The sequence below is a fragment of the Anomaloglossus baeobatrachus genome, chromosome 11, assembly GCF_048569485.1.
Source record: "Anomaloglossus baeobatrachus isolate aAnoBae1 chromosome 11, aAnoBae1.hap1, whole genome shotgun sequence".
Classification (NCBI taxonomy): Eukaryota; Metazoa; Chordata; class Amphibia; order Anura; family Aromobatidae; genus Anomaloglossus; species Anomaloglossus baeobatrachus.
This window is the reverse complement of record NC_134363.1, coordinates 38006893-38078981: the sequence shown is the minus strand read 5'-3', so window position 1 is coordinate 38078981 and position 72089 is coordinate 38006893. Positions and strand designations below refer to the sequence as shown.

Sequence of the window (72089 nt, the reverse complement as noted above, 5' to 3'; positions counted from 1 at the left end):
CTGAAGAAAGCCCATCCCCAGCACTGCCACAACCAGAGTGCAGCGAAGAACTAAGGGGGAGAGGAGGCCAGGAAGCTGAGGAGCTGACTCCGGAGCCACCAGCAGTGGATCTATACTCAGAGCCGGAGATGTTACCCTATTCCCGTTGGGATGAGGAAGACCTGACACCGTCCGCTGACGAAGATCTGCCTAAAAGTCTCACCTGGGAGTTTGCAAGCTGTACCACGCAGAGTTCAGGCCGCAAGACAAGGCGTCGCAACAGTACAACGCTGTCCCCTGCACCACAATCTCCAGAGCAGAGGGAAGTTGCAGCCAGAGACCTACAGGAGAAAAGGTTACTGAGAAGGTCCAGAGCCCAGGCTAGAGGACCCCTTTGCAGAGGAGTTGTAGAGGATTTCAACTTGAAAAGCGGATACGGCTTTATTGTAGCCCCTGGTATCAAAGAAGGGATATTTGTCAACAGAAGAGATGTGAGCGCTCATCTGCCTAGAGGACACCCTGGCAGAAACCTAAAGATGGGGGATTCAGTACAGTTTACCATGCATCGAGGCGAAAGAGGACTGTACGCGCTTGACGTAGCACAATGTACCAGCAAACCTTACAGCCACCCCATGCTACAGGAAAGAGAAACAGATACAGGAAAGGAAACAGATGAAGATCAAGAAAGCAGAGACAAGGAACCTACAGATGAGACAACAACAGATGAAGAAAGAGGCCAAGAAAGCAACAGGTGCCGCAGCCCAACAGGCCCAAGCCCTGGTGAAATGGAGGAGTAAAGGAAAGTAAGAAGTTCAGCAGTTAGAAAGTTAAAGTTTTGAAAAGTTTGTTTTGCAACGTTTACGTTTAAGCATGTGCCCACAAAAACTATTGTGAGAAAACCATAAACCTTAAGGCTATGAACTGGCTATAGCCACAAACTCTCGCAGTGTAAATAGTTACACCAGAGGGCACCACCGCCACCAGAGTCAGCCTGTTTAGGGGCTTGGCTCGTCTGCAACCAGGAGGAGCCCGTCCGTATATAGGGCCTTAGCTCACCTGCGACCAGAGAGCATGCCTGTTTATGGGGCCTGGCTCTCCACCACAAAGAGGGTACCTGGTCAGCACCAACTGTGGAGGCCGCCTCTGCATCCTGCCAGAAGAGGCTGAAGGCGCGGATCCACCAGGCCAGGTATACCCTGAAACCACCAGCCCATGAAAGCCGCCTCTACATCCTGCCAGAAGTGGCTGAAGTCGCGGCCAACGTGAAAGGGTTTTGGGTGGGTTAACGGACTTGTGGGTGGAGGGTGGTGATGTATGGTACCTGGTGGTTTTAAAATGTTTTACCATGTTTTAATGTTTTATGCATTTTAAAATGTTGTCTTGCAGCCCGAGGACGTGCTGGTGATAACTAAGGGGGAATGTGGCGCCCCTGACCTGGTCAGGCACCACTGAGTACTGCACCCATGCTGGGGACAGTACAATACAGGTAATCCAGAAGGCTGACCGGGGTGTGGAACACAGGCGCATAGTAATCAGCTCTCACACATGTACCCATGAGAGGACCCCTGGGGATCCCAGGAGGGGGAAAAGCCTTGACCTTCACTGGAATAGTGGAGGGGGCCAAAAGCCTCCATCTCCTCTCAAGGGGTGTGGTGGAGAGTCTGGTTGCTAGGTGGCGTAGGCAAGAACAGGAGAGGAGGAGCAGTGAGTCAGTTAGAGCAGAGAACTCCAGAGGGCTCAGTGAGGAGCAGACCTGTGGGGCTGTTGCTGTCTAACAGCGCCCGCGCAGTGGCTACTGACGGGGGAGAACGGTCAACTAGGAGTGCTGCCTGAAAGCCAGCTTCAGCTAGAGAGAAAGCACGGAGTGGGAAGTAAGGAGACTGCTAGAGAGCACCAGGCCCAACCGGGCGGCAGATCCCGAAGCGAAGATAGATCCAGCTTTCTTCTGCTAAACCTGCCGGTGTGGGGCTCTCAAAGCCCACACCACAACACCACAAAAGCCGCAGCCACGTAACCGCAGTGAGGGCCCATAGGTCACAGGAGGCAAGCAGCTGGAGTGGCCTGGTCCGGGGAACAAGCAAACGGCAAACAAAAGGGGGAGAGAGGCTGCAGCATCTTCCCTGGGTGACCCCCATAGGGACTCAAAGTCGGGGTCACCCCAAACCACCAAGGGCTAAGGAAGGCGAGTCAGTAGTCACCCTCATAAAGTCAGCCTGAAGGATACCTGGTTCCCATCTGGTTCATCCCAGCTACGCCCGGGCTACTCACCCTGCCATCAAATGTGAGTAAAGCCCTTGAAAGACAGTTCTGCCTGTGTGAGTCATTCTGCGACTTGTAGTACTACGCATCTACACCGGGCCCTGGGGCTTGCCTCACTCTCAGGAGGCCATTCCAACTAACTGCACACACCATCAGCCCCAGGCGACCCTCAACCTGCAGTGGCGGTCCCTACTGGCCGCAATACTGAGAGTGGCGTCACGATCAAAACCGAAGATTCCCTACCTGTGACCAGCACCAGCTACGTGGAGTCCCTGAAGGTATGCACCGATACAGCGTTTGCGGGGCTTCACAACTGCATGAGAGGACACACACAAGCTAGGGACCCCAACGTAGAGAAATACTTTGGCGTAGTGTTGGGGCTCTATTGCATTGATCAATTCAGTAGCTAAATTTCTCTTTATTCATATATTCATGGCAGTAATGCAGATTCCATTTTTCACATTTCATTCTTACAAATAGCTATTGAATTTTTCATGTCAGTATTCACACAGCAGTTTCTGCTATTACATGTATTCCCCTTCCATAGTCACTGGTGTGCATACCTTATCTCCCCATAGCCATGTAATTGAAGAGCTGAGCTTCTAAATCAGATACCCTCCCTGGAATGGGACCCCCATAGTGTTGGCTTACCCTGAGGAAAAGCCCTTAATGGTATATATCCAGGAAATCCTCTTTAATAGCATCTCCATAATTCACCATTTTAGCCAGAAAAGCCATAGTGTTTGGTCTTTACAATGGCGGACAGATGGGTTATTAATCTAAATAAGTCCAATGCAAAATGAGATCATCCATATGCAAAGACCTAACGGGCTGGGAGTCTAAAAAAAAAAGATTAAGCATGTCCTTGTAAATGTTAGAGGTGGAATGTGGAACTAATGCAGCTGAATTATTACCTTATAGTCATCAATAGCACGAAGACAATACGGCCGCCGCCATTAATTCACGCAGCATTGAGGTCCTGATACAAAGAATCCAAAAGGAGAGTTCTTACTATTCTCTCACTTCAAGAAATACTGGAGGAATCAAAAACTTCCCAGTTACTTAAATGGGGTGAAAAAAAAGTTACGTGGCTCAAATTACTCAAAAGTTGGATTGGCCACCACTTGGGCAAAATATAAGCCTGGATGTAATAACTTTTGGAGGGACTGTTTGATATATACGTACTCTGCCTGGAAAGAAGCTATGAAAGAATCAGAGGTTGTGTGAAGTGTCAAGAGTCCATAAAACCATAGACATGGCAATGCTACGCCATGACGGCAGCGCGGCAGCACATCAGGCATGGTCATAAATCCTGGCCCGATGTAAAATTGGGTGAGGGGGAAGAAGGGATGCAATAATGGTCTGCTACATGGAAGAGAAGGGGGACCCTCATATTAACATATGAAGAGAGGGTGAGGGGTGATGTGGCATGTAAATCCAGAGGCGCCTCCTGGCCAATGTAGAGCATTAGGCGAGGTCCACTCAAACATTTTTTTCTCCTCTGAAAATCATATTCTGATCAAACTCCGATGAGAGTGTGACAAGAGAGTGATCAGAGAGTGACCAGAGAATGACCAGAGAGTGACCAGAGTGTGATCAAAGAGTGACCAGAGAGTGATGAGAGTGTGATCAAAGAGTGACCAGAGATTGATCAGAGTGTGACCAGAGTGTGACCAGAGAGTGACCAGAGTGTGACCAGAGAGTGACCAGAGAGTGACCAGAGTGTGACCAGAGAGTGACCAGAGAGTGACCAGAGTGTGACCAGAGAGTGACCAGAGTGTGACCAGAGAGTGACCAGAGTGTGACCAGAGAGTGACCAGAGTGTGACCAGAGTGTGACCAGAGAGTGACCAGAGAGTGACCAGAGAGTGACCAGAGTGTGATCAGAGAGTGACAAGAGAGTGGCCAGAGTGTGATCAGAGTGTGACCAGAGAGTGACCAGAGTGTGACCAGAGAGTGACCAGAGAGTGACCAGAGTGTGACCAGAGAGTGACCAGAGAGTGACCAGAGTGTGATCAAAGAGTGACCAGAGAGTGATGAGAGTGTGATCAAAGAGTGACCAGAGATTGATCAGAGTGTGACCAGAGTGTGACCAGAGTGTGATCAGAGTGTGACCAGAGTGTGATCAGAGTGTGATCAGAGTGTGAACAGAGAGTGACCAGAGTGTGACCAGAGAGTGACCAGAGAGTGACCAGAGAGTGACCAGAGTGTGACCAGAGAGTGACCAGAGTGTGATCAGAGAGTGACAAGAGAGTGGCCAGAGAGTGACCAGAGTGTGATCAGAGTGTGATCAGAGTGTGAACAGAGAGTGACCAGAGTGTGACCAGAGAGTGACCAGAGAGTGACCAGAGTGTGACCAGAGAGTGACCAGAGTGTGGCCAGAGAGTGATCAGAGTGTGATCAAAGAGTGACCAGAGATTGATCAGAGTGTGACCAGAGTGTGACCAGAGTGTGACCAGAGTGTGATCAGAGTGTGACCAGAGTGTGATCAGAGAGTGACCAGAGTGTGACCATAGTGTGACCAGAGAGTGACCAGAGAGTGATCAGAGAGTGACAAGAGAGTGATCAGAGTGTGACAAGAGAGTGCTCAGAGAGTGCTCAAAGAGTGATCAGAGAGTGATCAGAGAGTGACAAGAGAGTGCTCAGAGAGTGATCAGAGTGTGATCAGAGTGTGATCAGAGAGTGCTCAGAGAGTGATCAGAGAGTGCTCAAAGAGTGATCAGAGAGTAATCAGAGAGTGACAAGAGAGTGATCAGAGAGTGATCAGAGTGTGATCAGAGAGTGCTCAGAGAGTGATCAGAGAGTGCTCAAAGAGTGCTCAGAGAGTGATCAGAGAGTGATAAGAGAGTGATTAGAGTGTGATCAGAGTGTGATCAGAGTGTGATCAGAGAGTGCTCAGAGAGTGCTCAGAGAGTGATCAGAGAGTGACAAGAGAGTGCTCAGAGAGTGATCACAGAGTGATCAGAGTGTGTTCAGAGAGTGACAAGAGAGTGATCAGAGAGTGACCAGAGAGTGATCACAGAGTTACCAGAGAGTGATCAGAGTGTGATCAGAGAGTGACCAGAGAGTGACCAGAGAGTGATCAGAGTGTGACCAGAGAGTGACCAGAGTGTGACCAGAGTGTGATCAGAGTGTGACCAGAGAGTGACCAGAGAGTGATCAGAGTGACCAGAGTGTGACCAGAGAGTGACAAGAGAGTGACAAGAGAGTGACAAGAGAGTGATCAGAGAGTGATCAAAGAGTGATCAGAGAGTGATCAGAGAGCGCTCAGAGAGTGACAAGAGAGTGATCAGAAAGTGATCAGAGTGTGATCAGAGAGTGACAAGAGAGTGACAAGAGAGTGACAAGAGAGTGATCAGAGAGTGATCAGAGAGTGCTCAAAGAGTGATCAGAGAGTGATCAGAGAGCGCTCAGAGAGTGACAAGAGAGTGATCAGAGAGTGATCAGAGTGTGATCAGAGAGTGCTCAGAGAGTGATCAGAGAGTGCTCAAAGAGTGATCAGAGAGTGATCAGAGTGTGCAGAGAGTGCTCAGAGAGTGCTCAGAGAGTGATCAGAGTGTGACCAGAGTGGGATCAGAGTGTGACCAGAGAGTGACCAGAGTTTGATCAGAGAGTGACCAGAGAGTGACCAGAGAGTGATCAGAGAGTGATCAGAGTGTGACCAGAGAGTGACCAGAGTGTGACCAGAGAGTGATCAGAGAGTGATCAGAGAGTGACAAGAGAGTGATCAGAGAGTGCTCAGAGAGTGATCAGAGAGTGACAAGAGAGTGATCAGAGAGTGATCAGAGAGTGACAAGAGAGTGATCAGAGAGTGCTCAGAGAGTGATCAGAGAGTGACAAGAGAGTGATCAGAGTGTGATCACAGTGTGATCAGAGAGTGCTCAGAGAGTGCTCAAAGAGTGATCAGAGAGTGATCAGAGAGCGCTCAAAGAGTGATCAGAGAGGGATCAGAGAGTGACAAGAGAGTGATCAGAGAGTGATCAGGGTGTGATCAGAAAGTGACAAGAGAGTGATTAGAGAGTGATCAGAGTGTGTTCAGAGAGTGACAAGAGAGTGATCAGAGTGTGTTCAGAGAGTGACAAGAGAGTGATCAGAGAGTGATCAGAGTGTGTTCAGAGAGTGATCAGAGAGTGATCAGAGTGTGACCAGACAGTGACCAAAATGTGATCAGAGAATAATCAGAGTGATCAGCGAGTGACCAGAGTGTAATCAGAGTGTGATCAGAGAGTGATCAGAGTGTGATCAGAGAGTGCTCAGAGAGTGATCAGAGAGTGCTCAAAGAGTGATCAGAGAGTGATCAGAGAGTGATCAGAGTGTGCAGAGAGTGCTCAGAGAGTGCTCAGAGAGTGATCAGAGTGTGACCAGAGTGGGATCAGAGTGTGACCAGAGAGTGACCAGAGTTTGATCAGAGAGTGACCAGAGAGTGACCAGAGAGTGATCAGAGAGTGATCAGAGTGTGACCAGAGAGTGACCAGAGTGTGACCAGAGAGTGATCAGAGAGTGATCAGAGAGTGACAAGAGAGTGATCAGAGAGTGCTCAGAGAGTGATCAGAGAGTGACAAGAGAGTGATCAGAGTGTGATCACAGTGTGATCAGAGAGTGCTCAGAGAGTGCTCAAAGAGTGATCAGAGAGTGATCAGAGAGCGCTCAAAGAGTGATCAGAGAGGGATCAGAGAGTGACAAGAGAGTGATCAGAGAGTGATCAGGGTGTGTTCAGAGAGTGACAAGAGAGTGATCAGAGTGTGTTCAGAGAGTGACAAGAGAGTGATCAGAGAGTGATCAGAGTGTGTTCAGAGAGTGATCAGAGAGTGATCAGAGTGTGACCAGACAGTGACCAAAATGTGATCAGAGAATAATCAGAGTGATCAGAGAGTGACCAGAGTGTAATCAGAGTGTGATCAGAGTGTAATCAGAGTGTGATCAGTGTGACAAGAGAGTGATAACAGAGATCAGAGTGTGATCAGAGTGTTATCCGACAGTGATCTGAGAGTGACCAGAGTGTGATCAGAGTGTATTCCAATGGTCTCCAATGTGGAGAATATGTAAAATAAAATGTCTCCCTCTTCTCCATTCTTTCAGTCCATGAAAAGGTCATCCAAGATGCCATCTGAGTGTGGTCCGATTTGTTTCCATGGACCCATTGACTTACATAGCCTGGTTCGATCAGATTTATGGAGATGCTATGAGTTTTTCCTTGGACAAACTTGGTCAGATGAAAACAATCAGACTTTTTCACGGCCACAGAGAATACCATTTTTCCAAGTGCAATCTGATGTTTTGTCGGATTGCACTAAGACCTGGCCTTAGGGGAATTAATGGGACCCCAATGAAAATTAGTATTTTTGGACAATTTTCCAAAAGCAAAATGCCCTAGAGAGAAGGGCCAGAACCATGTGGTACCAATCTAGAATTTACTATTTATCCATTCGACACATGTGTGCGTGAAAGTGAGTACAGGGATAATAATCACCTTGTTGGAATCTGTCTCTTATCGTTTTGTAGGGGAATTCCTTTGCAAAAGTGTCTACTCCCCTACTTAATATAAAAATTAACAGACTTCAGGGAAAGCTGATACCTGTCATGGGGTGTGAGGGGACCCTCAGGCTAGGGGGGCCCTAGCTGTCCCTACTCTCAGAGATACGTCTAATGGTGATGATGTCTGAGCCACCTTCCTTGCCCTGCTCCTGTACAGCACTGATTTAATGGGGAGGACCAAGACATGAGTGGTAGGACCCACAGATATGGACAAACAGGGTTAACCAAAACTCTAACATGCAGCACGCTCACACAAAGCAATCAGACGGACAAATTATAAGGAACAAAATAAAGAGCAGGGAGGAAATAACCAGATGACAGAAGGATTCCACAGCACACCCAGCAGCACACAATAAGTCACCAGAAAATGGAACAGTTTTTTTTATCCACTTATGAACCACTTCTTTCCCTCTCTAGATAAATCTGTGTTGCTTTTTATTCTCCACTTATGATGCATATCTTTTCCTCTCTAGAAAAATCTGGTGTTTTTTTTTCTTTTCTCCACTTATTATGCATATCTTTCCGCTCTAGAAAAATCTGGGGTGTTTTTTTCCCCTCCACTTATGAGCCACTTCTTTCCCCCTCTAGCAAAATCACTTTTTCTTGTCCCCTTATGAGCCATTTCTTTCCTTTTTAAACAAAATCTGTTTTTTTTTCTCTACTTATGAGCCATTTCTTTCCCTTTTTAACAAAATCTGTTTTTTTCTCAAGTTATGAGCCACTTCTTTCCCTCTCAAGAGAAATCTGTTTTTTTCCTTCACTTATGAGACACTTCTTTCTCTTTCTAGAAAAATCTGTTTTTTTTCCTTCACTTATAAGCCACTTCTTTCCCTCTCTAGCGAAATCTGTTTTTTTCTTCACTTATGAGCCACTTTTTCCCTCTCAAGAGAAATCTGTTTTATTTCTCCACTTATGAGCCACTTCTTTCCCTCTCTAGAGAAATCTGTTTTTTTTCTCCACTGATGAAACACTTCTTTCCCTCTCTAGCTAAATCAGGTTTTTTTTTCTCTACTTATGAGCCACTTCTTTCCATCTCTAGAGAAATCAGTTTTTTTTCCCCACTTATGAGTCACATTTTTCCCTCTCTAGGGAAATGTTTTTTTCTCCACTTATGAGCTATTTCTTTCCCTCTTTAACAAAAATCAGTTTTTTTTCTCCACTTATGAGCCACTTCTTTCCCTCTCTAGAAAAATCTGTTTTTTTCAACCACTTATGAGACACTTCTTTCCTTCTCTAAAGAAATTTGTTTTTCCCCACTTATGAGCCACATCTTTCTTTCTTTAGAGAAATCTGTTTTTTCTCCACTTATGAGCCACTTGTTTCCCTCTTTACAGATATCTGTTTTTCTCCACTTATGATCCACCTCTTTCCCTTTCCCCTGTTTCCTTACTACACCATCCACTTTGACAACTCAAGATCTGTCTTGATTAAGAAAAGATGGACTGCCATCTCACTGAAGAATCAGATTACAGCTGCCTATTAAAGTGTATAGGGAGGAGACAAGGGAAAAAAAAGGAGGAGGAAGGAGCGGAAGGAGCGAAAGAGACACACACTGACAGGAACACAATAGGAGACCGGTCTGGTTTAATGAAAGCTATAGTCGGCATAGCAAGACAGACTCCTCCATCTCAAACAGGTGGAGAGTAACTGTAATAGGTCTCCCGCAACAAGTGAACCAAAAGGTAAGTAAATTAACCCCTGCTAGCCCTAGCACACAGCTGGTCAATGCCCGAGCCTGCTTGTGCAACTAAGTAGCACCAGGGAAAGTATAGTGAGGAGTGTCAGATTCTGCAGTGTGAACAGCGTCTGATGCCGCCATGACACTCGGCGAGTTTAGAGCCAAACACTGTGTGACAATACCTTTATAACAGGGTAGAAAGGTGGATTTCCCTTTAATACAAAATGCCAGGTAAGGAAGCGACTGATATAATGTCTTCTGAGCAGCGTCTATGGAAGTAGCACCTTGAGATAATGGACGGTGCTGGCATCGGTTCCTCAGGATGGAAGAAATGTTAGTGTCAGTGCGCGGCTGCAGGGAGAACATCGATTGCCGAGAAGTAAATGGATGTTTACATGATATAATCATCCCCCGCAGGGACGGAATCAGCAGCATTTCTATTTTCCATTGATTAAAGTACATTACTTAGGTAATCCGCAGTGTATGATGGCCGCTCTGTCCGTGTCATGCAGTAAGAAAGATATTTTTGTACCTCGTATTGTCAATAAGTGGAGTCATTCTGAGATATTTTTAGACTAAACTATTAAGAACATGGCTGCGGTGAGTGATTGGTAAAGTAGGACGCCGGCTATGGTGCCATTAAATAGTCACTGTCGCTTCAACAAAGTTTGCAAAAATAAATAGTGCAAGTAAATATCAGAAACTTTGTAATATATCTTATTTTTTCTCCACTTATGAGCCACTTCTTTCCCTCTCTAGAGAAATCTTTTTTTTCCTCCACTTATGAGCCACTTCTTTCCCTCCCAAGAAAAATCAGGGTTTTCTTGGCCACTTATGATCCACTTCTTTCCCTCTCTAGAGAAATCTGTGTTTTTCCCCCACTTATGAGCCACTTCTTTCCCTCTCTAGAGAAATTTAGGTTTTTTTTCCCACTTATCATCCATTTCTTTCCCTCTTTAGGGAAACCTGTTTTTTTCTTCATTTATGAGCCATTTCTTTCCCTTTCTAGAGAAATTTGTTTTTTCCCCACTTATGAGCCAATTCTTTCCCTCTCTAGAAAAATCAGGTTTTTGTCCACTTATTAGCCACTTCTTTCCCTGTATAGAGACATGTTTTTTCCCAACTTATGAGCCACTTCTTTCCTTCTCTAGAGAAATTAGTTTTTTTTCCTCCACCTATGAGCCACTTCTTTCCCTCTTTAGAGAAATTTTGTTTTCTTTTCCCACTTATTAGCCGCTTCTTTCCCTCTTTAGTGAAACCTGTTTTTTTTTCTTCATTTATGAGCCATTTCTTTCCCTTTCTAGAGAATTTTCTTTTCTCCACTTATGAGCCACTTCTTTCGCTCTGTAGAGAAATCAAATTTTTTTTTCTCCATTTATGAGCCGCTTCTTTACTTTTCTACAGAAATCTGGGGGGGGTTCTTCACATATGAGCAACTTCTTTCCCTCTCAAGGGAAATGTGTTTTTTTCGCCACTTCTTTCCATCTTTAGAGAAATCAGGGTTTTTTTTCCACTTATGTGCTACTTCTTTCCCTCTTTAGCGAAATCTAGGTTTTTTTCTCCACTTATGAGCCACACCATTTTTTCCCCTTTTTTCTTATTGCACCATCCACTTCGAAAACCAGCTCAAATCTGTTTTGATTAAGACAAGATGGACTGCCAGCTCACTGAGGAATCAGATTACAGCTGCCTATTAAAGTCTATAGGGAAGAGACAAGGAAACAGAAAGGAGGAGAAAGGAGAAGAGACACACAGTTATACCTCCCTATAGTGCAGGATTCACAGCTACACTGCTCAGTACTACTGAATGATGTCCACCATGCTGCTGATTCTGTTTGCTACTGAGAAAGAAGGGTAGGACTCCCTTATGTCTTTAAATTTCATACTGGCCATTAGGCCTCATACTAGATTATCCCTTCATGTCCTATAGAGACAAATTTTCAGCAGTCTCATTATCATCACAGAAAGGACTACAGTGACTGATAACACCTCTACATGCAGGATCCATTATTCACAATAGATGATGTCACAGCTCACCTCCTCCTCCTGTTGAATGACTGATAATCCCTATACAGTAAATGACACAGAATCCACCATTCACAATAGGTGATGTCACAGCTCACCTCCTCCCCCTTTCTTCTCAATGACTTTTGCTCAGGTCAGAGCATGTGCAAACCAGAAGCTCCATATTATTTTATACAAATGATAGAGGAATCAGAAGTCTTAAATTAGGCCAAATGGACAGTGTGAAAACGGCATTTTTTTTTATAGATAGCAACATGAAAAATAAAATTAATGAATAAAAATAAAAAAAAGCACATATAAACACCACTTTAGCATTTTTGGCTTTTTTCAGCACTGGAGTGTGCTTAAAATCTAAGCCCACGTCCCCCAGTCATATACCCACCTTCTGGCACTCTTCTAGTGCCACGGCGCCATCTTGTGACAGTAACTTTTGACCATTTTGTAGTGAGACGTTACGTCACACGCTCCCAATGCATCGCTATGTGAGCCAGAACGAGGCCAAAAAGGTCAAAATGGGGCCAGAACTAGGCCAGAATGAGGTCTGAACAAGGCCAGAATGATTACCAGAAAGAGGCCGGGAAAAGGGCAGAAAGAAGGCAGAATAAGGTCTGAATGAGGCTAGAAAGATGCCAGAACAAAGCCACAAAGAGGCTAGAACAAGGCCAGAAAGAGTACCATAAAGAGGCCAGAAAAGAGACAGAAAGAGGCCAGAATGAGGTCCGAACGAGGCAGAACGAATACCAGAAAGAGGCCAGAATGAGTGCCAGGAAGAGAACAGAGTGAGGCCAGAAAAAGACTATGATAAGGTCAAAATGAGGCCAGAAAAAGGCCATAAAAAAGCTTGAAAGAGGCCAGAATGAGATCAGAACAAGGCCAGAACGATGACCAGAAAGAGGTCAGAAAGAGAAGAGAATGAGGCCAGAACGAGGACCAGAAAGAAGCCAAAAGGAGTTCAGAATGAAGCCAGAATGAGGACCAGAAAGAGATTAGAATAAGACCAGAACGAGGACCAGAAACAGCTCAGAATGAGGACCAGAAAGAGATCAGAATAAGACCAGAACGAGGACCAGAAAGAGGTCAGAATGAGACCAGAACGAGGCCAGAACAAGGACCAGAAAGAGGTCAGAATGAGACCAGAACGAGGTCAGAACGAGAACTAGAAGGAGGCCAGAATGAGATCAGAACGAGGCCAGAACGAGGATGAGAAGGAGACCAGAACAAGGACCAGAATGAGGCCAGAACGAGGACCAAAACAAAGCCAGATTGAGACCAGAAAGAAATCAGAACGAGGCCAGAACGAGAACTAGAAGGAGGCCAGAATGAGATCAGAACGAAGCCAGAACGAGGACCAGAACGAAGCCAGAATGAGACCAGAACAAAACCAGAACAAGGACCAGAAAGAGGTCAGAATGAGACCAGAACGAGGCCAGAACGAGGTAGAATTTCTGCTTCTTCTACCTTTAAGTAGAAGAAGCAGAAAGCCCCATGCTGCCATCTACTGGGAGAATTGTTCAGTGCTTTTCTATAGACTAAGGCTATGTGCGCATGTTGCGTAAATACATGCAGTTACGCTGCGCTTTGTAGCGCAGCGTAACTGCATGCGTCCTGCGTCCCCTGCATAATCTATGGAGATTGTGCAGGGGCCGTGCGCACGTGGCGTCTTAGAGCGCAGCGCTTCGGCTGCTGCCCGAAGCGCTGCGTTCTAAGAAGTGACATGTCACTTCTTCCGTGCGCTTTGCCGGCAGCCCCTGCTCTGTCTATGGCAGGAGCTGCAGGCAGAGCGCATGGAATCGGCTTTTTTTTTTTTCTCTACGGACATTTTCTGCAGCGATTTGAAGCGCACATGTGCTGTTCAGATCGCTGCAGAAATTTCTGCAGGGCTAGTACGCAACGTGCGCACATAGCCTAACACATTCCTGGAAAAAAAAGATAAAAAAGTAGATAGTAATCTAATCCACCTCTACAGCCTCCATGCTTTCCCGTCAGGATCTCAAGTGGAGAATGAGGTCTATGTGATGTTACTTCATCTGCAGCGAATGAATGTCCCATTCTGTAAACAGAGGATCCGGAATGATAAATGTGCACGGAAGACAAGTCCAGATCTGCCGACAAGACGCTACGCTCTTCACAGCCCGTTGCTAACCCGCGATCTGCGCTTCACATGTATATAACTTTAAACAAACTTCGGCATTTGATGTCGAGCCAACCCTACGCATTTCAAGTCACCGCACTCCTCCTACTATAGTGCAGAGGGGGATGCGCTGCTCCTATATATGCTCATTACTCAGCAGCACATGGCGTCATCTCAAAAGTAATCTCATCCTTTATAAATAAGGGGCCCGGGCAAAACTCCGGCAGGACTCGGATGTATTTCAGTTAAGGCAGAGTCTGTGTATTGAGGAATTGCCAAACTTTTCCATGAATTATATTAATTTATATCAATACATGCAAGAAAATACCGATCAGAGTGCAAAACACATCCCAACCACTGGGTGGCGACATGTAGACACGTATAGCATAAACATCTCCCAACAGAGTACCTAAAAGTCATGTTTTTTTTTAAATCTGTTCGGATATGTGAAGGCTAAAAGAAGCGTAAGGAACTATATATCTATATACTACTTCAATTATACGTTATTCATCTAAAGAACCTAATAATCTTAGCCTCAAAAGGGGCAGCAATCAATGCTCATAGACTAATGGTAAAAAGTCATTAGTGTCCTACCATCAAGACCCAAAAGATGGAGGTCATCATAAAGAAGAATAGAAGAGATTACTGGCTGATTGTTCTTCTGTCCATGACATAAAGCTATTGGTTAACATACTGTGGAAGCAAGTGAAGACAACAGAAGCTGAGCAGCTATATAACAGCAAGAGAAGACAGCAGGAGCTGAGCAGATATATGAAAGCAAGAGAAGACAGCAGGAGCTAAGCAGATATATAACAGCAAGAGAAGACAGCAGGAGCTGAGCAGATATATGAAAGCAAGAGAAGACAGCAGAAGCTGAGCAGATATATGAAAGCAAGTGAAGACAGCAGAAGCTGAGCAGATATATTAAAGCAAGAGAAGACAGCAGAAGCTGAGCAGATATATAAAAGCAAGAGAAGACAGCAGAAGCTGAGCAGATATATAAAAGCAAGAGAAGACAGCAGAAGCTGGGCAGATATATGAAAGCAAGAGAAGACAGCAGAAGCTGAGCAGATATATAAAAGCAAGAGAAGACAGCAGAAGCTGGGCAGATATATGAAAGCAAGAGAAGACAGCAAAAGCTGGGCAGATATATGAAAGCAAGTGAAGACAGCAGAAGCTGAGCAGATATATGAAAGCAAGTGAAGACAGCAGAAGCTGAGCAGATATATAAAAGCAAGAGAAGACAGCAGAAGCTGAGCAGATATATAAAAGCAAGAGAAGACAGCAGAAGCTGGGCAGATATATGAAAGCAAGAGAAGACAGCAGGAGTTGAACAGATACATGAAAGCAAGAGAAGACAGCAGAAGCTGAGCAGATATTTGAAAGCAAGTGAAGACAGCAGAAGCTGACAGATATATCAAAGAAAGAGAGGACAGCAGAAGCTGAGTAGATATATGAAATCAAGTGAAAACAGCAGAAGCTGAGCAGATATATGAAAGCAAGAGAAGACAGCAGAAGCTAGGCAGATATATGAAAGCAAGAGAAGACAGCAGAAGCTGAGCAGATATATGAAAGCAAGAGAAGACAGCAGAAGCTGAGCAGATATATGAAAGCAAGTGAAGACAGCAGAAGCTGAGCAGATATATAAAAGCAAGAGAAGACAGCAGAAGCTGAGCAGATATATGAAAGCAAGTGAAGACAGCAGAAGCTGAGCAGATATATAAAAGCAAGAGAAGACAGCAGAAGCTGAGCAGATATATGAAAGCAAGTGAAGACAGCAGAAGCTGAGCAGATATATAAAAGCAAGAGAAGACAGCAGAAGCTGAGCAGATATATAAAAGCAAGAGAAGACAGCAGAAGCTGAGCAGATATATGAAAGCAAGTGAAGACAGCAGAAGCTGGGCAGATATATGAAAGCAAGAGAAGACAGCAGAAGCTGAGCAGATATATAAAAGCAAGAGAAGACAGCAGAAGCTGAGCAGATATATAAAAGCAAGAGAAGACAGCAGAAGCTGAGCAGATATATGAAAGCAAGAGAAGACAGCAGAAGCTGGGCAGATATATGAAAGCAAGAGAAGACAGCAGGAGTTGAACAGATACATGAAAGCAAGAGAAGACAGCAGGAGTTGAACAGATACATGAAAGCAAGAGAAGACAGCAGAAGCTGAGCAGATATTTGAAAGCAAGTGAAGACAGCAGAAGCTGACAGATATATCAAAGAAAGAGAGGACAGCAGAAGCTGAGTAGATATATGAAAGCAAGAGAAGACAGCAGAAGCTAGGCAGATATATGAAAGCAAGAGAAGACAGCAGAAGCTAGGCAGATATATCAAAGCAAGAGAAGACAACAGAAGGTGGGCAGATATATGAAAGCAAGAGAAGACAGCAGAAGGTGGGCAGATATATGAAAGCAAGAGAAGACAGCAGAAGGTGGGCAGATATATGAAAGCAAGTGAAGACAGCAGAAGCTGGGCAGATATATGAAAGCAAGAGAAGACAGCAGAAGCTGGGCAGATATATGAAAGCAAGTGAAGACAGCAGAAGCTGGGCAGATATATGAAAGCAATAGAAGACAGCAGGAGCTGATCAGATATAAGAAAGCAATAGAAGACAGCAGAAGCTGAACAGATATAAGAAAGCAATAGAAGACAGCAGAAGCTGAGCAGATATATGAAAGCAAATGAAGACAGCAGAAGCTCCTTTCAATTAGCATTTGGAGACTGGTTGTCTGGAACTTCATATGGACAGTAGAAGCATATGCATAGGGGTGTAGGTAAAGGGGGTGCAGAGGCAGCGGTTGCACTAGGGTGCAGCTTCTGAGGGGGTCTTAGTTAAGGCATTGAACAAAATAATTTTAAGGATGCTTAGGAATTATGCTACTCATTAAGAGGTTAAAAAGAAGGCTGCCAGCAATGAGTAGGTGGAAGCGCTCAGCACATAACTAGGACTCCGCATCAACAGACAAGAAAGATAATACCCAACCGCAGCATATACAAAATATCAGCGCATTCTCCTGCCAGAAGTGGGATTATCACACAGGTATTCATGGGTGAGTGCAACCGAGATATTCTATATTTACTGGAAAAGAAGGAAAAGGAAGGCAATCGTCTGTGCAGTAAACTCTGACTACCTGGTGTCAGGGTAGAAAATCAAAACAGCGGCGTCCGGAATGTCACCTGATCACGTGACACCGCCATACAGTAAAGAAAATCACCCGACATTTACTGTAATCTCCAATAGAGGACTGTATATTGCCAAGCTACAGGGAAATGTTGAGAAGACCCCTATAATAGCTGACACTCTACAGAAAAGATATAAAGAGAGGACTCTGCTGACTATTAGAGCTTACACTTTACAGGAGAGAGTACCACACTGACCATAAGAGCTTACACTCTACAGGAGAGAGAGGACCCCACTGATCATAAGAGCTTACACTCTACAGGAGAGAAAAGACCCTGCTGATCATAAGAGCTTACACTCTATAGGAGAGAGAGAAGACCCTGCTGACTAGAAGAACTTACACTCTACAGGAGAGAGAGGGGACCCCACTGACCATAAGAGCTTACACTCTACAGGAGAAAGAGAGGACCTCGCTGACCATAAGAGATTACACTCTACAGGAGAGCGAGAGGACCCCACTGATGATAAGATCTTACACTCTACAGGAGAGAGGCCCCCACTGACCATAAAAGCTTACACTACAGGAGAAAGAGAAAGAACCCCACTAGTCATAAGAGCTTGCACTCTACAAGAGAGAGAGGACCCCACTGACCATAAGAGCTTACACCCTACAGGAGAGAGAAAGGACTCCGCTTACCACAAGAGCTTACACTCTACAGGAGAGAAAGAGGACCCCACGGAACCATAAGAGCTTACATTCTACAGGAGAGAAAGAGGACCCCACGGAACCATAAGAGCTTACACCCTACAGGAGAGAGAGATGACCCCGCTGATCATAAGAACTCACATTCTAAAGGAGAATAAGAACCCTGCTGACCATAAGAGCTTACACTCTACAGGAAAGAGAGTTGACCCCACATGGCATTCCCTGTGCTCCTTATATAGACCAATGTTTACTTTCTCAGCTAAATTCATATAAAATCTAACCAAAAAATATACAAGTCGGCAAAAAACTCCCATGTGCATGAGGCCAAACTAATTTTACAGATTTTCACAACAAGACTTTCTCCGGTGCATTTTAAATTTCCGGGGTCAAAGTCGAAATTTTTTTATTAACCATTTGTCACCCTCAGCACATTTTGAACGAAATTGGACCATAAATTCCCTGGAAGCTAAAGGAACATTAAAAATGAATGGAGTTTTAATGAAAAGGCTCAATATTCCATATTTTAATGAATATTCCTGAATTGTGATCAGACCAACCTCATTTACATTATTTCCAAGACTTTTCTTATTTCTGATGCCTTCTCGCCCTCTACAGGCTGATGTGTATTATGACAACATAAATGTTCCTAAAAGAGTACATTTGATGATATTTCGAGACATTAGTCAATGGCCAAGACCTACTACTAGTCAGAGTGGAGAGCTGCTCTGGAGAACCATCCGCATCCTCAACTGGTGGCCATTTCAATGGTTGATGCTTCATCAGATTTCTCCTTAAAAGTCCCACCAGTGGATCCAAGCCCAAGACTTTGTCGTAGAGTGATCTACAATATCAGATCCGGTTGTCTTTTGAGCGTTATAGATTTTTATTATGGAAAAATACAATGCATATCTGATGTGAGCATTGATTTTTTTTTACGAATGTTGATAAAACTTTATAAAAACATACAATAGATAACAAGATAACCTTAATTACATGGACAGAAAGCAACATAAGTCTTCAAAGTCTATAACGTAGATTCTTCATTAAAAAGTCAAATAGAAAACTCACACACATTACCAATAAGAGGATGGTCCATCCATTGTTTGGTTGATCCATCCATTCTTTAGTTGGCCTATCCATTCTTTAGTTGATCCATTCATTCTTTGGTTGAACCATCCATCCTTTGGTTGAACCATCCATTCATTGGTTGGTACATCCATTATTTGGTTGATCCATCCATTCTTTGGTTGATTCATCCATTCTTTGGTCGATTCATCCATTTTAGGTTGGTGTATTCATTCTTTGGTTAATAGATCCATTCTTTGGTTGGCCCATGCATTCTTTGGGTGGCCCATCTATTCTTTGGTTGGCCCATCCATTCTTTGGTTGGCCCATCCATTTTATGTTGGGTGCATTAATTCTTTGTTAGCCATCCATTCTTTGGTTGAGCCATCCATTCTTTGGTTGAGCCATCCATTCTTTGGTTGAGCCATCCATTCTTTGGTTGAGCCATCCATTCTTTGGTTGAGCCATCCATTCTTTGGTTGAGCCATCCATTCTTTGGTTGAGCCATCCATTCTTTGGTTGAGCCATCCATTCTTTGGTTGGCCCATCCATTCTAGGTTGGTGCATTTATTCTTTGTTTCATAGATCCATTATTTGGTTAGTACATCCATTCTATTTTTGATCTATCCATTCTGTGGTTAATCCATCCAGTCTCTGGTCTAGCCATTCTCTGGTTGATCCAGCTATTCTTTGGTTGGTCCATTCATCCTTTGACTGATTCATCCATTGATTGGTTAGTCCATCAATTTTTTTGGTTAGTCTATTCATTATTTAGTTTGTCCATCACATTCTTTGGTTGGTCTATCCATTTTTTGTTTGAGCCATCCACTCCTTGGTTGAGCTATGCATTCTTTGGTTGACTCATCCATCCTTTGGGCACTCCATCCATTCTTTCCTTCCATCTTCCCTATATGCGTCTTGGTAATGTTGGAGGTAAAGTATTTGGGTTTCTACTAAGGATATCTTGAGCCTGCAGCATTGGTCTTCGAGTGGGTATGGCGGGTCTACTACCACCAGGAATGAGTGACCCTCTAAATGTAGAAGGTGGAGAATCAGTAGGTGCACGAGGCAAAACCCGTATGGCCAAGTGGTGAGGTGAAGTGCTGTGAGAATCCGGAGGTGGTGGTAATGGTCGGTTTCTAATCCAGTCTACCTCCTCGTCGTCGACAACATTGTTAGCACATGCACCCCATACATTTGAGGCAGCGTTCTGCTGGCACAAGATAACGTCATGGTTATAAAGTCATTCAGATGTCATCTCGGAAAAGACAGACATGGAGGAGAGTCTTCTAGGAGGTCAGACAACACGAGACAGCACTGCAGAGACGACAAGACAGACAGAGATAGCCATACAACCACCCGGAGCCACAGTGTTCACTACTCACATCATGGTCTGGTTGGACAGTGGTGCTCGGTGGATTTTTTGTCTACGGCACAATAAAATACAAGGAGAAGAAGGAGAGAAGAACTTTATAAGAATGAGAAGCAAAAACATGTGCATTTTATTATCTAGGAGAACCTTAAATTGAACACTTTTGGTATAAATATGAGGTGGTACGGTACACTGTGGACAAGAGGTCTATAATTCCAGGTACTTTTGCTCATAAAAGTTGGCCGAACCCACCGAATATGGAGGGTTCAGAGGGTTCTTTCATCGCAGATGATGACAGATGTCGCAGGGAAGATGGGTAACCAACAGAGGTGTCTACCTAGTATGAGGGTATAAGGAGGACTAGCTTTTGGCCAACAGCTATTGAAGGTGTGTGGTCGGCTATACAGACTCCATTCTACAAGGGTGGTTGAAGAATGCCCAACCCTTAAAGGCTAAAGAACCATGAAGATTGTTGTTATGGAGGGTTCAGAGGGTTCTTTCATGGTAGATGATGACAGATGTCTCAGGGAAGATGGGTAACCACTAGAGACGTCTACCCAAGTATGAGGGTATAAGGAGGACTAGCTTTTGGCCAACAGCTATTGAAGGTGTGTGGCTGGCTATACAGACTCCTTTCTACAAGGGTGATTGAAGAATGCCCAACCCTTGAAGGTTAAAGAACCATGAAGATTGTTGTTATGGTCAATGTTGATCCTGTAGAACCTTACATTGCCCAGTTTATGATGACCCAGTGGTTTAATATCTCCTATAACCCCATATGGAAATTCCTAATAATACCCACCTGCTCCACGTCTGAAAGTGCAGCAATGTGGACCTCCTCTCTGCCTGTAATTTTGGTGCGGCAGAATGGACAGGTATTGTCCGATTTCTACAAGAAAGAAAGCGAAGACCATCCGGTAAATGACAAGTTACATAGACGACGTCACCAACCTGTTACTAGGACTATTCTTCAAACATCCTGCACAGGCATATATAAATAAGTGCACCCCGATGTGTTACCTGCCATGCATTTAGGCACGTGTCGCACAATAAGTGTCCACAGGGCTGCAACCGAGTATTTTTCTCATTGTCCGTACAGATTTTGCACGTCTGAAATGTGGAATCCATATCTGAATACAATTCCCATTGTTCCTACACGGGGAAAAAAAAAAGATATAAAAATATATCTACGGTCAGGTAGCTAAATATAAGATCGTTTATACAGCAGAAATATACCGTGTATGAAAAGAGGTCAAGTAATTGTATTGGGCACTGAGATGTAACACGCGGTAGGTGTCATTTGGGGTGTCATTTGCGGTAGGTGTACTTTGCAGTAGGTGTCATGTATAATAATTAATAATAATAATAATTTTATTCATTTATATAGCGCTATTAATTCCACAGCGCTTTACATACATTGGCAACACTGTCCCCATTGGGGCTCACAATCTAGAGTCCCTATCTGTATGTCTTTGGAGTGTGGGAGGAAACCGGAGTACCCGGAGGAAACCCACGCAAACACGGGGAGAACATACAAACTCCTTGCAGATAGTGTCCTTGGTGGGATTTGAACCCAGGACCCCAGCGCTGCAAGACTGCAGTGCTAACCACTGAGCCACCGTGCCGCCCTGTAATAGGTGGCATTTGTGGTAGGTGTCATTTGTGAAAGGTGGCATTTGTAGTAGGTGTCATTTCCAGTAGGTGGAATTTGCGGTAGGTGTCATACGCGGTAGATTTCATTTGAGGTAGGTGTCATATGATAGATTTCATTTGCGGTAGGTGTAATATGCGGTAGGTATCATTTGCGGTAGGTGGCATTTGGAGTAGGTGTCATTTGCGGTAGATTTAATTTGCTGTAGGCGTCATTTGCCATAGGCAGATATGAAGATAGGTGCTTCGGTCTGATAGAGCACTGGCAGCCACTTTAATAGCGCTCTATCAGACCGAAGCACCTATCTTCATATCTGCCTACTCGCTCAAAGGGAAATTCGGAAGGAAGCTGCTTAGACTAAAGGACCTGCCAAGTTCAATCAGAATACCCTAACCGGAGGACGGAAGATCGCACAGGTGCTTCAAGATCCATGGTGCCAGTGGATTCAAGGAGCCAAGTGCAATACTAAGCCCGGACTCAGCAACCACACCAGCGGTAACGAAAGTGGAGAGGGTTCCCTCACCTGGAGGAGGATTAGTAAACTTGCAACTGGGGTTGTGCGGGGGCGCGCAACCTCTTAAGGTGAGCAGTTTTTACATATAAACTTAAGATAATCCAGGGGTGCTTCTCATATGCGCTTTCTTTTCTCTTTATATTTACATTTGCCATAGGCAGGGCCAGCGTCAGCACCCGGCATACCCGGGCAAATGCCGGGGCCCTGGAGAGTCGGGGGGCCCCACTTGGCCTCGTCAGTTCTGCTGCCCCCGGAATGGGCGCACTCGCCTTCAGTTCTGCTGCCCCCGGGCCGAGTTCCGGGGACAGCAGTCCTCGTCAGGAAACTGTGGCTGCCGTCCCTTTAAGGCGTGCAGACCACAGCGTTCGCTGCGTCCTCCTGGTTGAACTTCATCTGTGGGCAGAGCTACCACCCGGCGTCCTGCTCAGTCCCACAAATGAAGGAGGCGCAGCACCAACCAGCGACCCCCAGCACAGCACTTCTTCCCGTCGCTGTGTGGGCCCCATCTCTGTGACCAAGCGGTATGTACTACACCCCTTCCCCCAAGATGTATGTCCTGACCCCCCCGCAGAGCCGCGTGTGTGGGCCCTGCAGAGCCACATGTGTGGGCCCCACAGAGTCGCGTGTGTGAACCCCGCAGAACCGCGTGTGTGGGCCCCACAGGACCGCGTGTGTGGGCTTCCAAGAGCCACGTGTGTGTCTGTCTGTATGTATGTATAGAGCAGTGTGTGTGTATGTCTGTATGTATGCAGCAGAGCAGTGTGTGTGTCTGTATGTATGTATGTATGTGTATTCAGCAGAGCAGTATATGTCTGTATGTATGCAGCAGAGCAGTGTGTGTGTGTGTCTGTATGTATGTATTGTGAGACTGTGACCGGGGTTATCTATGACGGCCGGTATGTCTCGCCCCGGTTGTGCTCACTCCATGATAGAAAGTAAATCCACTCTAGGGTTAATGCTGTTTTCCTACAGGCTGAAGGAAGGGTTAAATGGAAACAGGAACAAGGGCAGGTGTGCCGGGTGTGAGGGAGTGAACACAACTCCCTGAGTTCTCTGCCGGAGAGGCACATGTATATTGGTGTGGACTTTTGTTTGGACATTAAACCGTGTGCTGTGAAACTTAATGCCTGGATCCCGTGTCTTCTGCTGCGCAGCCGACCGTGCTACCTCACATATGGTGGATAATCGGCTGGCATCCCAGCCGGTGAGGTGTAGCTTCCTTTTCTGGTGACCCGGTAGCACATGTCCTGGATTCAAGCGGCTATACTACGGCCCAAACCCAGCGACGCCATGGAGGACATACTAAAGCATTTGGCTCAGGCTAATGCACAGCAGCAACAGACCAATGCACACCTGCTCCAATCCTTGAAATCGCAGGAACAAAGACACCAAGAACAGCTGGTTCAGGCCAATGCACGTCAGCAGCAAGCCTTACAATTGCAGGAACAAAGACATCAAGAACAGATGGTTCTCCTGGCCAAGTCGATCCGTGCCGGACCGGCAGCAACAACCCCGGGACCGGGTGATGACGGCAGCGTCCGGAAAGCGGTGAGACAAGCGTTGCAAAAGATGACCCCGGGGGATGATGTGGAAGCGTTCCTGGCGGTGTTTGAGCGGGTGGCCGAGCGGGAAAAGCTGCCGACCCCCCAGTGGGCTGAGGTATTGTCGCCCTATCTGACGGGGGAACCCCAAAAAGCGTACCTGGACCTCTGTACCGAGGACGCCATTGACTATGTGACCCTAAAAGCCGAAATACTGGCACGGTTGGGGGTGAATACCTATGTACGGGCTCAGCGGGTAAATCAGTGGTTCTATGAGGAAGCCAAACCCGTACGCTCCCAGGCCTATGACTTATTGCATCTTGTAAAAAAGTGGTTGCAGCCTGACACTCTGAGCCCGGCGCAGATGGTGGAAAGGGTAGTAGTGGATCGTTTTGTGCGCACTTTACCCGTCACCGTTCAACGGTGGGTAGGACAGGGTGACCCGAGTACCCTGGACCAATTAGTGTCCCTGGTAGAGCGGCATGTGGCTACGCAGGACTTGATACGGGACACTGAGACTTTGCGTACCGCCCGTCGGTCCGGCCCCTCCAAGCCTAGGGCCAAGGACCCACCGCTGACAACGGTGCAGGAGTCCCCTACCGTCCCGTGTGAGGCCGCGGCCGCCAATCCTGAGGTCCGGAAGGTTCTGTACCCTAAACGACAACCCGTCAAGGGGGTTTCCGTCCCCATTAGATGTTGGCGGTGCCAGCGGGTGGGACATATGGAAGCCCAGTGTCCACTCACCATGGAGCCCATGGATTGTGGGGTTACCCGGCGGGGTTCAATGTATGCTCAGGTGGTGTGTACCGCTGACCTGGTCTCCCCAGAGACGGAGCCCCACTTGTGCCAAATACAGGTGAATGGATGTCCGGTTACAGGATTGTTGGATTCCGGGAGCTTAGTGACCCTTGTGCGATCCACCTTGAGGGCTAAAGTAAAGGCCACAGGACGTACCGTGGGGGTGGTTTGCATACATGGGGACCGCCGAGACTATCCCACAGGGATTGTCACCATCACAGCACCTTGCGGTCAGGTGCAACATGAGGTGGGACTTCTTAACACTCTTCCCTATGACGTGATCCTAGGAAGGGATCTGCCCTATTTTTGGACTTTATGGAAGGGACCCCCAAAGTCTCCTCAGATATTGGTCAGTCCAGGACCTGAGCCCTACAATCCTGAATCCGGGACACCTGCCGTAGGGGTCCCCATGATAGGGACAGAGTGTGAACCCGATAGGTCACCCCTAGAGGTATTGGCAGGAGAGGCTGAAATGGTCGAGCCCATCCCGGAGTTGGAGGCGTCCCCGGATACGTTTGGGACTGCCCAACTCCAGGACCCTACCTTAATACATGCCCGGAGTCGGGTGACAGTAATTGACGGGGTGGCACAGCTGCCCGGTGCCCAGGTAAGGTACCCCCATTTCGCTCTTAAGCAGGATTTACTCTACCGGGTAGATGAAATACGGGGCGTGGGGGTAGAACAGTTGGTGGTGCCCCAGCCGCATCGCCGGCGGGTCCTCGACTTGGCTCATAAACACCTGATGAGTGGCCACCTAGGGGTCAAGAAAACGCAGGAGCGAATATTGCAAAGGTTCTATTGGCCCGGGGTTTTTGGGGAGGTAAAACGGTTCTGCGAAACCTGCCCGGAGTGTCAGCTTACCGCACCCCTGACCCATTTTCGCAGTCCGTTGGTACCGTTACCCATTATAGAAGTCCCTTTTGAACGGATAGGGATGGATCTGGTGGGGCCTCTCGTAAAGTCCGCTCGAGGGCACCAACACATCCTAGTGATCGTTGACTATGCCACCCGGTATCCCGAGGCGATACCTCTCAGACATACTGTGGCGAAGCTTATAGCTCGGGAGTTGTTTGCTGTGTTCTGCCGGGTGGGGTTGCCCAAGGAGATCCTTACGGATCAGGGGACCCCATTCATGTCTAAAGTGACCAAAGAGCTATGCCGGCTACTCCAGATCAAGCAGTTGCGTACGTCTGTGTATCATCCTCAAACGGACGGTTTAGTCGAGCGTTTCAATAAAACCCTGAAAACCATGCTCAAAAGGGTAATTTCAAAAGACGGGAAAGACTGGGATATGATGCTTCCCTATTTGATGTTTGCCATCCGTGAGGTGCCACAGGCATCCACAGGGTTTTCGCCTTTTGAGTTGTTATACGGGCGACATCCCCGGGGATTGTTGGACCTGGCAAAGGAAACATGGGAGCAAGAGCCCACCCCCCATAAAAGTGTGATTGAACACATTTTGGGTATGCAGAACCGCATAAGCGCGGTCATGCCAATTGTGAAGGAGCATTTACAGGAGGCTCAGGCCGCGCAAAGCGGCCGCTACAATAGACAAGCCACCGTGCGGACCTTTAAACCCGGGGATCGGGTGTTGGTATTAATCCCCACGGCGGAGAGTAAATTCCTGGCTCAGTGGCAAGGCCCCTACGAGATAAAGGAAAGAGTCGGGGTGGTTAACTATAAAGTATTGCAGCCCGGTAGGCGGAAACCTGAACAAATATACCATGTCAACCTATTAAAACCTTGGCAGGAACGGGAAAGCCTGATGGCTGTTTTTTCCCCATCTCCCTCCTCTTCGGGTCGTTCACCTCCGGCTCCAGCGACCTCCGGAGAGGACGAACCGGAAGTAAGGATTGGAGAAGCCCTCACCAAGACTCAGAGGCGAGAGGCCAGACGGTTGGTTCAGCAGAACCCCGATGTCTTCTCCGAGCTGCCCGGTAGGACCAGTCTGATACGACATGATATTGTCACCGAGCCCCACCTGAAGGTACGCCTGAAGTCATACCGGGTACCGGAGGCTCGACGACAAGCCATATCGGAGGAAGTAAAGACAATGTTACGCCTGGGGGTCATCGAAAAATCCCGGAGTGAATGGGCTAGTCCGATTGTCCTAATACCAAAACCCGATGGCTCCTTAAGGTTCTGCAATGACTTTAGGAGATTGAACGAAATATCCAAGTTCGATCTCTACCCCATGCCCCGGGTGGATGAGCTGATTGATAGGCTGGGACAGGCGCGATATTTTACCACGCTCAACCTGACCAAGGGGTACTGGCAGGTGCCACTGACGGAGTCCGCCAAGGAGAAAACCGCTTTTGTTACGCCGGAGGGTCTCTTCCACTATGTTGTCTTGCCTTTTGGGTTACATGGCGCTCCGGCCACGTTCCAGAGGTTGATGGACTTAGTGCTGGAACCCCACCAGGCGTATGCATCAGCGTACCTTGATGACATCATTATTTACAGCTCCGATTGGCAGACCCACTTGGAACAGGTACAAGCGGTGGTGGACGCGCTTCGAACAGCCGGATTGACAGCCAATCCCAAGAAATGTGCGTTGGGACTCACGGAAGCTCGCTACTTGGGCTACGTGATAGGCCAAGGAGTGATTAAGCCCCAAGTTAACAAGGTTGAGGCAATCCAGAAGTGGCCTAGACCCCTGACCACGAAGCAGGTTAGGGCCTTCCTGGGTATCGTGGGGTACTACAGGAGGTTTGTAAAGGATTTTGCGGGACTATCAGCCCCCTTGACGGACCTTCTCAAAGGCAAGAAGTCCGTCATGGTGCGCTGGACTCCGCAGGCCGAGGACTCCTTCCGGGCCCTGAAGGGGGTCCTGTGCGGACAGCCCGTTCTTGTACACCCTGATTTCCGGAAGGAGTTCATAGTACAGACTGACGCCTCAGAGGTCGGCCTGGGGGCAGTGCTGTCTCAGGTGGTTCAGGGGGAGGAACACCCCGTCACCTTCTTAAGTAGGAAGCTCACCCCTCCCGAGCGGAATTATAGCATAGTGGAGAAGGAGTGCCTGGCGATCAAGTGGGCCTTGGAGTCCCTACGCTATTACCTGCTGGGACGGCAGTTTCGCTTGGTGACCGATCACTCTCCACTGGTCTGGATGAGGTCCGCCAAGGAACGGAATGCCCGGGTTACCCGGTGGTTCCTTTCTCTGCAGAACTTCCGGTTTACGGTTGAACACAGGGCCGGTAGGTTGCAGGGCAACGCTGATGCCTTGTCCCGCGGCCCGTGTTTGATGGCGGGAGTTCAACCCCGCTCGCTTGAACTGAGGGGGGGGTATGTGAGACTGTGACCGGGGTTATCTATGACGGCCGGTATGTCTCGCCCCGGTTGTGCTCACTCCATGATAGAAAGTAAATCCACTCTAGGGTTAATGCTGTTTTCCTACAGGCTGAAGGAAGGGTTAAATGGAAACAGGAACAAGGGCAGGTGTGCCGGGTGTGAGGGAGTGAACACAACTCCCTGAGTTCTCTGCTGGAGAGGCACATGTATATTGGTGTGGACTTTTGTTTGGACATTAAACCGTGTGCTGTGAAACTTAATGCCTGGATCCCGTGTCTTCTGCTGCGCAGCCGACCGTGCTACCTCACAGTATGTATGTGTATCCAGCAGAGCAGTATGTGTCTGTCTGTATGTATGCAGAAGAGCAGTATGTTTCTGTATGTATGCAGCAAAGCAGTGTGTGTGTCTGTATGTATGTATGTATGTATGTGTATCCAGCAGAACAGTATGTGTCTGTATGTATGCAGCAGAGCTGTGTGTGTATGTATGTATGCATGCAGCAGAGCTGTGTGTATGTATGTATGTATGCATGCATGCAGCAGAGCTGTGTGTATGTATGCATGCAGCAGAGCTGTGTGTGTCTGTATGGATGCAGCAGAGCTGTGTCTGTCTGTATGCATGCAGCAGAGCTGTGTCTGTCTGTATGCATGCATGCAGCAGAGCTGTGTGTGTATGCATGCATGCAGCAGAGCTGTGTGTGTCTGTATGTATGCATGCAGCAGAGCTGTGTGTGTCTGTATGCATGCATGCAGCAGAGCTGTTTGTGTCTGTCTATATGTATCCAGCAGAGCTGTGTGTGTCTGTATGTAGCAGAGCTATGTGTGTCTGTATGTATGTAGCAGAGCTGTGTGTGTCTGTATGTATGCAGCAAAGCTGTGTGTGTCTGTCTTTATGCATGTATGGTGTGTATCTATGTATGTCAGTGTATATGACTGTATAGATTCGTCTGATTATATGTATTTTTGTGAGTTTGTCTTTAAATATGTATATGTATGTGTGCGTCTGCGTGTGGATGGGGCCCACTGGGACTCTTCCGCCCGGGGCCCACAAAAACCTGGAGCCGGCCCTGGCCATAGGTGTCATTTATTATAGGTGTCATGTGTAATAGGTGGCATTTGTAGTAGGTGGCATTTGGGGTAGGTGTCATTTGCAGTAGGTGTTATTTGTGGTAGGTGTCATGTGTAATAAGTGTCATTTGCACTAGGTGACACTTGTGGTAGGTGTCATTTGCGGTAGGTGGCATTTGTGGTAGGTGGCATTTGTGGTAGGTGTCATTTGCAGTATGTGTCATTTGCAGTAGGTGTCTTTTGCGGTAGGTGTCATTTGTAGTAGGTGTCATTTGCGGTAGGTGTCATTTGTGGTAGGTGTCATTTGCAGTAGGTGTCATTTGTGGTAGGTGTCATTTGCAGTAGGTGTCATTTGCAGTAGGTGTCATTTGCGGTAGGTGTCATTTGCAGTAGGTGTCATTTGCGGTAGGTGTCATTTGCGGTAGGTGTCATTTGTGGTAGGTGTTATTTGCAGTAGTTGTCATTTGCAGTAGGTGTCATTTGCAGTAGGTGTCATTTGCGGTAGGTGTCATTTGCAGTAGGTGTCATTTGTGGTAGGTGTTATTTGCAGTAGTTGTCATTTGCGGTAGGTGTCATTTGTGGTAGGTGGCATTTGCAGTAGGTGTCATTTGCTGTAGGTGCCATTTGCGGCAGGTGACTTTTTGCGGCAGGTATCATTTGCGGCAGGTGTCATTTGCGATAGGTGAGTTTAGGCCATTGCAGTTGTGCATTCTGCCCCTATGACAACACTTCATTTGTCCACATAGATAAGAAATAATAAATCCTTTTATAGCATTTTCGCCGTACGCTGCACGCATTAGTGTCCCTTTATCAGAACGTCGTCCTATTATACAGATCTTCATTATAGATATCTCAGAGATGTGATTTTTATTCCTGCACAAAGATGTGCGATCTCCGCACCGGTCACCGGCATCAGATATTGTGCCGAGCTAAGGAAAGCCCCGAACAATCCAGGCTGCGAATACAGCGCCCCCCGGGGGGGATTCCCAAAAGTCATTTATCACATAGTAGTGTCTGTAAGAATTCAGAGAAAGCTTTCTCCATTCTGTTTGATTTCTTGATTATTATTTGTTCTATTCTATTCCTGATAAACACAGAATTCTGTTATCTACTGTATATAGAGGTGTTATAAGTCATAATATAGGAGGAGGAGGTGAGCTGTGACATCTCATATTGTGAATAGTGGATCCTGTTTTATCTACTGTATATAGAGGTGTTATCAGTCATTGTACAGGAGGGGGAGGAAGGTGAGCTGTGACATCTGCTATTGTGAATGGTGCAACCTGTGTTATCTACTGTATATAGAGGTGTTATCAGTCTTTAAACAGGAGGAGGGGAAGGTGAGCTGTGATATCATCTATAGTGAATGTTGGATTCTGTATTATGTACTATATATAGAGGTGTTATCAGACATTGTACTGAAGGAGGAGGTGAACTGTGACATCACCTGTTGTGAATGGTGGATTCTGGGTTATCTACTGTATATAGAGGTGTTATCAGTCATTGTATAGGAGGAGGAGGTGAGCTGTAACATCACCTATTGTAAATTGTGGTTCCTTTGTTATCTACTGTATATAGAGGTGCTATCAGTCATAATACAGGAGGAGGTGAGTTGTGACATCTCCTATTGTGAATAGTGAATCCTGTGTTATCTACTGTATATAAAGGTGTTATCAGTTATTGTACAGAAGGAGGAGGAGGTGAGCTGTGACATCACCTGTTGTGAATGGTGCAACCTGTGTTATCTACTGTATATGTAATCTACTGTATATAGAGGTTTTATCAGTCATTAAACAGGAGGACGGGCAGGTGAGCTGTGATATCATCTATAGTGAATGTTGGATCCTGTGTTATCTACTGTATATAGAGGTGTTATCAGTCATTGTACAGGAGGAGGAGGTGAGCTGTGACATCACCTATTGTGAATGGTGCAAACTGTGTTATCTACTGTATATAGAGATGTTATCAGTCATTAAACAGGAGGAGGGGCAGGTGAGCTGTGATATCATCTATAGTGAATGTTGGATCCTGTGTTATCTACTGTATATAGAGGTGTTATCAGTCATTGTACTGAAGGAGGAGGTGAACTGTAACATCACCTATTGTGAATGGTGCAACCTGTGTTATCTACTGTATATAGAGGTGTTATAAGTCATTGTACAGGAGGAGGGGAAGGTGAGCTGTGACATCTGCTATTGTGAATGGTGCAACCGGCGTTATGTACTGTATATATAGATGTTATTAGTCATTGAACAAGAGGAGGAGGTGAGCTGTGATGTCACCTATTGTAAATGGTGGATCCTGTTAATTACTGTATTTAGAGTTATTATCAGTAATTATACATGAGGAGGAGGTGAGCTGTGATATCACCTATTGTGAATGGTGGATCATGTGTTTTCAGTCATTGTACAGGAGGAGGAGGAGGTGAGCTGTGATTCTCAAAGAACAGTGTGACTTTATGGATTTATACCAGAGCTTGTAATAGAAGAGCCACCTTATAATAAGAGCCATAATGTCCTCACCTAGAAGAGATACTACTATGTTTTCTATGAAGAACATAATATTCCAAGAAATGTGAATGAGGCATCAATGTCACCGAGAAATATACAACATAAATAATAGCTATATAGCTAAAAGAACAATCAAAACCTCTATATAGGATCCACAGCTAATGCAAAAGAAGAGCATACAAAGATAAAAAATGAGAAGCGCATTAGCATTAATAAATATCTACCACCAGGGGGCGCTGATGGCTAGCCCATGGTATCAGTATTGCGCTCCTTACATACAATGCTGCTTTTCTTTGTGCGTTTCTTACCTGCGTCACCTGAATCACTGTGTTTGGAGCGGCGTCAGTGAGGGCTGATAAATCCGGGTTACTGCTCAGACCATTCGGGTACAGATACCTGTGGTCACAGCGAAAATGTGTTAGATTTCTCAGGGGGAACTAGAGAGGGCACAGAGGGAGCCCCAATGCACAAAATGAGGGATAAAAATGATTTTTGCCATTGGGTCTTATTAAAAAATTGAACCGTTTGCCCTATTGTCACAGAATGAGTTAACTGAAGATCTGTCAGTGAGCTCTTTTGGATTGTCAGAAAGAGCTCGCTGAAGGAACTTCAGTTAACTCATTCGGATTTAGTGTTGCCAGATGAGTTAACTGAGGATCCGTCAGTGAGCTTTATCTGACTGATTAACTGAGGATCTGTCAGCGAGCTCTTTTGGATTGTCAGAAAAAGCTCGCTGATGGATCCTCAGTTAACGCATTCGGATTTAGTGTCACAGGATGAGTTAACTGAGTATACGACAGTGAGCTCTTCCTGACTATCAGAAAGAGCTCGCTGAAGGAACTTCAGTTAACTCATTCGGATTTAGTGTTGCCAGATGAGTTAACTGAGGATTCGTCAGTGAGCTCTTTCTGACTGGTTAACTGAGGATCCGTCAGCGAGCTCTTTCTGACTGGTTAACTGAGGATCCGTCAGCGAGCTCTTTCTGACTGATTAACTGAGGATCCGCCAGCGAGCTCTTTGTGACAGTCAGAAAGAGCTCGCTGACGGATCCTCAGTTAACTCATTCGGATTTAGTGTTTCCAGATGAGTTAACTGAGGATCCGTCAGTGAGCTTTATCTGACTGATTAACTGAGGATCCGTCAGTGAGCTCTTTCTGACTGGTTAACTGAGTATCCGACAGTGAGGTCTTCCTGACAGTCAGAAAGAGCTCGCTGATGGAGCCTCAGTTAACTCATTCGGATTTAGTGTCACAGGATGAGTTAATTGACTGTCCGACAGTGAGCTCTTCCTGACTATCAGAAAGAGCTCGCTGAAGGACCTTCAGTTAACTCATTCGGATTTAGTGTTGCCAGATGAGTTAACTGAGGATTCGTCAGTGAGCTTTTTCTGACTGGTTAACTGAGGATCTGTCAGCAAGCTCTTTCTGATTAACTGAGGATCCGCCAGCGAGCTCTTTGTGACAGTCAGAAAGAGCTCGCTGACGGATCCTCAGTTAACTCATTCGGATTTAGTGTTGCCAGATGAGTTAACTGAGGATCCGTCAGTGAGCTTTATCTGACTGATTAACTGAGGATCCGTCAGCGAGCTCTTTCTGACTGGTTAACTGAGTATCTGACAGCGAGGTCTTCCTGACTGTCAGAAAGAGCTCGCTGACGGATCCTCGGTTAACTCATTCGGATTTAGTGTTGTGGGATGAGTTAACTGAGGATCCGTCAGTGAGGTCTTTGTGACAGTCAGAAAGAGCTCGCTGATGCAGCCTCAGTTAACTCATTCGGATTTAGTGTCGCAGGATGAGTTAATTGAGTGTCCGACAGCGAGCTCTTCCTGACTGGTTAACTGAGGATCCGTAAGCAAGCTCTTACTGACAGTCAGAAAGAGCTTGCTGACGGCTCCTCACTTAACTCATTCGGATTTAGTGTCACAGGATGAGTTAACTGAGGAACCATCAGCGAGCTTTTTCTGATTGGTTAACTGAGGATCCGTCAGCAAGCTTTTTCTGACTGGTTAACTGAGGATCCGTAAGCGAGCTCTTACTGACAGTTAGAAAGAGCTCGCTGATGGATCCTCAGTTAACTCATTCGGATTTAGTGTCATGGGATGAGTTAACTGAGGATCCGTCAGTGAGGTGTTTGTGACAGTCAGAAAGAGCTCGCTGATGGGGCCTCAGTTAACTCATTCGGATTTAGTGTCGCAGTATGAGTTAACGGAGGATCTGTGAGTAAGCTCTTTCTGACTGGTTAACTGAGGATCCGTCAGCGAGCTCTTTGTGACAGTCAGTAAGAGCTCGCTGACGGATCCTCAGTTAACTCATTCGGATTTAGTGTCGTGGGATGAGTTAACTGAGGATCCGTCAGCGAGCTCTTTCTGATTGGTTAACTGAGGATCCGTCAGCGAGCTCTTTGTGACAGTCAGAAAGAGCTCGCTGACGGATCCTCAGTTAACTCATTCAGATTTAGTGTCGTGGGATGAGTTAACTGAGGATCCACCAGGGAGCTCTTTCTGACTAGTTAACTGAGGATCTGTCAGCGAGCTCTTTCTGACTGGTTAACTGAGGATCCGTCAGCGAGCTCTTTCTGACTGGTTAACTGAGGATCCGTAAGCTGTTTCTGACAGTCAGAAAGAGCTCGCTGATGGATACTCAGTTAACTCATTCAGCGACACTAAATAGGGCAAAAGGTGCAAGATTTTGAATGAAACTCAATGGTAAAGTTTCTACATCTTTTTTTCTGGGTTCCTGACCACAGTAAAGATCCGGTAAAAGTCAAATGGGGCAAAAGTTTTAATTAAAAATACAATTGCAAAAATACTTTTTCCAAAAACAGCGCCACCCCTTGCCACAGGTTGTGCTTGGTATTGCAGGTCAACCCCATTCGCCATAATAATGGAAAGCTGCAATACCAAATATAACCTGTGGTTAGGGGTGGCGCTGTTGTTGGAATAAAGCAGCCATTTTTTTCTAATTCCTTACACCCCACAGTTGATTCCCAGCCCCCATCCCACCCCCACTCACAGGCCTTCTCTTTCTCCTTCCCGCAGAGCGTCATGTAAGGACTTGTTATGGGGAATAGTCTGCAGGATGCTGCCTCCGGACGTCACGTAGCCAATCGCCCACTGCCCGAGGTGCGTGCAGCTCAACCGGAAGATATAGCTGCGGAGAGATAATTCCATAAGATAAGGCATTGTGATTGTGATTGGTACAGTACATAGCAGTCTGCACAATGAGTTAACAGTGAATCCATCAGCGAGTTCCTCTGGATTCAGGGTCTGTAACACTTACAAAATTGTCTTGTAAGCCATTTTATGATTACATTAGACGGTTTTAGGATTTTATGACCACATCAAAGTTGAAAGTCACAAGTCTGTCTGAGCTCACTGAAGGATTCCCTGTTAACTCCTTTTGTAGTGTGCAATGTACAGTGGCTGCAGAAACTATATGGTTCAATATTTATAATAAAACCCTACTGCAATAATGATTTCTAGGCAGAAGTATAGGCAAAACAAATGTTTAGAAGGTGTGAACATTCCCACGGCCGCACGTGTCACGTGGTTTGTGGCTTTTATGTTTAGCTATTGTTGTTTGTTTTTGAGCATCAGCAAAATACAATGATAAAGATCGATGAGATACAATTGTTCCTTTATACTCATGAAACGGGATGTGTAATGTGGCCACTGCCGCAAAATGTGTGTGGTCTAAAGAGTCACCTGATCACACATCATCCTTACAGGGAATCTGTCAGCAGGTTTTTGCTACCTCATCATAGATCTGCATAATGAAGGCAAAGAGATTCTGAATCCAATGATGTATCTGTGATGCTAGACACTACGAGCAGTATGAATAGAAGGGTAGTCAGACAAGCCGAGATCATAAGCCAGGAGGTAACATATAAGGTTCCGGGAGCAGACAGAGACGTGGTCAGGAATAGCTCAAAGGTCAGAAGCTGGGAAGTAACGTATAAGGTTCAGGGAGCAGACAGAGACGTGGTCAAGAAGAGGTCCAAGGTCAGAAGCCGGGAGGTAACGTATAAGGTTCAGGGAGCAGATAGAAACGTGGTCAGGAAGAGGTCCGAGGTCAGAAGCTGGGAAGTAACATATAAGGTTCAGGGAGCAGACAGAGACATGGTCAGAAGAGGTCCGAGGTCAGAAGAGGTCCGAGGTCAGAAGCCGAGAGGTAACATATAAGGTTCAGGGAGCAGAAAGACATAGGACGAGGTCCGAGGTCAGAAGCCAGGAGGTAACATATAAAGTTCAGGGAGCAGAATGAGACGTGGTCAGGAAGAGGTCCGAGGTTAGAAGCCGGGAGGTGATGTATGAGGTTCAGGGAGAAGACAGTGACATGGTCAGGAAGAGGTCCGAGGTCAAAAGCCGGGATGTAATGTATAAGGTTCAGGGAGCAGACAGAGATGTGGCCAGGAATAGGTCCGAGGTCAAAAGCCAGGAGGTAACGTATAAGGTTCAGGGAGCAGACGGAGACATGATCAGGAAGAGGTCTGAGGTCAGATGCCGGGAGGTAACATATAAGGTTCAAGGAGCAGACAGAGACATGGTCAAGAAGAGGTCTGAGGTCAGAAGCCAAGATCAGAACACTTACAGCAGACAGGAGCTAAGAGCACACTGAGCAAACAGAAAGAGCAGAGAAAGCTGCCTCCGTTCACTATATACAATCTCTATAGACAGTGAGCTGCTAATCCCAGGAGGGAGCATGCCATGTAATTCCAACAATGATAATCTGCTAGTGCTAAAACAACAATTACAAGTAAACAACGTCTGATGTCTGTGCCAATTGGTCCAAGCACAGATGGCTAAAGCACACCCTGGCAGGTGGTCTCCTGACCCGAGCCTGACAGCTTCGATGAGGCTGTCACTCTTAGGTCAGGAGACAGGCGACCAGTCCATGCATTGGTCTGAAATCCACGGTCATCTGAATGAGCCCCTAGACTGCAGATTTTCTGCATGCAAACCTTGGATAATCCACACCAAATATGCCACATGTGAACCTTCATTTATGAAATACAAATACTGCTACTTAATATGCTGCAAACTAATATATACAAATTAAGTACAGTATATAAATAGCACTGCCAACTTGACTCATATAATGACTTCAGTATGACTAAGGATAGCTGCAGTCTGCCCTGGTAGTGAGATGTATGTTAATATATTCAGAGAAACACTCCAACTGTGCTATTATGTTGGAAATATCAACATGTTTCACCATTACTTCCTTCATCAGGGGTAAAAAGGCTAGTACTAAACTATTCACCCCTGATGAAGCCAGTAATGGTGAAACATGTTGGGTAGCATTTAGATTTTAATAGAAGAGCCTGTTCTTATGAAGATCATAATATCAATTGTAGTCTGACACGCTATTTCTGGGGAAAATGTATCATTTACTGATCCTCAATCACCCCTTTAAGACATTATTTTATAGGTCTGTTAAGATATTTTTCCACAGTCGACAATGCATAGGTTGCCTTACCTGCCGGGTTTGTGGATTTGACCCTTCAGAAGATCTTTGACTTCATCATAAGTTAGGAATGCCATGTACCCAGGATGAGTGACAGCCAGCAACATCCAATTCTGGAGTAAAGTTTCCCATGGCTATGGGGGGGGCAATGAAAAAAAAGGACATGTATAAAGTTTAGAGGCATTTTTGGGAAGCATGATGGGTCAACAAAACCTCGAAGAGACAATATTCAATGAGATTCTCAACATTATGTAGAAAGCTCAGATTTTTACCGAAACAGCGCCACCCTTATGCAAAGGCAATGTTTGGTATTGCAGCTAATTCCTATGCAATGTTATGTAAGTCTCCAGTTCTAGTTGTATTCTTTAAATCGCAATTTACCTGAAATAGACGAGAGAAGATGTCGAACTCAAAAACTGAAATGTAATCGTTACACGTAAGGTCGATCGTAGTGCGAAGAGCGGATTCGAGTGGTCCATCTCCAATGGGATGTACAGAGTGAAGCCCGTCCCTGAATTCCTCCCATCTCACAAAACACCTGTAAAATATAGGAATAATATTTGTGCCAAAATGAACCATTTGTGTGATCATGTGTCACCTTAAAGTCATCACATCGGCCACTGGGACTTTTTTTTTACTCCAACATCCTATTTGAGGAAATGCACATGTACATTAGCAGCAATGAACAGACTCCGCCCTATCTTTTGTATTGAAGCATCTAATGTGCGTGTGCAGATGTTATTCTGAGTGGAGGGGGAGCATGGGGTTGTGATACTGTCTATTTTGATTGGTGGATCTTGTGTTATCAGCTGTGTGTAGAGTTCTCCCTTGTCATTATAATCCTGCCTTTGATGATAATGAGCCTGCTGCAAGCTCTTCCTTTTTTTAATAAAAATAATAAAAATAATCAACATTGCTAATATATATATATATATATATATATATATATATATATATATTATTATATTTATTTATTTTTTTTAAATACATGCAACGGAAAAAATTCAACACATTTTTCCGTAAAATTTGCTTTGCAGCAAGTTGGTTCTCTGCAACTCACAATACTGCAAGGTCTCCAAGATGTTTGTAACACTTCGAGGTCTCCTAGGACTAATCGGTAGTCCAATTACTAACACAGTGCACTGACACACTTTTCATGCTAAGTAAAAAAAAAAAGTCCAAAATGTATCCCTCCTAGTCATTTGTGATCAGACAGGCAGTTCTGTGAAGAAGACTAATAAAGTTGCTGTCAGAGGTAACATTATGGTCTCTGGACAGCTTTCAGAAGTAACGTTACTGCTGTTAGTAGCTCCCACATTCTTAGCCATGGTGTAGTTTTTTTCTAACACCACCACACTGCCCTGTCCATTTCCATTGCCACTTTTTTGCTTACCATACCTTTTTCACAACACAAAAAACACATTTTGTACACTCTTTGAGACCACAATTATTCAACCATTTCCAACAGGACATATTGAGAAATTGTAGGTAGCTAGGTAAACATATGGAAAGCAAAATGCGTCAGTAGGCTGCAGAATAGGAGTGGTGCATATGGTTGTCAAATTGGACCAGTGAAATGGTTGTGCAAAAACATGCACAGTTAAATGTTTTTTTGTTTTCAATTCCCCCTTCACAAAAATAATGGCAGAACAGATGAAAAAAAAATCAATACACAGATAGTAAAAATTATTGTGATATCTTGCTTGTGCTTTCTAGTGCATTAAGAAGGAAAAAAAAACCAAAACATGCAACGTTAAATATTTTTTTGTTTTCAATTCCCCCTTCACAAAAAGAATGGCACAAGAGATGAAAAAAAATCAATACACCCCATCGGACACTGTTTTCAGATAGTAAAAAGTATTGTAATATCTTCCTTATTCTTTCTAGTGCATTAAGAAGGACAAAAACATACACAGTTAAATGTTTTTTGTTTTCTTTTCCCTCCTTTAAAAAAAAGAATGGCACACAAGAGATGAAAAAAGTCAATACACAGCGTCTGTCACTGATTTCAGATAGTAAAAACTATTATGGCATCTTGCTTATGCTTTCTAGTGCATTAAGAAGTAAAAAAACAAAAACATGCACAGTTACATTTTTTTTTCAATCTCTCCTTCACAAAAAGAGTGGCACAAGAGATGAAAAAAAAATCAATACACACCGTCTGACACCGATTTCAGATTGTAAAAAGTATTGTGATATGTTACTTATGCTTTCTAGTGCATTAAGAAGGAAAAAAACCCAAAACATGCTCAGTTAAATGTTTGTTTTTTTTCACTTCCCCTTCACAAAAAGAATGGCATAAGAGATGAAAAAAAATCAATACACACTGTCTGACACTGATTTCAGATAGTAAAAAGTATTGTGATATCTTGCTTATGCTTTCTAGTGCATTAAGAAGGAAAAAAAACAAAATTGTAATTCAAATGCAGCAGTACAGATGTCAGCTCCATTATATCACCCATCAATCACACTGAGTATGGCACTGCTACCTCAACCTCTCCTATGTATATCCTCTATTAATTGAATCTCTGTGTTATTCCCAGACTACTACACTTGTTTTCTTCACTGCTGTAGTTTTACAATACATTGTTCACTGGAGGATTTGTCCAATGCTTTAGGAATTTATCTTCCTATATTTATTAATGAGCTGTGAGCTCTGACTTCCTCTCACTATTCCTAAAAATACCCTAATGTGGCTGCTGCATTCCCGGTTTCTGCTTTTATACAGGCTATGATAGTACCACTAATTTGATTTGCATTGAATTTATGGGACAACCCCTTTATTGTCCCGTCGTGTTGAAATCGTACCTTTTTGCATACTTGGCTGATCTCCTAAAGGTAAAAAAAAAATCTAAAATGTTTCGCATAACACGTTTACCTTGCTCCAAACATTTGCCCCCAGAATTTAGATGCCTCAAGTTTTGTAATCCGATACGAATTTCCTTGAAAGCGGCCTCCGGGAAACAAAGCTCGGAGCTCACACAGAATGTGACTGAAGATTAGTGACAACTTAGTGAGGTTCCTCCTGAAAGAAAAAAGAAGAAAACATCATTGTTCCATGAATGAAAGAGTAGAATAGGACAAAAACCACCAAATCGTGGAGGTATTCTTTCCCCTAAAAGCATTGCTCCGATAAATATTTCCATATACGGTTAAACATGGATTGATATAATGTGCCACCTTGCCGGGAAGGACACAAAAAAGTGATATCTACTCAATGTCAAGGTTCGTCTTTGTATATCAGTTCTTCTTTACATAAAATATAGTAGTTAATTGATTGCCAATTGTCCACCTGGAGTGCAAAGATCACAATGGATAAGCTCCAGGAATAATGTGATTGAAGATTGCACAAGTCACGGGATGAAACCAGATAAACCAGGAAGACATCTGGAGATCAGGTTTTCCCTTGTTTGACACAAGAAGCCTGAGAAGATGCTAGAAGCACAATTGAGCTTTCCTTGGTGTTGGCTAAGGAAGGCTCCAAGTCACTGACCCTCGCTGTGGCCTTAGAGAATGTTTTGCATGTTCCTCTCAGGTTCCTCTCCCCCCTGAACCCTGGTTTACTTCTCTCGGGAAGGAAGCTGATAGTCAATGTCTCCTAGTTCTCCCTTGGGCTGGCAGCCTGAAAAGATGCTAGGAGCTTGATTGGGCCTTTTCTTGGCTTTGGCTAAGGGAAGCTCCAAGTCCTTGACCCTCGCTGTGGCCTTTTGACTTGGAGGGATGGAGAATGGTTTGCACATTCCTCTCAGGTTTCTCTCCCCCCTGGACCCTGGCTTCCTTCTCTCGGGAGGGGAGCTGATAGTCAATGTCTCCTAGTTCTCGCTTCAAGTAGCAGCCTGAGAAGATGCTAGGAGCACAATTGAGCTTTCCATGGTGTTGGCTAAGGGAGGCTCCAAGTCGCTGACCCTCGCTGTGGCCTTCTGACTTGGAGAGATGGAGAATTGCTTACACATTCCTTTCAGGTTCCTCTCCCCCATCAACCCTGGCTTCCTTCTCTCGGGAGTGGAGTTGATAGTCGATCACTCCTAATTTTCTCTTGAGGTGGCAACCTGAGAAGATGCTAGGAGTACAATTTGGGCCTTTCCTTGGCTTTGGCTAAGGAAGGCTCCACTTTCTTGACCCTCACTGTGGCCTTCTGGCTCGGAGGGATGGGGAATGATTTTGGGACTCTTCTCCTCTTGGAGAGGGCTTTAAGTAGACCAGCATCCTAGTGCACTTTTTTGTGGCACTTAGCCACTTTTTTAAGCACATGAGCATGACTTTGTGCTTTAGTTAAAAAAAAATGAGAAAGTATTAGTAGTAGGCATATGATAGAGCACATTTCAGGGCTTGCTGAGGGTTCTAGATTTGTGATAACTGGTTAGCTGCCGGTTAAGGGCCACGTTAATTTATATGCATCAATTTCCCAGCTAACTTTCAACTATGCACTAGAAATGTCATGTAACGCAATCCACACTAACCAGTTTCTCCACTAGTGGAAAATCCGCGAGCAAGGCTCCTAACGATTGGTTTCTTCACCAAAACCACCCAATAAAAACTAGGACTATGATATCAAATGATTTCATGTTCTACTACTGTAGATAGCCATAGAGGGCTGTAATACACTCCTAACTCTACTGGTAGAATAAAGTGGTGCACTGGGAAAATCCATACGTTATCTACTGTGAAATAAAGACTATGCCCCCATAATTCCTGGTATATATAGAATCATTATGCCCCCACAAGCTCCAGGATATTTGATAAACCATAAATTCCTGAAAATACCCCCTCCTCTTTACTCTGATGACAGCTTTACACCTCTTTGGTGTGTTCTTCGACTGCTTCATCAAGTCATACCTGGATTGGCTTCCCTTAGGGGTACTTCTCACATAGCGAGATCGCTGCCGAGTCACAGGTTTTGTGACGTACCAGTGACCTCATCAGCGATCTCGCTGTGTGTGACACTAAGCAGCGACCTGGCCCCTGCTATGAAATTGATGATCGTTACAAACTGTTCTGGTTCATTTTTTGCTCATTGGTCTCCCGCTGTGTAGCACACATCGGCGTGTTTGACGGCGGGAGACCAAAGAGCATCGACTGTGTAAGCAGCATACTCTGGTAACCAGGGTAAATATCGGGTAACCAAGCAAAGTGCTTTGCTTAGTTACCTGATATTTACCCTGGTTACCAGCGTACACCGCTAAGCACTGGCTCCCTACACACATAACCAGGAAAAATATTGGGTAACTAAGCAAAGCGCTTTGCTTAGTAACCCGATGTGTACCTTGGTTACCAGGCGCAGAGTCGCTGGTCGCTGGTGAGATCTAGCTGATTGACAGCTCACTAGCGACCATGTAGCGACGCACCAGCAATCCTCACCAGGTCATATCGTGGTCGGAATCGCTGGTACGTCGTTTACTGAGACAGTACCCTTAGTCTTGAAGGTCTGGAAGGCGTTTCCAGAGGTGCTAAACATTTGTTGGCTTCTTTGTCTTTGCTCTGGATCCAACTCATCCCAAGCCATCTCGGTTTTTCACCCAGAAATAGGCATTAGAGTAGGGTCCCAGTATATGAGAGATGCCTTATGTGGATACTGGCCAGATATAGAAATAGGCATTTTGTATGCTAAAATATCTCAATTTTTCCTAGACATCCTTAAGCAGTAATGCATATCTATATTCTTACATTCAATGTTTGCATGCTTTAGCATTTCAGAGTGCAGCTGTCTTTAGTGTCAATATATGCCATGTTCAGTTATGCACCTGTTCACTTTTTTTTGGGAGTGCCATCAGTCTTTTTGCCTACAAATGTACGTGTATCCATTGTAAAGGCTCATCTGCAGGTCAAGATAGACACGGCAGACACAGTTTTAATTTAAATGTCCAGGGGATTATTCAGTCTTCATAAACCGCTCCGTATATCAAACACAAAACAGATTATTTCCAGCACAAAAAGAATACAAACTACAAAAGACAAGTCCGTATAATGCTGCAGTGGACTGCCTTTGGATTCATTTAGGTGTCTGTGTGTGGAGTTGTGCAGACCTCCAGTGGTTATGCTCTTGCTTACAACATCCCACTCTTTAGCAAGAGCAACATGGCTGGAGGTCTGCAAACCTCCACACACAGACACCTGAATGAATCCAAAGGTCTAGTGGTGTTTCTCTTGCCTATAACATCCAACTCTTTGGTGGCAAGACCAACACTGCTGGAGGTCTGCACACCTCCACACACAGACACCTGAATGAATCCAAAGGTCTAGTGGTGTTTCTCTTGCCTATAACATCCAACTCTTTGGTGGCAAGACCAACACTGCTGGAGGTCTGCACTCCTCCACACACAGACACCTGAATGACCCCAAAGGTCTAGCGGTGTTGCACTTGGCTACAACATTCCACTCTTTGGTGACAAGACCAACACTGCTGGAGGTCTGCACACCTCCACACACAGACACCTGAATGAATCCAAAGGTCTAGCGGTGTTGCTCTTGGCTACAACATCCCACTCTTTGGTGGAAAGACCTACACTTATGGAGGCCTGCACTCCTCCACACACAGACACCTTAATGAATCCAAAGGTCTAGCAGTGTTGCTCTTGCCCACAACATCCTACTTTTTGGTGGCAAGACCAACACTGCTGGAGGTCTGCACTACTCCACACACAGACACCTGAATGAACCCAAAGGTCTAGATGTGTTGCTCTTGGCTACAACATTCCACTCTTTGGTGGCAAGATCAACACTGCTGGAGGTCTGCACTACTCCACACACAGACACCTGAATGAACCCAAAGGTCTAGCGGTGTTGCTCTTGGCTACAACGTCCCACTCTTTGGTGGCAAGACCAACACTTACGGAGGTCTGCACTCCTCCACACACAGACACCTGAATGAATCCAAAGGTCTAGCGGTGTTGCTCTTGGTAACAACATTCCACTCTTTGGTGGCAAGACCAACACTTATGGAGGTCTGCACACCTCCACACACATACACCTGAATGAATCCAAAGGCAAATCTTAGGGTCTTAACTGAATGAATCCAAAGGCATTTCTCCACATCTTACAGCTGTCCCAACCATCTCTTTGACTGTTCACTAAAATCCTTTCATGGCCTATTATCCCTCTCAGTACTTAACATGCTGGAGTCTCCTTCCGGGTTTACATCACTGAGGCTATCAACCTCAGTGATACATATCTCCCCTCCAGGATTTTACCAGTGACCATCTTACACCGTCTTGTGCTCATTGTTCTAATATATTATATAAAACGTTCCGTCATGGGGATCTGGTATAATAGTTTCTTTGTAGTTGGACTTTGATAATAAGGTGAGGTTCACTTCCAATGGTGTCATTCACCCACATGCCAGCGAGTAAACATGTCGACTGCAGCATAATATGAAAGGATACAGATCATTGCACTGTAGAGGAATGCTTGGTATGTAATACAGCCAACCGACAACTATAGCAAACACTAGAAAATCTGGAAAGTCAAGATGGTCGAGCCGGGACTTAGAATGATTGTATGCCGGCGGTGAGAAAATTGATGCAATCCCTTTTAACTCCTTGTTCATTTGACACATTTTATTTTTTCGAGGAGCATGAAACATCAATTCTGGAGTTTATTTTTTTTTCTCTCTTTACGGTGTTTACTATATGAGATACATTCTATATTTTCGTAGACTGGACTTTATCGGAAGAGGCAATACCAAATATATTTCTTTTTTATTTTTCTGTTTTTGAAATATTTTTGAAAACTTTTTTTCTTTATTCCTACTTTCCCTTTTAGTTGCCTTAGGGGACTGCGTCATAGGGGAGAGATAGACATGTTGGGCTGGGGGTGGTTGGTGACAAAGGTCACATGCCGGAATCATTGTACTAAAATGCCACCGTCAGAATTTGACTCCTGCCTTTGACAACTTCATTACCATTGACATACCCATACATCATAGTCTGGAAGGGGGTCTCGAACAATGGCGTATGGGTACATCATGACGATGATGCAGTGGCTGCACGATCGCTGTCGGGAGCGCAGCATAAGTCATAGCCGCTTGTGCCTACACCGTTCCTGGCTGTTTACCCACCATCGGTGTCACGCCCCCACCGGAGTCCGCACCTGTGACTTCTGCTCCGATCGCCAGACAACGCCATGTTCCCACCATGGATAGTGCTGGTGATGGGAGAGGAGTCGGTGCCCGTGGCTCTGCGGAGCACAGGCTCCGCTCATCCACTAGGCTGGGTCTGCCTGGAACCTGCAGTACCACTGGCTGACTATAGGTGGCGCGTGTCTTCCAGCTGAAGTTGCCAACATTCACCTGCAGCCAATGGGAAGACACCACACCCTTCTTATTCCCCCTCCTGTCACATGACCACTGCCAGAGATAGTTCTGTACTCCTGGTTCCTGTGCTGTTTGTCTGTTGATTCCTGTGCGCTGACCTTTGCTTGTTGTTTGACTACCCTCCTGCCTGTCGTTTTTGTACCTTGCTGCCAGTTCCGGATTTGTCTCCTCACTACGCCCTTGCCTGCCGATTCTGTTACTGTTTAGCATCCCCTGGTTTTTGACCCTGCCTGACCACCACGGACTACAGCCTACCACAGGTAGTGATCTCTGGGGCTCTGTGTAATTCCAAATCCCTGTATAGGGGTTAAAGGGTTGCAGAGTTCTTGGGGTCCTGCTTTGTGAGCGGCTTTTCTCTAGACTCCCCTAACAGCCAATCTGAGTCTGTGGCTCCAATCAGGCATTACAATCGGGCTGCAATCAATAGCAATCGCAGCATTTAGGAGGTTGGAAGAGAGAGTACGCTCCCGGTCAGCACCAGACCCAAAGTTTCTCACGATAACGTCTGAACATATGAAAAATTCCACGTCTTTATTCAAATAAATTATCTTTTCCTGTTTGTGTTATTTTTTGGGGGGATTACTGGGTTAGTAATGAGGGTGTCTGTTAGACACCTCTCCATTACTAACCCCAGGGATTGATGCCAGCTGACACTAAAGAGCTGACATCAACGCCCAAAAATATTACCTTGATTGCCATCGGGAAGAGCTGAGTCAAAGCACCATAATTGGAGCATCTAATGGATGTCAATCGTGAGGCAGCTGCAGGCTGGTTTTTTTTAGGCTGGGAAGGACCTAATATCCATGGACATTCGCACTCTGATAATATCAGCCTTCAGTTGTCTGCTTTACCTTGGCTGGTTATCAAAAATAGGTTCTTTTTTAATTTATTTTTTTAATAGGTTAAACAAGGCTAAAAACACCCTTTAGTGCCCCATGAAAGGCACCAAAGGGTGCAAATGTTCAACCCTGCCTATATGACTGATCTAATCTAAGCTCTGCCTTCTACATCACCTCACCCTGAACTGCTTCCAAAGGAGAGTGTGCCAAGTATTGCGCCCCCAGGTCTCATAAAAGACCGGATCATGCAATTCGGCCGGCCAATCACATAAATGCCAGTAGTCAACATGGCAACAGCATTATCCTGTATGGAAGGCCATCCCCAAATGTTGATTGCCTGTCTAATAATCGAGAAACATGAGGGGCAGGAACTTGAGGATGGGACAAGGGTACTCGACTGAGTAACGAACGTACCCAAGCTCCCGAGTATCGAGCGGTGGCAAGCAAGGTCTCTCATCACTTGTCAAAATTATAAAATTTGGCCTTGGTGGGTGAAAATAGGCTGGGGAGTGAAGGGGTTAAAGGGTACCTTTCACTGGATTTTTTAAATTTAGACTGGGTACCATTAGGACATTCAGGCCAAATTTTGGGGCATCTTGAGACTCCACCTATTCTCTAACCAAGCTCCACCTCCACGCTTCACACCTTCCACAGTCTCTAAAACACCACAATCCCCATCGCTGTATCTCATAGTGATAAATGGGGGGCATGAAGGAAGCGGCTGCCGGGGATATTCAGCAGATTGTCAGCTTGACTGTCCTTGCCAAACTTCTGTTTGAAGATCCCCATGTGATCCGGCTCCAATAATTATGACCACAATTATATGAGTACCATCCTGTGCCCTTCCTGGTATATATGTCCCCATCCTGGTGTATATGTCCCCCATTCTGGTATATATGGGGCCCATCCTGGTAAGTATGTGGCTAATCCTGGTATTTATGCCCTCGATCCTGGTATTTATGTGGCCCATCCTGGGAAATACGTGGCCCAACCTGGTAATTATGTCCTCCATCCTGGTATATATTTCCTCCATCCTGGTATATATGTCCTCCATCTTGATATATGTGTCCCTCATCCTGGTATATATGTCCCCCATCCTGGGCCCCATCCTAATATATATTTTCTCCATCCTGGTATATATGTCCTCACCCTGGCATGTATGTCCCCAACCTGGTATATATGTCCCTCATCCTGCTATATATGTCCCCAATACTGGGCCCCATCCTAATATATATTTTCTCCATCCTGGCATATATGTCCTCACCCTGGTATATATGTCCCTCATCCTGGTATATATGTCCCCCATCCTGGACCCCATCCTAATATATATTTTCTCCATCCTGGCATATATGTCCTCACCCTGGTATATATGTCCTCACCCTGGTATATATGTCCCCAACCTGGTATATATGTCCCTCATCCTGATATATATGTCCCCCATCCTGGGTCCCTCCTGGTATATATGTCCCTATATCCCCAATCCTTATATATTTGTTTCCCATGCTGATATACATGTTCCCCATCCTGGGTCCATCATGCTATATATGTTCCCCATTCTGGTATGTATGTTCCCCATCATGGGCCCATCCTGGTATATATGCCTCCCGTTTTTTTTTCACACACACAAAAAAAACTAATTCTACTCATCTTCCCTCTGCTCTGCCGGTGCGCGGCGCCCTCTTCTGATACCAGCAACTGATTTTGGCATGGCTAGTGCCATGCACCCCTAGTCACACACTGACTTTAGCTGCTGGCTAATCCAATATGAATATTCACTGCTCCTCACGCCCATAATCCAACCCAACTATTGGCACTGGCTTCAGTGCTGAGAAGCGGGCAGGATCATGGGTGAGGGAAGCAGTGAATATTCATTTTCCGTAATAGCAGACACGTGAACGACTCAGCTGCCGTCTTCCTGCTCCTGCCTCCTATGACCCGCTCCACCACTGCCACCATTGCTCCCCCCACAGTGAGCCCGGTACATCCAGCCTATAAGACGCGCCCCCCACTTTCCTCCAAAATTTGTGCGTCTTAGATTCTGAAAAATACAGCTTGAGAAATAGATTTAGTTAGAAAATTGGTGACATGTTCAATACTTATTTTGCTCTCTGTATTCTCATATTTTGAGTCAGGAAGGGTTTTATGCACTAATATGTAGTGATTGGCTCTGGTCTATGGGGGATTTTGCCACTTGCAGGATTGACACTAGGAGAACAGGTTGGGCTGGGTTGACGTCTCCTTATATTGTGCATTATGGTTCCCTGTTATACAAATCTGTACTCCGCGTGGCTCGTATTTTATAAAAAAGGATTTTTTTTTTTCAATAGATTCATGTGGAATTTGTGGAGACAATAGTGACACATTGGATCAAGTGCAATCAGCAGGAAGTGATCTCCAGCCGTTACAGGCTTCTTCAGTATTGACTCTGTATCTGTCTGTACAGATAGGGATTTCAGCAGCAATAAGGAAGTGTTTTTCTTAACCTTTGTATATTTCCTTGTTCTCAATGGTACCTGCTCTTAGCAAACTCAGAAATATCCATCAGAAGCAGATAGAGCGGTGTGATCCGTCACTGCACAGAACATGTCTCCTCCAGAGTCCAGTGGTGGTGGCTTACTGCTCCATTGTGCTTGGTGATGTATGGCTTGGCATTGTGCTTGGTGATGTATGGCTCAGCATTGTGCTTGGTGATGTATGGCTTGGCATTGTGCTTGGTGATGTATGGCTCAGCATTGTGCTTGGTGATGTACGGCTCGGCATTGTGCTTGGTGATGTACGGCTCAGCATTGTGCTTGGTGATGTACGGCTCAGCATTGTACTTGGTGATGTACGGCTCGGCATTGTGCTTGGTGATGTATGGCTCGGCATTGTGCTTGGTGATGTACGGCTCGGCATTGTGCTTGGTGATGTACAGCTCGGCATTGTGCTTGGTGATGTACGGCTTGGCATTGTGCTTGGTGATGTACGGCTCGGCATTGTGATTGGTGATGTACGGCTCGGCATTGTGCTTGGTGATGTACGGCTCGGCATTGTGCTTGGTGATGTACGGCTCGGCATTGTGCTTGGTGATGTACGGCTCGGCATTGTGCTTGGTGATGTACGGCTCGGCATTGTGCTTGGTGATGTACGGCTCGGCATTGTGCTTGGTGATGTACGGCTCTGCATTGTGCTTGGTGATGTACGGCTCAGCATTGTGCTTGGTGATGTACGGCTCAGCATTGTGCTTGGTGATGTATGGCTCAGCATTGTGCTTGGTGATGTACAGCTCGGCATTGTGTTTGGTGATGTACGGCTTGGCATTGTGCTTGGTGATGTACGGCTCGGCATTGTGATTGGTGATGTACGCCTCGGCATTGTGCTTGGTGATGTACGTCTCGGCATTGTGCTTGGTGATGTACGGCTCGGCATTGTGCTTGGTGATGTACGGCTCGGCATTGTGCTTGGTGATGTACGGCTCGGCATTGTGCTTGGTGATGTACGGCTCTGCATTGTGCTTGGTGATGTACGGCTCGGCATTGTGCTTGGTGATGTATGGCTCGGCATTGTGCTTGGTGATGTATGGCTCAGCATTGTGCTTGGTGATGTACGGCTCGGCATTGTGCTTGGTGATGTACGGCTCGGCATTGTGCTTGGTGATGTATGGCTCAGCATTGTTCTTGGTGATGTACGGCTTGGCATTGTGCTTGGTGATGTATGGCTCAGCATTCTGCTTGGTGATGTACGGCTCGACATTGTGCTTGGTGATGTACGGTTCGACATCGGTGAGGGGCCTGATGTTATACACTGGGGGGTGAGGGGCCAGATGTTATACACTGGGGGTGAGGGGTCGGATGTTATACACTGGGGGGTGAGGGGCCAGATGTTATACACTGGGGGTGAGGGGCCGGATGTTATACACTGGGGTGTTATGATCCGGAACCATGGAAGACCACCACAAATCATTGGCAAAAAGGTGACAAGAGCATTGGCAACTAATCTGGCCGCCATCCCCTTACTAACCAGCACAACTAGAAGTAGCCGAGGGGTGAACTAACATCCTGTGCACCGCGAACCCAGCCAGAGAACTAACTATCCTAAAGGTAGGAAAGATGAATAACTCTCTGCCTCAGAAAATAGACAAGAATAGCTAGCCCCCCACATTCAAAGACTGCAATGATATAGGAAAAACACAATACACAGGTAGATGACAGGATTAGCAAAAGGTGAGGCCCCCGCTGACTGAAATAGGAAAGGACAGGAAAGGGACTGATGGTGGCCAGAGAAAAACCCTGCAAAATACCAACTTCCTGATAGTACAAAAAGGCCCTCAGATCGCTCGATCTGAACTCCGTTCTATACCAGGTGCCCTTGTCATACCAATGAACAGAAAACAAGAATTATAACAAATTCAACAAGCCACAAACACATGGACCCAAAGGAGCTATACTCCAAACAGAACTGCAGGGAGTTCCTCAACAATCCACTAAGGGGGAAAATCCCTGGAAGGAAATAAACTGAAACCAACCACAACAAATGACAAACCCAGATAAGCAAAAGAACCAGACAATAAATAAAGAGCAAGCACTTATCTGGAGTAGATGTGGTGTAGAGCAGGATTAAGCAGGCTAGAGATACAAAGAACAACTGACATCCGGTAACAGCCTGCAATCAGACAAGGACTTAAATAAGCAGAGAGTTAGCAAAGGAAACACCCACTGCACAACACACCTGATCCAAGTCCAAACCATTCCTGGCCACCAGAGGGAGCTTCCCAGCAGCCAAAACATAACTAACATTCACAACACTGGGGGTGAGGGGCCGGATGTTATACACTGGCGGTGAGGGGCCGGATGTTATACACTGGGGGTGAGGGGCCGGATGTTATACACTAGGGGTGAGGGGCCGGTTGTTATACACTGGGGGGTGAGGGGCCAGATGTTATACACTGGGGGTGAAGGGCCGGATGTTATACACTGGGGGGTGAGGGGCCGGATGTTATACACTGGGGGTGAGGGGCTGGATGTTATACACTGGGGGTGAGGGGCTGGATGTTATACACTGGGGGAGAGGGGCCGGATGTTATACACTGGAGGTGAGGGGCTGGATGTTATACACTGGGGGTGAGGGGCTGGATGTTATACACTGGGGGGTGAGGGGCCGGATGTTATACACTGGGGGTGAGGGGCCGGATGTTATACACTGAGGGTAAGGGGCCGGATGTTATACACTGGGGGTGAGGGGCCAGAGGTTATACACTGGGGGTGAGGGGCCAGAGGTTATACACTGGGGGTGAGGGGCCGGATGTTATACACTGGGGGTGAGGGGCTGGATGTTATACACTGGGGGGTGAGGGGCCGGATGTTATATACTGGGGGTGAGGGGCTGGATGTTATACACTGGGGGTGAGGGGCTGGATGTTATACACTGGGGGTGAGGGGCCGGATGTTATACACTGGGGGGTCAGGGGCCAAATGTTATACACTGGGGGGTGAGGGGCCGGATGTTATACACTGGGGGTGAGGGGCCGGATGTTATACACTGGGGGTGAGGGGCCGGATGTTATACACTGGGGGTGAGGGGCCGGATGTTATACACTGGGGGGTGAGGGGCCGGATGTTATACACTGGGGGTGAGGGGCTGGATGTTATACACTGGGGGTGAGGGGCTGGATGTTATACACCGGGGGTGAGGGGTCAGATGTTATACACTGGGGGTGAGGGGCTGGATGTTATACACTGGGGGTGAGGGGCCGGATGTTATACACTGGGGGTGAGGGGTCAGATGTTATACACTGGGGGTGAGGGGCTGGATGTTATACACTGGGGGGTGAGGGACTGGATGTTATACACTGGGGGGTGAGGGGCCGGATGTTATACACTGGGGGTGAGGGGCCGGATGTTATACACTGGGGGGTGAGGGGCCAGATGTTATACACTGGGGGGTGAGGGGCCGGATGTTATACACTGGGGGTGAGGGGCCGGATGTTATACACTGGGGGGTGAGGGGCCGGTTGTTATACACTGGGGGTGAGGGGCTGGATGTTATACACTGGGGGTGAGGGGCCGGATGTTATACACTGGGGGGTGAGGGGCCGGATGTTATACACTGGGGGTGAGGGGCCGGATGTTATACACTGGGGGTGAGGGGCTGGATGTTATACACTGGGGGTGAGGGGCCGGATGTTATACACTGGAGGTGAGGGGCCGGATGTTATACACTGGGGGGTGAGGAGCCGGATGTTATACACTGGGGGTGAGGGGCCGGATGTTATACACTGGGGGTGAGGGGCCGGATGTTATACACTGGGGGTGAGGGGCTGGATGTTATACACTGGGGGTGAGGGGCCGGATGTTATACACTGGAGGTGAGGGGCCGGATGTTATACACTGGGGGGTGAGGAGCCGGATGTTATACACTGGGGGTGAGGGGCCGGATGTTATACACTGGGGGTGAGGGGCCGGATGTTATACACTGGGGGTGAGGGGCCGGATGTTATACACTGGGGGTGAGGGGCCGGATGTTATACACTGGGGGATGAGTTGTGTTGTTCCCTAGTATTCCAAATATAGTGTGCGTCTTTGTAGAGGGAAGTGAGACATTTTTTTTCTGCAGCCTTTTCCCGGAACATCCTCATTTTCTCAGATTTTTATTAGTAATGATTAATTGCTTTTTATATCAGTAAATATAGTTTTATCATGAGCAGTAACCAGTGCACATAAATCAATAAAGTCTTCTGCTTTGTGCTGTATAATTTCTAACTAAGGACTCATTTAAATGTCGGTCCTATTTCCTTGCAAACAAATGTGGATAGGGGATAAAGTAAAAAAAAAAAAAGAAATGATATGGATTCCCCCCTATTTTCGGTAGCCAGCCAAGGTAAAGCAGAAAGCTGGGGGCTGATATGATTAGGCTGGGAAGGTCCATGGTTATTTGGCCCTTCCCAGCCTAAAAATAGCAGCCCGCAGCCGCCCCAAAAGTGGTCATCCATTAGATGCTCCAATTCTGACTGTTTGAACAGCTAACATCTATCAGACACCCCGCATTACTAACCTGGCAAGTGTACAGTGTAAATAATTTTTCCTGTGTGTGTTTTAACTGTATACTTGCTTGGTTTAGTAATGGGGGAGTCTGATAGATGCATCTCCATTACTAACCCCTGGGATTCATGCCAGCTGCCAATTCACAGCTGATATCAACCCCAAAAGTATTACCCTGATTGCTACCACACCAGGGCAATCGGGAAGAGATAGGCAAAGCACCAGAATTGACAAATCTAATGGATGCAGGCTGCTATTTTTAGGTTGGTTAGGGCCAAATAGCTATGGGATTTCCCAGCCTGATAATACCAGCCCCAGCTGTCTGGTTTACCTAGGCTGGTTATCAGAAATAAGGGGGACACCACGTTATTTTTAAAAAAATGTGTTTAGAGTTCACAGCAGTGTACAGGCATTTTGTGCATAAAGTTTGCTGATTGGCTGCACTGCAGCCTTTTAAACAAACTTTATTAGCATACGAACAGCATACAAACTCCGAACTTGGACACAAAGGTTTTTTTAAAGTCCATGTTCGAGTCCCAGACACCCATTATCAGGTACAAACCCCGAATTTTACCATTCGGGTTCGCTCATCCCTGCTCCCAAATAATGTGATTTACAGCATATAAATTTGTGCAGATATCAATATTAGAAAGCTTGTAATTGCTCCGAAAGTACACATGTGGGAGGGGACAGAGAGAGCGAGAGAGAGAGAGAGAGAAAGAGGGGACCTCACTGGCCATAAGAGCTTACACTCTACAGGAGAGAGAGAGGACCCTGCTGACCATAAGAGCTTACACTCTACAGGAGAGAGAGAGGACCCTGCTGACCATAAGAGTTTACACTCTACAGGAGAGCGAGGGAGAACCCCACTGACCATAAGAGCTTCCACTCTACAGGAGACAAAGCAATCACTGATCTCGGGGAGACCAGCCAGAGAAAACATTGCCGGCAGCCAACGAGGGCGCTCAAGACAGTGAAATCCCAGATGCATTGCCCCCTGGGAAATATGCAAATCAAAAAAGTCCGTGGAGCCTCTGTTAGGAGTCTCGACACAGAAACTAGCCAGATATCCCTCCAGGAAGGACCCAGCCAAGGGGTGGCTCTTTTTAGGAGACCACCATAACCACCATATTAAGTGGCCCTTTTAGTCAATATCCAACTCTTTGACAAGTTTAAAGATTTGACAAGGCTTGGTCCTTCCCGGAGGGATATCTGGCTAGTTTCTGTGTTGACACTCCTAACAGAGGCTCCACGGACTTTTTTGATTTGCATATTTCCCAGGGGGCAATGCATCTAGGATTTCACTGTCTTGAGCGCCCTCGTTCACTGCCGGCAGTGTTTTCTTTGGCTGGTCTCCCCGAGATCAGTGATTATTTTGTCTTGTTGGTCTACTAGGCATTGCTCCCACCTGCCAGAATCCTACTCCACACTGATAGGGGCAATACCCCAAAACAGCTGTCTGTGGATGGATACCTGGCCTTGTTATTTCCCTTGTCATATCTTTAAACTTGTCAAAGAGCTGGATATTGACTAAAAGGGCCACTTAATATGGTGGTTATGGTGGTCTCCTAAAAAGAGTCACCCCTTGGCTTGGTCCTTCCCGGAGGGATATCTGGCTAGTTTCTGTGTCGAAACTCCTAACAGAGGCTCCACGGACTTTTTTGATTTGCACTCTACAGGAGAGAGAGAGAGGACCCTGCTGACCATAAGAGCTTCCACTCTACGGAAGAGAGAGGACACTGGTGAACATAAGAGCTTACACTCTACAGGAGAGAGAGAGAAGACCACACTGACCATAAGAGATTACACACTACAGGAGAGAGAGGACACTGCTGACCATAAGAGCTTACACTCTACAGGAGAGAGAGAGAAGACCACACTGACCATAAGAGCTTACACTCTACAGGAGAGAGAGAGAAGACCACACTGACCATAAGAGCTTACACTCTACAGGAGAGAGAGAGAGAGAGAGAAGACCACACTGACCATAAGAGCTTACACTCTACAGGAGAGAGAGGACCCTGCTGACCATAAGAGCTTCCACTCTACAGGAGAGAGAGGACACTGCTGACCATAAGAGCTTACACTCTACAGGAGAGAGAGAAGACCACACTGACCATAAGAGCTTACACTCTACAGGAGAGAGAGAAGACCACAATGACCATAAGAGCTTACACTCTACAGGAGAGAGAGGACCATGCTGACCATAAGAGCTTACACTCTACAGGAGAGAGAGGACCCTACTGATTATAAGAGCTTACACTGTACGGGAGAGAGAGGACCCCACTGAGCATAAGACCTTACACTCTACAGGAGAGAGAGGACCCTACTGATTATAAGAGCTTACACTGTACGGGAGAGAGAGGACCCCACTGAGCATAAGACCTTACACTCTACAGGAGAGAGAGAGAGAGGACCCTGCTGACCATAAGAGCTTCCACTCTACAGGAGAGAGAAGACACTGCTGACCATAGGAGCTTACACTCTACAGGAGAGAGAGAGAAGACCACACTGACCATAAGAGCTTACACTCTACAGGAGAGAGAGAGAAGACCACACTGACCATAAGAGCTTACACTCTACAGGAAAGAGAGAGAGAAGACCACACTGACCATAAGAGCTTACACTCTACAGGAGAGAGAGAGGACCCTGCTGACCATAAGAGCTTCCACTCTACAGGAGAGAGAGGACACTGCTGACCATAAGAGCTTCCACTCTACAGGAGAGAGAGAGGACCCTGCTGACCATAAGAGCTTACACTCTACAGGAGAGAGAGGACACTGCTGACCATAAGAGCTTACACTCTACAGGAGAGAGAGAAGACCACACTGACCATAAGAGCTTACACTCTACAGGAAAGAGAGAGAGAAGACCACACTAACCATAAGAGCTTACACTCTACAGGAGAGAGAGAGGACCCTGCTGACCATAAGAGCTTCCACTCTACAGGAGAGAGGACACTGCTGACCATAAGAGCTTCCACTCTACAGGAGAGAGAGAGGACCCTGCTGACCATAAGAGCTTACACTCTACAGGAGAGAGAGGACACTGCTGACCATAAGAGCTTACACTCTACAGGAGAGAGAGAAGACCACAATGACCATAAGAGCTTATACTCTACAGGAGAGAGAGGACCATGCTGACCATAAGAGCTTACACTCTACAGGAGAAACGACCCCGCCGACCATAAGAGCTTACACTCTAAAGAAGAGAGACTGACCCAATGACTTTGGAGGTGGGAAATGACTCTGACTTACAAACTGTGCTCGGCTGATCTGTGATGGCCCCTGTACTGACCACCACTGTACAAGGTGTGATAATCTGCTAGGTGTCATAGCTACAGGGCATTATGGGAAAACCTGTTCGGTCACATAAAATGGCATGAGCCCTCTGTCTGACACTTCAGTGATGGGGGAAATGGTGCTGTGCAAATATTTTGGGGGGACAAACAGCAAATCAAATCTCAAATGTTCAAATTTGTATGAAACTGCGAATTTTAGGAAATTGATCTCACTCTCAATCCTTCATGGATGAATTTGCTTATCTCTACTCATCACTTTTAGTTTGGACTGCAATCTTCGGATTCCCTATGGAGGTGAACCTTTTATAATTTACAAATTTTTGAATATTTCTTGGATTAGTCCGGTTGCCAGTAGTTGGCGCCGTACCCTAGATCTTTTTTGCACCTTGGCTCTTGGTGTTAAAGACCATATTGGATCTGCATGTTCCACCGTTACCTGCGCCCCATACAGTGCTGGCCAAAAGTATTGGCACCCCTTCAATTCTGTCAGATAATACTCAGTTTCTTCCTGAAAATGATTGCAATCACAAATTCTTTGGTATTATTAACTTCATTTAATTTGTCAATGAAAACAAATAAAAACAAATTGTCATAAAGCCAAATTGGATATAATTCCACACCAAACATGAAAAAGGGGGTGGACAAAAGTATTGGCACTGTTTGAAAAATCATGTGATGCTTCTCTAATTTGTGTAATAACAGCGCCTGTAACTTACCTGTGGCACCTAACAGGTGCTGGCAATAACTAAATCACACTTGCTGCCAGTTGACATGGATTAAAGTTGACTCAACCTCTGTCCTGTGTCCTTGTGTGCACCACATTGAGCATGGAGAAAAGAAAGAAGACCACAGAACTGTCTGAGGACTTGAGAATCCAAATTGTGAGGAAGCATGAGCAATCTCAAGGCTACAAGTCCATCTCCAAAGACCTGAAAGTTCCTGTGTCTACGGTGCGCAGTGTCATCAAGAAGTGTAAAGCCCATGGCACTGTGGCTAACCTCCCTAGATGTGGAAGGAAAAGAAAAATTGCCGAGAGATTTCAACGCAAGATTGTGCGGATGGTGGATAAAGGACCTCGACTAACATCCAAACAAGTTCAAGCTGCCCTGCAGTCCGAGGGTACAACAGTGTCAACCCGTACTATCCATCGGCGTCTGAATGAAAAGGGACTGTATGGTAGGATACCCAGGAGGACCACACTCCTTACCCCGAGACATAAAAAGCCAGGCTGGAGTTTGCCAAAACTTAATTGAGAAAGCCTAAAAACGTTTTGGAAGAATGTTCTCTGGTCAGAGGAGTCAAAAGTAGAGCTTTTTGGGAAAAGCCATCAACATAGAGTTTACAGGGAAAAAAAGAGGCATTCAAAGAAAAGAACATGGTCCCTACAGTCAAACATGGCGGAGGTTCCCTGATGTTTTTGGGTTGCTTTCCTGCCTCTGGCACTGGACTGCTTGACCGTGTGCATGGCATTATGAAGTCTGAAGACTACCAACAAATTTTGCAGCATAATGTAGGGCCCAGTGTGAGAAAGCTGGGTCTTCCTCAGAGGTCATGGGTCTTCCAGCAGGACAATGACCCAAAACACACTTCAAAAAGCACTAGAAAATGGTTTGAGAGAAAGCACTGGAGACTACTAAAGTGGCCAGCAATGAGTCCAGACCTGAACCCCATAGAACACCTGTGGAGAGATCTCAGAATGGCAGTTTGGAGAAGGCCCCCTTCATCTCAGGGACCTGCAGCAGTTTGCCAAAGAAGAATGGTCTAAAATTCCAGCAGATCATTGTAAGAAACTCATTGATGGTTACCGGAAGCGGTTGTTCGCAGTTATTTTGGCTAAAGGTGTTGCATCCAAGTATTAGGCTAAGGGTGCCAATACTTTTGTCTGGCCCATTTTGGAGTTTTGTGTGAAATGATCAATGATTTGATTTTTGTTTCATTCTTTTTTGTGTTTTTTCATTGCAAGCAAAATAAATGAAGATAATACCAAAGAATTTGTGATTGCAATCATTTTCAGGAAGAAACTGAGTATTATCTGACAGAATTGCAGGGGTGCCAATACTTTTGGCCAGCACTGTATATATCAGTAGTTATAGCTGTGTACACAATGTATATACAGTATGTAGCAAAGGGGAGATTGTCAGTCATCACAACAGGGATATTAAGATCTTTGTATCTCATTCCAGTTGAGTTGCCACAATTGTGCTGTCACCACAGGTGGAACGATCGCAGTCACAGGGATCGCAACCACGACCGAGGCGGAAGGTGCAAGGGGCCCGCTGGCCCCAGCGCCTGCTTCAGCTGGATGTGCGTCCGAGGCTGCACTTCCAGCTGAAATGCATTATAGGGAGAGACCCGTCGGGTCCCTGGGCTGCGATACGTACTGCCGGCCAAACAGAAGCCAGCATCTTTCATCTGAGTCCCAGTGACTGATGGTGCATGGCAATGATGTCATGCGTTGCAATAGCACCAATGCTATTAGGTAGATAGATAGGAGGATGTTGCGCGATATGGGAGAGAGGGAGAGTGAGTACAATGTTGTTGTTTTTTGCATTAGACAGAACAGAGACATATATAACAGGAGGGGGACAGTAGATACCAGGAAGGGGACAATATTTACCAGGAGGGGGACAATATATACTAGGATGAGCTCAGTAGGGGGGCAGTATAAACCAGGAGGGCCCCAGGAGGGGGAGAATAGATACCAGGATGAGGACATATATACCAGGAGAGGGCCAGGAGATACCAGGAAGTTGACCATATGTACCAGGAGTGGGACAGTATATACCAGGATGAGCCCAGTAGGGGGACAGTATACATCAGGAGGGCCCCAGGAGTGGGACAGTATACACCAGGAGGGTCCCAGGAGGGGGACAGTATACATCAGGAGGGCCCCAGGAGTGGGACAGTATACACCAGGAGGGTCCCAGGAGGGGGACAGTATACATCAGGAGGGCCCCAGGAAGGGGACAGTATACATCAGGAGGGCCCCAGGAGGGTGACAGCATACACCAGGAGGGTCCCAGGAGGGGGACAGTAGATACCAGTAGCGGGATAGTATATACCAGGAGGGGGACAGTAGATACCAGGAGGGGTCCAGTATGGGGACATACTGTATATAGTAAGATGGTGACATATATATCAGGATGAGGACATATATCTGAGAATGGGGGACATATATCCCAGGATGGGGGACATACAGTATATCCCAGGATGGGGGACATACAGTATATACCAGGATGGGGTTATATATACACCAGGATATGGGCTAGAATAGGGAACATACATACTAGGATGGGAGACCTATATACCAGGATCGGGGACATATCTATCAGGATAGGGGACATACTTACCAGGATGGGGAGCATAAATACCAGGATGGGGGGCATATTGACCAGGGAGGAGCCCAGGATGGATTACATTACTACATAATGGGTTAGGGAGGCTCGTATGTCTTTATAGAATTTAGGACGCTAACTGTATACATACATCTGACCAACATAAGGGGGGACCAAGGTCCAAATTTTGCACCAAGGCCCATGAACTCTAGCTACACCACTGGCTGTCGCAATGACAAATCTAGCTCTGCTACATCTGCACAGAATACATTAGACTTTGCACTTACCTGGCCATTGTTCCTTCCTTGTTCACCATTTCTGAGCATTGTGCTGTCTTGGCCAGCAGACTGTTCACCGTCACCTGCAGGTACGGGTTCTGACTCAGATCAGAAGTCTTATCTAGAATTTGGCGCAGATGCTCCTTTGTGTCCCGGGCAATGTCTGGAAGGTAGGGGTGACTCCTCTGCAAATGGGGGACCCCATTCAGTCTTGACAATCCGTCCAGCCCCTGTATGAGCTTCTCCATTGTCTTTCTGTCCAGGTTGCCGCTGTGCCTTCCATGTAATGCATGCATGTATATATAGGGGGTAAAAGATTTAGAACCAAGTGTAGGGACCACCTCAGAAAGAGACTTGTAGAGAAGGGTTTAAGGAGAATTTAGAACCAAGTGTAGGAACCACCTAAGAAGGAGACTTGTAAAGAAGAGTTTAAGGAGGATTTAGAACCAAGTGTAGGGACCACCTCAAAAGGAAACTTCTAGAGAAGGGTTTAAGGAGGATTTAGAACCAAGTGTAGGGACCACCTCAGAAGGAGACTTGTAGAGAAGGGTTTACAGAGGAATTAGAACCAAGTGTAGGGACCACCTCAGAAGGAGACTTCTAGAGAAGGGTTTACGGAGGATTTAGAAGCAAGTGTAGGTTCCACCTCAGAAGGAGACTTCTAGAGAAGAATTTACGGAGGATTTAGAACCAAGTGTAGAGACCACCTCAGACGGAGATTTCTAGAGAAGGGTTTACGGAGGATTTAGAACAAAATGTAGGTTCCACCTCAGAAGGAGACTTCTAGAGAAGGGTTTACGGAGGATTTAGAACAAAATGTAGGTTCCACCTCAGAAGGAGACTTGTAGAGAAGGGTTTACGGAGGATTTAGAAGCAAGTGTAGGTTCCACCTCAGAAGGAGACTTCTAGAGAAGGGTTTACGGAGGATTTAGAACAAAATGTAGGTTCCACCTCAGAAGGAGACTTCTAGAGAAGAATTTACGGAGGATTTAGAACCAAGTGTAGAGACCACCTCAGACGGAGATTTCTAGAGAAGGGTTTACGGAGGATTTAGAACAAAATGTAGGTTCCACCTCAGAAGGAGACTTCTAGAGAAGGGTTTATGGAGGAGATGAAGTCCCACAACGAAGAGGATCAGGCAGAAAGCGTTAAGCTGGAGAAGAGGAAGTAAAGGAATGAGACGTTTGGCTTTGGGAGTTACAGTTATAGGAAAGTGTAAATGAGTGAAGTGGAGAAGGTAGGGGTTAAAAAACAAAGTCAATAGTCCTGGGTTTAAAGTTCTGTAGACAGCGACCTGAAAGCCGAGAGTGACAGATCCACAGCGCAGGATCTCTTCCTGTTTGTGTGAGGGTGTCACACCCACTCCACGTGAGCACAGGTGCTGCAGCCATGGGTGGCACTCGCTGATACTGTATCACACATGATGAATGCAGGAAGAACTCGCCTGCACACACAGATCACATTATGGTTTCATCCAGTGACACAAACCGCTCTTGTCAATAACAATTATCCTAGACTGAAACCCTTCGGTGGTGAGTAAGAGCTCGCCTGCCAGGCTGTCGTGCAGGGTGCTGACCTCATGGATCCAGGGCGATTGTTGTCCATCTCCCCTACATCAATCTTAAATCTGTTCTGCTTGTCTGAGACAAGAAAAATCTAAAAATATCCATCCAATCCATTGTTCTGTTCCAAGATGGTCTGGTAGCTGCATGAAGACTTCTCAGTCAGCAAACCAGAACTCTGCTTTGTGCTGATGAGGGGCAAGAACCCAGAAAGAGCTGTTTACAGATTGGTGTTTCTTCCAGAAACAGCTGTTTACAGATTGGTGTTTCTTCACTTTGGCTCTCTTATGGGTTCCTATATTCCTCCTGGAGGACATCTAATTTGTATTAATGTTCCCCAAAAAGCATTACATGTAAGACTTCCCGTGCCGGTTGGTGGTCACAACAAGGAGAAACAATACCCCTGTTGCTCACCTGTCCTGTCCCCAGCTCCAGATGTGGCTCCATTCTCCTAGGTCTTCCAGGGTTTCTCAAGCCACCCAGTGAACTACTTTGATATCATCACCCAAGGCCTTTTGTAACTGACTCAGACAGCTAATATGCCGTCTGAGTATTCGGTAGGCATAGCATTCACCTACTGACGTACTCCTGGAGGTCACCGCACTTTTTATTATTTCTCTTAGCCGGCTAATCAACTATTCAGCAAACTTCTACTTTTTTATCTTCCTTGTTCAGATCTGCAGTCAACCATTCATCTGCTGCAATGACTGATACAGACAGAAGAGGGACTCTGTGATAGAACACTATAGGGGCCCTTTGCAATTCAATAGTTTCAGAGGTGGAAATGAACCCTTATGCGGCTGCACAGGTTGCACCAATATGTCCTCCCCTGATCTGCTATAAGCGTATTGAACTCTTCTCTGCTGTACTAGCTCTGTTCACACTACAACTCTTCTGCGTGTAATCTTTTCTGTAAGCATGTATCCAGTTTGATTGTTCCTCACTTCTGCTTCCAGTTCACCATCTGTTTGCTGATTGCATATGTCTCGGCCATTGTCCTTTTGTGTGCTATTTGCACTCAATTCTGCCATTAACAATTTGTATGCTGCAAGTGCTGAGCTAAAGGCCACTTTACGCGCTGCGATCTCGCTAGCGAGCATACCCGCCCCCATCAGTTATGCGTCACTGGCAAATCGCTGCCCGTGGCGCATAACATCGCTCGGACCTTTCACACTACTTACCTGCCTAGCGACGTCGCTGTGACCGGGGGCGGTTCGTTCGGCATCACAGCGATGTCACTAAGCGGCCGCCCAATAGAAGCGGAGGGGCGGAGATGAGCAGGATAAACATAACGCCCACCTCCTTCCTTCCTCATTGCCTGCGGTCGCAGGTAAGGTGAGGTTCCTCGTTCCCGCGGTGTCACACATAGCGATGTGTGCTGCCGCAGGAACGAGGAACAACATCGTACAAGCAGCAACGATATTTGGGAAATGGACAGCGTGTCAATGATCAACGATAAGGTGAGTATTTTTGATTGTTAGCGGTCGCTCGTACGTTTCATACGCAACGACGTCGGTAACGAGGCCGGATGTGCGTCACGAATACCGTGACCCCAACGACATCTCGTTAGCGATGTTGTTGCGTGTAAATCGGCCTTTACTGTACATTTACAGTTCCTGTGTATATCCACAATGTTTACTGATTGCATATGTCTCTGCCATTGTCCTTCTGGGTGCTAATTGCACAATTTTTCCATTAACCATTTGTATGCTGCAAGTACTGAACTAACTGTGCATTTACAGTTCTTGTGTATATCCACAATGTTTACTAATTTCATATGTCTCTGCCATTGTCCTTCTGGGTGCTAATTGCACAATTTTTCCATTAACCATTTGTATGCTGCAAGTACTGAACTAACTGTGCATTTACAGTTCTTGTGTATATCCACAATGTTTACTAATTTCATATGTCTCTGCCATTGTCCTTCTGGGTGCTAAGTGCCCACAATTTTGCCATTAACCATTTGTATGCTGCATGTTTTGAACTAACTATACATTTGCAGTTCCTGTGTATGTCCACAATGTTTGTTGATTGCATATGTCTCTGCCATTGTCCCTCTTTGAGCTAATTGCACACAATTCTGCCATTAACCATTTGTATACTGCAAGTGTGCTGAACTACTGTTCCAGTATGTATCCACAATGTGTGCTGATTGCATATATCTCTGCCATTGTCCTTCTGTGTGCTAATTGCACACAATTCTGCCATTAACTGTTGTATGCTGCAAGTGCTGAACTGACTGTATATTTACAGTTCCTGTCATATCCAACTAACTATATATTTACAGTTCCTGTGTATATTCCCAATGTTTGCTGATTAAATATGTCTCTGCCATTGTCCTTCTGTGTTCTAATTGTGCACAATTCTGCCATTAACCATTTGTATGCTGCAAGTTCTGAACTAAATATGCATTTAGAGTTTCTGTTTATATCCACAATCCTGGCTCTGATGATTCCTGATCCTCTTGTCTGGCTGCCATGCTCATTACCAGGCTATCCTTGTCCCTGCTGATCCTCTAGGAAGAAGTCTTTCCTACTGTGCCATTGGTCCACGGTTGCTCACCCTGACCCACAACTTAGAGAATCCAGCTCATCACATGAGCTCATTATGAACACAAATTGATCAGTTGACCTAGTTTTTATGGGAGCGCTTCACTATAGCAGCTTTATAGTAGGTTCACACACAAATGGGAAAGCGCCACTGCACAGGGAGCACTTTAAAGGGTTACAGTACGCTACACACCATTGCCAGTGCGTTTTATCAGGGTAGATAAACTTCAGACTTGGCAGTGTGCAGAGCTGCGGTGTTATATTTTGTATACTGATAACATCCAACTGTTGGTTGACTCTTGCAAGTGGTTGGATCCCCATTACCTTATATTGACGACGACCTATCCATATCAATATTTTAGTCTCAAACAGCCTCATTAACCCCTTAATGCCAAATAACGGATATAGCATATCATGAGCAGGGGTCTGTTCCCGTATTATGAAGTGCAATGTCCGTCTTGGAAAACACACAGTGATGACTCTATGCGGACAGCGGCAGAGGAAAAGGTGCAGGGACCGATTTCATCGGTCCCTGATCTCTAATGGCTGTGATCGGTCAGTCAATCTGACTGATCGATCCCAGCAGGTGATTGGTGAGAGGTGCTGAAATATCAACACTTCCCTGCATGATCACCGCCAAAGCCCGGCTCATCTGACAGCTGAGCTTCTGTAGTAAAGGCCAGGGCTGACGCACACGCCGCCCCTCAACACTCCAGATGCCGCGATCAATAGCGATCACAGCATTTAGGAGGTCGTGCTCCGTCTCTCACCCCATCGCCACCCCATGATGAAATCCCAAAGAGCCAATGCTTGTGAAGGCACCTGGAAGTCAAACAATGGACTTCTGGTGAGCCAGATATGGTGGCCTATTAGACCCAGCCATAGGCAGTGTCTAAAAGCCAATTCAGGTTAAGCTGACAGGTCTGATGAATTGCATTTCATATCTATTGAAATGCATGGTATAAGTGATCAGAAGAATTAAAGTTAAAGTCCCACAGAAGGACTATGTAAAAATTAAAAAAAAAAAAAAAAATATTTAAAAATAACCCACAAAGAGAACAAAAAATAATACACAAATAAATAAGAATAATTACACATATTTGGCATCACCATGATCTATAAAACTGTCACAATGTTTAAGCCTTACAGTGTAGACTGTGTAGTAAAGACTAGACAGTGTAGTAAAAAAAGGGCAAAAAAACTATGCTTATTAATCATAACTTTGAAAAAGTGGAAGAAAACATTAAATAAAAATAAATAAATTAATTATAAATAAATAATAATAATAATATAATATAAATTATACATTAATAAATAAATAAATTAATTAAAATAATAATGGTGTCGCTGAAAATATCATCCTGTCGAGCAAAATTCAAGTCACCATACAGCTCTAGAAGTGGAAAAATAAAAAAACTATAGAGCACAGCAATATAAAAACAATACTTTTTCTATAAAATTGATTTTATTGTGTAAAAAACGTAAAGAAACAGAAAATTATATAAATGTGGTATTGCTGTAATCGTACTGATCTGAAAAATAAAGCTGTTGTATCATTTATACTGCATGATGAACAATGTATTATTCTGCCTCCCACAGATTGCAGTACAATGTGGCTCACCTTTATCCTGCGCTCTACGCGGAGAGCTTAGACCAAAGATTATGTGTAAATCTCTAAAATTCATAATTCAGATAGATCTCCTGATGGAAGATGCCTTATAATGAGGCAGATAAGACACTGTGAACTCTCTCTGGCCTTGCTCATCTTTTTAGGTCAGATCATTTTTACATGTGGCTCAAATTTATCCTGCGCTTTACGCTGAGAGCTTACACCACGGATTAAGTGTAAATCTCTAAAATCCATAATTCAGAAGATTCCCTATAATGAGGCAGATGAGACACTGTGAACTCTCTCTGGCCTATGATCTGGCCGTTCCCATCTTTTTAGGCATGCATAAATGTGCAATCGACTATTGGATACCGCCAAGGAGAAGCCACACAGAATCCAGAGCAACTCTGCTGCCTCATTAATGAATGGATCCATTGGGGGTTTCACCGGGAGGCCTGGACCGGCGTTCGCCCGACGGCCGTTTCGGCAGGAAAAGCCTTCGTCCCCCTGACGAAGGCTTTTCCTGCCGAAACGGCCGTCGGGCGAATGCCGGTCCAGGCCTCCCGGTCTCCAAACAGGTATGCTTACTCTCTTGGACATTGTTCTTTTATGAGCTTTTCTCTGTGGCTCATAGAGCCTTTGTGCTCAATACACTAGTAAGTTCACGTGGTGATTAGTTTCACACGTGATCCACAGTTTGCTCCTGTATACTTCTATGCCTGTTTCCTTTGGCAAATTTGCCTCCTATACCATGTATAATATTATTATCTATACTGTGTATATGGTAAACAATTATATGTTTCCTGAGTGATTATTCATTTACCTACCGGGAGTTTCTGATATCGGTGTCTCTTGTGATTGTGCCGCTCACCATTTACCCTAAATAAAGCTTTTTCACAACAGTTATTGGGCTCTGTTGGTCGTTTTCTTCTCTTCTCTGGCTTAAATGTACGGACACTACAATGTATGAGCACTATAATGTATGGGCACTACAATGTATGGGCACTACAATGTATGGGCAGTACAATTACAGATTTCCATTTTCACTCTGCAACATCAATTGCTGCTGGTATTGATGAAAAAGTATACATGTGGCAAATGTTTTTATTAACTATTTTGTATGATATAACTGTGGTTTAAGGGCATAAAAAAAAAAATCAAAGTTTGAAAAAAGTGAAATTTTTCATCTTTTTGATATTTTCATAAAGAAAGGCAAAAAAATACCAACTAAAATTTAACACTAATATTCAAAATTACATGTCATGAAAAAACATTCTTAGAATCACTGGGATACGGTGAAGCGTTCCAGAATTATTAACGCGTAAAACATTGTGACGCTGGTCAGAATTGAGAAATGAGGCTCTGTCAATAATGTACAAAGTGGCTTGATCCTTAAGTGGTTAAACTCAATGATATTGTGTTTACATACAACTGGATAAAATTCGTCTAAATGTATTAACTGGTTAGTAGGTGAAATGTCTTTTCCTCATGCTTTACACTGCAGCTTTGCATGCTCATTTTATCTAATGCAATTAAGCAGATGCTAATCAGGAAATCATTTGCTACCTGTGCTCTAGATTAAAAAAAAGGGAAAGGAGGAAGTCAGAATATTATATAATCAGTGCTCAAATTACTGTATAATCCAAATATAGAAGCTAGAAATTCTGCATTTTTGAGCAAAAGGAGCATGTGACATTGTGACAAAGTGTAAAGTCCGGCTATTTCCCTAAGGACGGTACAATCTATGTATTTAGCTTGTACGGTGCTCGGGGAAGAGTATATATAGAGTACATTGAATATATATACAGTGCCTACAAGTAGTCTTCAACCCCCTGCAGATTTAGCAGGTTTGATAAGATGCAAATAAGTTAGAGCCTGCAAACTTCAAACAACAGCAGGATTTATTAACAGATGCATAAATCTTACAAACCAACAAGTTATGTTGCTCAGTTAAATTTTAATACATTTTCAACATAAAAGTGTGGGTCAATTATTATTCAACCCCTAGGTTTAATATTTTGTGGAATAACCCTTGTTTGCAATTACAGCTAATAATCGTCTTTTATAAGACCTGATCAGGCCGGCACAGGTCTCTGGAGTTATCTTGGCCCACTCCTCCATGCAGATCTTCTCCAAGTTATCTAGGTTCTTTGGGTGTCTCATGTGGACTTTAATCTTGAGCTCCTTCAACAAGTTTTCAATTGGGTTAAGGTCAGGAGACTGACTAGGCCACTGCAACACCTTGATTTTTTCCCTCTTGAACCAGGCCTTGGTTTTCTTGGCTGTGTGCTTTGGGTCGTTGTCTTGTTGGAAGATGAAATGATGACCCATCTTAAGATCCTTGATGGAGGAGCGGAGGTTCTTGGCCAAAATCTCCAGGTAGGCCGTGCTATCCATCTTCCCATGGATGCGGACCAGATGGCCAGGCCCATGGCTGAGAAACAGCCCCACAGCATGATGCTGCCACCACCATGCTTGACTGTAGGGATGGTATTCTTGGGGTCGTATGCAGTGCCATCCAGTCTCCAAACGTCACGTGTGTGGTTGGCACCAAAGATGTCGATCTTGGTCTCATCAGACCAGAGAACCTTGAACCAGTCTGTCTCAGAGTCCTCCAAGTGATCATGAGCAAACTGTAGACGAGCCTTGACATGAAACTTTGAAAGTAAAGGTACATTACGGGCTCGTCTGGAACGGAGACCATTGCGGTGGAGTACGTTACTTATGGTATTGACTGAAACCAATGTCCCCACTGCCATGAGATCTTCCCGGAGCTCCTTCCTTTTTGTCCTTGGGTTAGCCTTGACTCTTCGGACAAGCCTGGCCTCGGCACGGGTGGAAACTTTCAAAGGCTGTCCAGGCCGTGGAAGGCTAACAGTAGTTCCATAAGCCTTCCACTTCCGGATGATGCTCCCAACAGTGGAGACAGGTAGGCCCAACTCCTTGGAAAGGGTTTTGTACCCCTTGCCAGCCTTGTGACCCTCCACGATCTTGTCTCTGATGGCCTTGGAATTCTCCTTTGTCTTTCCCATGTTGACCAAGTATGAGTGCTGTTCACAAGTTTGGGGAGGGTCTTAATTAGTCAGAAAAGGCTGGAAAAAGAGATAATTAATCCAAACATGTGAAGCTCATTGTTCTTTGTGCCTGAAATACTTCTTAATACTTTAGGGGAACCAAACAGAATTCTGGTGGTTTGAGGGGTTGAATAATAAATGACCCTCTGAATAAACTTTTCACAATTTAAAAAAAAAATATAAAAAGAAATAACATTCTTTTATGCTGCATTTCACACTTCCAGGCTGATCTACAGTCCAAATGTCACAATGCCAAGTTAATTCCGAATGTGTAAACCTGCTAAATCTGCAGGGGGTTGAATACTACTTGTAGGCACTGTATTTATTGTTGGGGTGGTAGTCGTGGGCAAGGTAATCGGTAATCATTGGCCAAACCCTGGCACGCTACATGAAGATGGAGGTTATATATAATATATAACTGGAGGGATATATATATATATATATACACATATACATACACTACAGTTCAGAAGTTTAGGGTCACTTAGATATTTCCTTATTTTTAAATAAAAGCACATTTGTTTTCAATGAAGCTAACATTAAATTAAACAGAAATTCCCTCTATACATTGTAATGTGGTAAATGACTATTCTGCTGCAAACGTCTGTTTTTTCATACAATATCTGCATAGGTGTATAGAGGCCCATTTCCAACAACCACCACTCCAGTGTTCTAATGGTGCATTGTGTTTGCTAACTGTGTTAGAAGGCTAATGGATGTTTAGAAATCCCTTGAAAACCCTTGTGCAAGTATGTTAGCACAGCTGAAAACAGTTTTGCTGATTAGAGAAGCTATAAAACTGACCTTCCTTTGAGCTAGTTGAGAATCTGGAGCATTACATTTGTTGGTTCCATTAAACTCTCAAAATGGCCAGAAAAAAAGAACTTTCATGTGAAAGTCGACAGTCTATTCATGTTCTTAGAAATGAAGGATATTCCATGTGAGAAATTGCCAAGAAACTGAAGATTTCCTACAATGGTGTGTACTACTCCCTACAGAGGAGAGCACAAACACGCTCTAACCAGAGTAGAAAGAAGTGTGAGGCCGCGCTGCACAACTGAGCAACAAGACAAGTAAATTAGTGTCTCTAGTGTGAGAAATCCACGCCTCCGGGGGTCCTCAACTGGTAGCTTCATTACATAGTACCCGCAAAACACCAGTGTCAACGTCTACAGTGAAGAGGAGACTCCGGGATGCCGGCCTTCAGGGCAGAGGGGCAAAGAAAGAGCCCTTTCTGAGACTGGCTAATAAAAGGAAAAGATTAATATGGGCAAAAGAACACAGACATTGGACAGAGGAAGATTGGAAAAAAGTGTTATGGACAGACAAATCGAAGTTTGAGGTGTTTGGATCACACAGAAGAACATTTGTGAGATGCAGAACTACTGAAAAGATGCTGGAAGAGTGCCTGACGCCATCTGTCAAGCATGGTGGAGGCAATGTGATGGTCTGGGGTTGCTTTGGTGCTGGTAAAGTGGGAGATTTGTACAAGGTAAAAGGGATTTTGAATAAGGAAGGCTATCACTCCAGTTTGCAGCGCCATGCCATACCCTGTGACAAGCGCTTGATTGGAGACAATTTCATCCTACAACAGGACAATGACCCAAAGCACCTCCAAATTATGCATGAGCTATTTGGGGAAGAAGCCGGCAGCTGGTATCTATCTGTAATGGAGTGGCCGCCCAGTCACCAGACCTCAACCCTATAGAGCTGTTGTGGAAGCAGCTTGACCATATGGTGCAAAAAGTGCCCATCAAGCCAATCCAACTTGTGGAGGGGGGGGAGCATGGGGGGAAATATCTCCAGATTACCCCCGCAAATTAACAGCTAGAATGCCAAAGCTCTGCAAAGCTGGAATTGCTGCAAAGGAGCGATCTATGCCGAAAGCAAAGTGTGAAGAGAAAATTATTTCACGTAAAAATCATTATTTCTAACCTCGTCACTGTCTGGACGAGATTCTCTATTCATTATGCAACTCATCTGATAAATAAAAGTAGGATTTTTCATGGAAAAGACAAAATTGTCTGGAGGACCCCAAACTTTTGAACTGTACTGTATATATTGAGTTCTGGCGTGAAAATTTTGAAAAATTGCTAAATTGAGGTACAACTCAGAGTTATGGCTAAATCTCACAACTTTTGAGTTGAGAAGAAGTGGCTGAGCTAAGAGAAACATCAGTGACCTGAGATTAGAGGAAGATCGTGACCTGCGCCAGTAGAAGACCATAACCATGATCACTAGTTACAAATACCTAGCACCCGAGCATGGTAGTGCCAACTCATCACTAGTTACGAGTACTGAGCACCCGAGCATGGTAGTGCCAACTCATCACTAGTTACGAGTACTGAGCACCCGAGCATGGTAGTGCCCGCTCATCACTAGTTACCAGTACTGAGCACCCGAGCATGGTAGTGCCAACTCATCACTAGTTACGAGTACTGAGCACCCGAGCATGGTAGTGCCCGCTCATCACTAGTTACCAGTACTGAGCACCCGAGCATGGTAGTGCCAACTCATCACTAGTTACGAGTACTGAGCACCCGAGCATGGTAGTGCCCGCTCATCACTAGTTACCAGTACTGAGCACCCGAGCATGGTAGTGCCAACTCATCACTAGTTACGAGTACTGAGCACCTGAGCATGGTAGTGCCAACTCATCACTAGTTACGAGTACTGAGCCTCCGAGCATGGTAGTGCTCACTCATCACTAGTTACGAGTACTGAGCACCTGAGCATGGTAGTGCCCGCTCATCACTAGTTACGAGTACCGAGCACCCGAGCATGGTAGTGCTCACTCATCACTAGTTACCAGTACTGAACACCCGAGCATGGTAGTGTCCGCTCATCACTAGTTACCAGTACTGAGCACCCGAGCATGGTAGTGCCCGCTCATCACTAGTTACCAGTACTGAGCACCCGAGCATGGTAGTGCTCACTCATCACTAGTTACCAGTACTGAGCACCTGAGCATGGTAGTGCCCACTCATCTCTAGTTACGAGTACTGAGCACCCGAGCATGGTAGTGCCCACTCATCACTAGTTACCAGTACTGAACACCCGAGCATGGTGGTGTCCGCTCATCACTAGTTACGAGTACTGAGCATCCGAGGATGGTAGTGCCCGCTCATCACTAGTTACGAGTACTGAGCATCCGAGCATGGTAGTGCCCGCTCATCACTAGTTACGAGTACTGAGCACCCGAGCATGGTAGTGCCCGCTCATCACTAGTTACCAGTACTGAGCACCCGAGCATGGTAGTGCCCGCTCATCACTAGTTACGAGTACCGAGCACCCGAGCATGGTAGTGCCCGCTCATCACTAGTTACCAGTACTGAGCACCTGAGCATGGTAGTGCCCGCTCATCACTAGTTACGAGTACTGAGCATCCGAGGATGGTAGTGCCCGCTCATCACTAGTTACGAGTACTGAGCACCCGAGCATGGTAGTGCTCACTCATCACTAGTTATGAGCACTGAGCACCCGAGCATGGTAGTGCCCGCTCATCACTAGTTA

The 72089-nt window shown here is 45.6% G+C and overlaps 1 protein-coding gene across 1 annotated transcript; it reads right to left on the bottom strand.

The window, feature by feature from the left end:
- Positions 1 to 17957: 17957 nt before the first annotated feature.
- On the bottom strand, positions 17958 to 61172 carry CBLC (Cbl proto-oncogene C). The gene is made up of 10 exons (XM_075329093.1): positions 59792 to 61172; positions 39584 to 39730; positions 37087 to 37243; positions 36718 to 36839; positions 34252 to 34389; positions 31549 to 31636; positions 20889 to 21020; positions 20671 to 20757; positions 19882 to 19923; positions 17958 to 19706 (listed from the first exon to the last, which is right to left on the bottom strand). Exons 1-10 carry the CDS (start codon positions 60076 to 60078, stop codon positions 19404 to 19406), a joined length of 1503 nt encoding a protein of 500 aa, XP_075185208.1. The 5' UTR covers positions 60079 to 61172; the 3' UTR covers positions 17958 to 19403.
- Positions 61173 to 72089: the final 10917 nt, after the last annotated feature.

Bases quoted from the DNA above. Each gene is read 5' to 3' on its own strand.
- CBLC (XM_075329093.1), bottom strand. From the start codon at position 60,078: ATGCATGCATTACATGGAAGGCACAGCGGCAACCTGGACAGAAAGACA. The intron at 39,731-59,791 runs GTAAGTGCAAAG...TTTTTCTTTCAG, and splicing joins AAGGAAGGAACAATGGCCAG to GAGGAACCTCACTAAGTTGT. The intron at 37,244-39,583 runs GTAAACGTGTTA...TATATTTTACAG, and splicing joins GGGCAAATGTTTGGAGCAAG to GTGTTTTGTGAGATGGGAGG.